At 43.7% G+C, this 70,839-nt stretch overlaps 3 protein-coding genes, 1 long non-coding RNA gene and 1 other non-coding gene across 7 annotated transcripts in view; 1 reads left to right on the top strand and 4 right to left on the bottom strand.

Annotated features, from left to right (window-relative positions):
- LOC140843067 (GTPase HRas-like) overlaps positions 1 to 1,151 on the bottom strand; it is a 2,054-nt gene extending 903 nt beyond the window's left edge. The window contains exons 1-4 of the mRNA XM_073228385.1: positions 1,000 to 1,151; positions 488 to 645; positions 133 to 311; positions 1 to 37 (exon numbers count right to left, since the gene is read on the bottom strand). The exon at positions 1 to 37 is cut by the window's left edge and continues 123 nt beyond it. Coding sequence (XP_073084486.1) covers positions 1 to 37; positions 133 to 311; positions 488 to 598 — 327 coding nt within the window. The 5' untranslated portion in view covers positions 599 to 645; positions 1,000 to 1,151. The remainder of the gene's footprint in view (positions 38 to 132; positions 312 to 487; positions 646 to 999) is intronic.
- Positions 1,152 to 14,207: 13,056 nt separating this feature from the next.
- On the bottom strand, positions 14,208 to 17,795 carry LOC140842982 (GTPase HRas-like). 3 transcript variants are annotated; one of them, XM_073228383.1, is made up of 5 exons: positions 17,649 to 17,795; positions 15,556 to 15,713; positions 15,197 to 15,375; positions 14,943 to 15,102; positions 14,208 to 14,404 (listed from the first exon to the last, which is right to left on the bottom strand). In XM_073228383.1, exons 2-5 carry the CDS (start codon positions 15,664 to 15,666, stop codon positions 14,294 to 14,296), a joined length of 561 nt encoding a protein of 186 aa, XP_073084484.1. In that variant the 5' UTR covers positions 15,667 to 15,713; positions 17,649 to 17,795; the 3' UTR covers positions 14,208 to 14,293. The 3 variants fall into 3 exon arrangements, with proteins under 3 accessions (XP_073084484.1, XP_073084483.1, XP_073084485.1); XM_073228382.1 differs by lacking the exon at positions 17,649 to 17,795 and having other exon boundaries at positions 15,556 to 15,896; XM_073228384.1 differs by lacking the exons at positions 14,208 to 14,404; positions 17,649 to 17,795 and adding an exon at positions 14,646 to 14,849 and having other exon boundaries at positions 15,556 to 15,896.
- Positions 17,796 to 22,977: 5,182 nt separating this feature from the next.
- LOC140847665 (uncharacterized) lies at positions 22,978 to 63,575 on the top strand. The gene is made up of 3 exons (XR_012127665.1): positions 22,978 to 23,274; positions 48,456 to 48,555; positions 63,045 to 63,575. It is a non-coding gene; the product is annotated as an uncharacterized lncRNA (long non-coding RNA).
- Positions 38,919 to 52,228, bottom strand: LOC108405283 (transmembrane and coiled-coil domain-containing protein 5A-like). The gene is made up of 11 exons (XM_073228388.1): positions 52,194 to 52,228; positions 51,053 to 51,202; positions 50,498 to 50,621; positions 50,070 to 50,120; positions 49,282 to 49,353; positions 46,517 to 46,573; positions 46,006 to 46,065; positions 45,531 to 45,595; positions 44,366 to 44,423; positions 42,548 to 42,588; positions 38,919 to 39,141 (listed from the first exon to the last, which is right to left on the bottom strand). The coding sequence occupies exons 1-11, from the start codon at positions 52,226 to 52,228 to the stop codon at positions 38,943 to 38,945; spliced, it is 912 nt and encodes a 303-aa protein (XP_073084489.1). The 3' UTR covers positions 38,919 to 38,942.
- Positions 42,080 to 42,190, bottom strand: LOC140847666 (small nucleolar RNA U13). The gene has a single exon (XR_012127666.1). It is a non-coding gene; the product is annotated as a small nucleolar RNA U13 (small nucleolar RNA).
- Positions 63,576 to 70,839: the final 7,264 nt, after the last annotated feature.

The raw sequence follows: 70,839 nt of genomic DNA, 5'->3' as shown, positions 1-70,839 counted from the left end.
CACATCATCTGAGTCCTTCAGCCGCCTGATCTGCTCCCTGTGAGGACAGTGTGCTGGTTAGTGGGGTGCAGGCACAGCTGCACCCAGGACATACATAAGACAGGGCCTCTGAGGGACAGCAGGGCACCTCACCTGTATTGGTGGATGTCCTCGAAGGATTTGGTGTTGTTAATTGCAAACACACACAGGAAGCCCTCCGCAGTGCGCATGTACTGGTCCCATATGGCCCTGAACTCCTCCTGGCCCGCCGTGTCCAGGATGTCCAGCACACACGACTCACCATCAATGATCAGTTGCTTCCGGTAGGAATCCTGTGGGAGGACACTGCTCAAGGGCTCTTCCCCTCCTGGCATGGGGCACTCACCTGCCAACTGTTTCCTTGTACCCCCTTCCATGCCCCACCGTGAGGGGACCCCCTCCCGTGGAGCAGGCAGAAGATAAGCCCAGGTCAGGATTCAGGGCTGGGGACAGGAGCAGCCCCACGAACCATGATGGTGGGGTCATACACTTCCACGAAATGGTTATGGGTGAGCCGGATGGTCAGGGCACTCTTCCCCACAGCCTCGGCGCCCACCACCGCGACCTTATATTCCGCCATCCTTAAGGCGCTACAGTACGAAGCACTGCAGGGGTCTCCTGTCCCACCTGCAAGGAAGCAGCACTCAGCCGGGCCCAGGCCCCCGGGGCAGGCCACAGCGCACCCGGTTCCTGCCTGGCTGCTGGGCCGTGACATCCAGGTAACGCGGGTGTAGCCAGCATGGTGGCACAGCTGCTCACCTGCAGCACTTCGAGCCAGCGGTAGGAGAGGGGTCCCGCCGCCGGCACGGCCAGCCCCCGCCGCCTGCGGCCCCCGACCCCGCCGCAGCGCCCCGCCTTCCGCCTGAGGCTCACCTGCGCCCCCGCGCCCCCGCCTGCGCGCCCGGCGGGACAGCGGGACCCCCGCCCGTGCCGCGCGCCCCGGGCCCGCCAGCCCCGTTCCCGCCGCCGTGCTGCACTCACCGTCGCTGGCGCCACTGGCCCGGGGGCTGCAGCCGAAGCCCTGGCGGGAGAGGGGAGCGGGGTCGGGGCGCGCGGCTCGCCCGGCGAATGCGCTCCGTCCGTGGCGAGTGCGGTTCCGGAGACGGGGGGCGGACACTTGGCCGGGCCGCACAGACCCTGCCCCCGCGCACGTCCGTCAGCCAAGCGCGCCCTGCTATTGGGAGCGCGCAGGGGGGTGGGGGGTGGGGGGGCAACTCCGGGGGGCATCCCGCTCCGCGTGGCCGAGAGGCCCGCCCATCAGGGGCCACGGCCTGGCAGGACTTCAGGGATCGTCACGGTTGGCTTTCGGGGGCTGTGGCCTAGGGGGCTGGGTTCGGCTGAACCCGGCCGGGGATTAATTATGCCAAAAAAAAAAAAGAATAACAGAGGAGACAGGTAGTCATTCTACAGCATCTTACTATGCTGATGGACTGTGACTGTAATCGGGTACGTGGGGGGGACTTGGTGATGGGGGGAGTCTAGTAACCATAATGTTGTTCAAGTAATTGTACATTAACAATATCAAAATAAAAAATATTTTAAGATAAAAAGAAATACTGCTATTCCCGCAGTAGATCCTAACTTAAGTGATAATGACAAAGATGGTCTGTAGAAAGAAACCTCCTGTGCATAAAGACAAGCCTAAGAATGCTAGCATAACAGTTTACAGCAGCTCACTCTTGTGCCTAATGTCTCAGTAATATGTTTCTTTACTCAAGACAAAAATCTTAATATTAAAAGCGCTAAGTTCTGCTAACAACTATGTGACTCTGTATCTGCCTTTAAAATCTTTGTCACTTTGGTTAAATGAAAAACTAAATATTGTTTCTTAATGACTTACAATCTTGTTTTAAGCAATTGCCTTAAACACTTTCTTCCCAAAATCACATTCAAAAGGTACTTTTACCTCTAGTTAACTCCAAGATTTTCCAGAGATCATAAAATTTCCTCCTCATACAAGAAAACGTTTTAGCTAGTTCAGCTTGTACATTTGATATATAATTATTTGGGAACCACTGTCAAGTGAATGATGCTAAATTTTAGATGATTAAACTGTTACAGGTTACAGAAATGGCCAAATCTCCTTGTCAGTTGTATTAACCATAGCCATTTCTAAGTCTTTTGTCATTTATAATTGCTCTTTTATTCCAAAACTAGTAAAAAACCTAGATTCAAGTAAAGCAAGAATTAATTACCTAAGACTGAGTAAACTGAGGAAAATGATTTTGTGGCTTTCTGTTTCAAATGTTGCTGATTCGGTGTTCTAAGCTTTTTCTTTTAAGCTGACAACAGTTTAGTAAATGAGGATACCTTTGTAAGCAGAATTGAAACATTTATCTTTCTCTCTACCTGATCCCTCCAGAATTAAAAAACTCCTAGTAACTATTTTCATATTTTATAGCAACATTATTATTTGCAAACGTTCAATAAGAATCTGCTCTCCTTGTAACAGGACGCAATTGAAAACACTGGTTATTACCAAGGCTTTGACTGGAATGTCATATGTGAGACACATGCATAGACTCAGGTATGACCAGACAGCTTTAAGGAACTAAGATTGACTTTATGGAGCCAATAAAGCCCCTTGGAAGAACTGGTCTGGTACCTTGCTTTCAGGGTTACTGGCAGCCTTACCAGGTGAGTAAGGAAGGTCACTTCCTGGCAGGTGCAGGAAACTCAAAATATTTTGGGAAACTCAGAAAGAGAGGAATTCACCCAAATCTACAGGTACTGTAGGCAACACCTGATGGAAAGTCTGGCTTGGCTTTCCTGGCCTCAAGAGGCCATTAACAGCTCAATCTGAAATTCCTTACAAAAAGTTCCAGCAGAGCACATTTAAAAGATCCTATGTGATCAACTGCTTTTCTTGCTGCATTTATGTAAATAATCAAGCCAGGTGTTCTGAAGCTAAACTTATTTTCTTGATATGAGTACATCTAATAAATATGAGGGTAACTTTAGAGAGAAAAGGATTGTTTCTATAATGCAGCTAGATTCTAATACCAGTCATTGTGAAAAAAACTAAATCCTAAATTCTTGTTTCCTCAAATAGCTATCTATGACTCTCCAGTGTTCCCACTTTTCTCTCATCCCAATCTTACTATTCCTAATCCTCATATTTGGCCATGCATTTAATCTCCTTGTCAAGTTTGTTCTTCCAGAATGGAAAGTCCAACTCCCCATGTTACTCAGACAAGGATTTCAACCTCTGTCTCTGACAAGTAGCGAAGAAACTAGCTGATCCAGTCTCTCAGATTCATCAGAGGCTCTCAGAATCATGAGTTCAGTTCCACTTTTAGAGACGGGCATCCTGGCTTCTACCCTTTGCTGAACTTCTAATACTTTTAACTAGCCCCACTGTGTGAACCATGCTTACTAAACCTCTTAACTAAATTGATTTCTTCCAGATTACAGTCCCTTGAGATTAAGGTCCTGTTGTCCTGAAAAATTCAAGCCCTTACCAACTGATACTATCGGCCAACTTCTTAAGGCCAGTGCCTTATCAGAATGTGCCACATCAACACATAATTCCAACTGGCTTTAAGAGAATTTGGACTCACTCAGGTCATAGCCTGACCCATCAGAAGACAAGCCTCTCTAGAGCCCAGGGATCCAAGTCCTCATCAAAGTCTGGGAAGATGGGTCGCCCCAATCTCAATTGCAGCCTATTTGGGAAGGGCCCTACCCTGTCCTTGATTCTGGGGTTCTTGTTCAGGAAGCCAAAGAATGAGTTTCACAAACACTCAGTGTAGGAGAGGAAGGAACAAGCTTTTATTTAGTGATAAAGAGGAAAGAGCTCCTTGCTCACACCAGGAGGGGACGAGAGAGCCCTGGGTGGTGTGCTGTGTAGGGGTTTTATAGGCAGATGATGATGTTTCGAGAACATGAAAAAAGGCTTAGGGATGTGGACTTACTAAATGGTCCTAGGATATTTACAAGTAACTTGATACAATTAACTTCCTGCTTTGTTGATTTCTTCCGGAGATACCAGCATCTTGGTCTGGGGGCATCTGAAACAAAGCTGCTCAGCCTGACCCCAAGGTGGGCTGAGGCATTGTTTGCTGAAGAGTGAGTCAAGTGCAATCGTATCTTTAAGGTGGAATCCTTCCTGTCTTTACTGTGTTGTGGCTGGGCCTGCAGCTACATTAGTTGGCCCAGTTTGCAGAATCACCTCATGAGGTCTGAAGGAGGAAAGACAGCACATAGGCCTGGGCCTTTTCCATGTTAAAGTGAATCTTACACATGATTATAAATAATTAGCATAAAGTAAACATGCGCTACTCTTTATCTGGGACACACCAACTGACCTCACTGAAGAATGGCTCTAGAGCTGAAGATTTAACACAGAGTTTTAGTGGAGGGATTTCCTTGCACATAGTTATTGTTCTGACTGCAAATATCCTGCCTCGCTTTTTCCGGAGGCCCTCATGCTACTCCGACTACACCACCGTCCCTGTCTCAACAGCAGCGCTCGGGTCCCCAGTGTGCACCTTCTCTGCACCGTGCCATGCCGCGCAGCCCACCGACGGTCCCCAGCATGGAAGGAAGAGCCAGAGGTGGAGCCTCAGGGCGCTCAGGGTCAGCACCCAGGACGACCCCCCCGCATGCAGCTGCAGAAAGGTGGAGGGGCGCCAGGTTGAGGGTCAGGTGATCGGAGCAGGCTGAGCCAGGAACCTGAGCTCCCAGTGTCCTGGGCCCTGCTGCCCCACACCACCGTCCCCGGAGTTTACTCCAAGACGGGTGCCACCCCACCCAGGGGCCTGGCATCTTCATCGGGTGTGTCCCGGGCCATGCAGTGCTCATCCTTTTACCCTGTATGGGGATCCTGCTTCCTATTTACCTAGCGAGACCCCCCGCGGGGCTTCGAGAAGGGTGCCTGTCCCTCATCCCGCATCACCCCTCACCACCAGTCTCCTGACTTGGGTAGACTGCAGACCACTGGCTCACACAGCACCCCCAAACTCAAGGTTCCAGTACTGCAAAAGCTCACTGAAGCCCCATTAACAAACAGTACCAGCAAATCCAACCCAAAAGTCGCCATAGGAGGTGAACTGAAGACCTCTAATTGCAAGCACAACACACACATTATCTCTTCTCAAAAACACGTATTTTATTAGTGTCTCTGAATTTTCAAAGTAGCGCATGAACGCACCCTCCTTACCTCACAAGGAAGAGCGGTGCAGTACGCACGGCCCAAGCTTGCGGGCGCGGTACCGACCCGGAACTCACGCCCTGCAGGTTCTGTCCGCGGGGCCGCCCGCTGCCCCTGGCCACCCTGCAAGGCGCCTTGGCGACGCCCCAACCCGAGTCGCGCCACTGCGAGGGGGCGCGAAGGACAGGCAAACAGGCGCCGGCAGGCGGACCCTCGGGAGCCGCTGCGGGTGCTGGAGTCCGCAATCCCTCGGGCTCGGAGGGTTCCTTCCCATGGCGTTTCCTCGTGTCGAGGCGCGGGCCGCACTGCCCGGTGGGGTCAACCCCGCAGGGCGCCGCCCCAGGGATCTGGCTACGGGGGAGCGAGTCTCTCTGCTCGCCGCCTGGGCCGGGGTCCCGCACATTGCCGTGCGCGGCGGGCCTTCCCCAGCGCACGTGCGGAGCACAGCGCGGGCGCCCCCACCCGACCCGCTGCGGCGCCGCCCCCCGCCCTGCCCGAGCAGCAGGCGCCAGGGGGCGTGGCTGCGCCCGAGGAACCTGGCGGACCCCGCGGCTCGCATTTGGGCATTCAGTAAGCCCCGCCCCAGTTGCCATGGCACCCGGGGCCCACAACCCCGCTGCCGAAGTAACTACCCTTTGGCTGAGAGAGGGCTCAGAGCGGAGGGCGCCCAGGGCTTCGTCGCCAGGGCGACCCCTCAGGTGAGGGCCGAGCGCGCCGTTGGGTCCGAGGCCGCAGGCCTCGCTGTCTCGCCGGTGCCAGGGGGAAACGTGAGGCCGAGGGGTAGACGTCAGGATGGAGCAACAAAGCCAGCTGGGGACTCAGGGGTGTCCCCAGGTGTCAAATATGTCCCCCCGGGGAAGCGGCCCACGACCACTGGCCGTGCTCTGAGCGGGTCCCAGCCACTGAGACAGGGTGGGCCCCAAGCCCTGCCCCTGGGAGGAGAGACAGAAGCAGGGACCCCGACTCTGCTCTGGGAGCTTCCACGGTGGGGACTAGGAGCGGAGCAGGCCCTGCCCTCAGAGCCCCGCCGGCTGTGCAGAAGGCATGGAGGGGTGGAGGACCCAGGGAGCCAAGCAGCCGGGCCGGGGGTCGGCACTCCCCTGGGCTTCGGAGACCCACGGCCCGCAGGGTTCCTGCTTGCGGTGGGCATGGCCCATAAACTGGCGGGGCAGGGTGAGAGCAGGGCCATGCAGGCCGTGAGGATAGGTAAGGGCCGGTACATGAACGGGAGGGATGGTGTCCAGTTGGGAGCTACAGCCTCCCAGCCAGGCCCTACTCGTGCTCCTTGGGCCCCAAGACCCTTGGGCTGGACTAGACGGATACTCTGGGCCTAGCTGTGGGCAGGACCTCAGGTCAGCGGCTCTCCGGCCCAGAGGGAGGAGGGCAGCAGCTCAGCCCTGGATGCTGCCCACTGGTGTCCAGGGCCACAGCCGGGCCAGCTCACTCTCCCCATGGCCTGGGGCTGGCAGGCCTCTTGTGTGAGAATGGGCAGCATCCTCGCAGGGGGCATGGTGGTGGAGTCCTGCGAGGCTTGGGGCCCTTCTCCAGCAGGAGGAAGGCAGACAGCACAGGGAACTTTTGGAAAGAAGTCCTGTCCAGAAACCCAATGAGGGTCCACGCTGGGGCTCACCGCCACGGCCTTACCCCGGATCCTTGGTGAATAGGTCGCTTTCCAGACACACTGGGCTGGAGCCTATCCCAGGGCCCAGCCCTTCTGCCCTCGGCCTCTGTCAAAGCCCAGCAGACCACACTCCTGGCTGGGGGTGGAGTGTGGGTGTCTCTAGCCCCGATGGGGAGGAAGAATCTTGAGTGTGCACAGGGGGCCAATCCCACAGGGGCCACTATTTTAGGGCCCCTCTTCCGCACACTGTGGACTCACAGTCGAGTGTCCTGCTGGCACAGGGCCCACAATGTCTTGGAGCAGTGAGTGAGTCAAAAAACAGAGTGCTGTAGCAGGGTCAGCCTCAGTGGGAAAGCAGGTCTGGGAAGAGCAGGAGGGCACGCAGGAGGGGGGAGTCAGGGAGGCCTCAACCCAAGATGGAGGGAGGAGGCCAGGACATTCAGGGCAGACTTCTGGCTCTACATGCTGAGATGGCTCCAGGGTTTGGGGAGGGCATAGGCACCCAAGTCTCTGCAGAGCAATGCCAGGTAAGCTGGTGCAGGTGGTCTAGGGACACACTGGAAGCCTCCCATGGGGCCTGGACTTGGGGCTCAGGAGGCCAGCCCATGGGAGATGGTCCAGAGCACAGACTTGGGACCCCTTTTCAAGAGAGGATGGAGTCAATCACCCACCTTGCTGTCTTCCTCTTTAGCTGGGCCTGGTCCCCTGTGAGGATGGTTGAAAGGACCAAAGGGCAAGGCCCAGCCTCTACCACCTCTACGCCTTCTTCTGGGCCTCTGATCTTGGCCCAGCCTGTTCTGAGTCCCCTGGGCATGATGCCCTTGAGGGTGCTGCCTGGGGCCAGATGCCACCCCCTTGCCTGGATGTTTGATCCACAGTGGGAAAAGGCAGCTGCCTCCAGGTAAGGGAGTTCAGTGGGCACAGGGACAGTGTGGGGGTGCCTGAGACCCTGGTCCTGGTCCTTCCAGGCACAGAGACCATAGGTGGAGAGGGATGCACAGCACAGAGCTTGCTGCTGGGCTTGGACAGCAGCTGAATAAGCATGACATGTGGCCTGTCTCCCTGTGCCCCCTGCAGCTCACAACCAACATGGGGCCTCAGACAAGAAGGCCTGGAGCTGCACCCCTCTCACAGACACTGGAGGGTGGGCTCCAGGGGCTTTCTGTGTGTGGAGATGTGTTGAGGGATGTGTGAGGGTCTCAGCCAGGCTGCAGATCAGAAAAGTGAAGGCTTGATGGCTTTGCCCTCTGCCTATCCCAAGCAGGTCGGGTAAGAATGGACCAGGCCTGGGACAGAGCCTGTGGGCCTCGGCCCAGCATGGCCAGTGTCCTAGTGCAGGAGCTGAGCTGGCAGGGCCTGCACAACCCCTGCCCATAGAGCAAGGACCGGGGCAGCCATGGGGGCAGTCACTGTGAGCTGCTGGTGGAGTACCTGTCACCTGCCCTGCTGGTGAGTGCTGGGGGCTGGGGGCCCTGGCCGCAGGGGCCTGTATAGGGCGACTTCCCAGGCCAGTGTCCAGCCTGCCCTCTGTCCCCACGTGTCCTGGCCATGCTGGAAATAAGTGGTGGGTAGAGGAAGGTTAACCCAGGCACCGGAATGGACTAGTCAGGTGGGGCCATTCTGGGATCGCTCTGCCATAACGGGGCAGCTGCTGAAGACTTTCTCCCAAATCTGGGGTGGGGTTCGCTGTCGCCTGCACCCTCACTCTGAGGCTGAGCAGGACCTGCAGAGCTCTCCTGAGAGTATTTTCCCTTCCGGATACCCAACTGGGAACTCTGTACCTCCCAGCTCCAGCCCTGCATCCCTTCCTGGCCATGCCCCTCAACCACCTTTGGCCATGTAGAGGGGGCAGACACCACGGCACAGGACCTACCCAGACCCTCCCCCGGTACCCATCCCCCTGCATGTATGCTTGCACTCAAGTGAGATGCCCACACAGAGGGGTTTCTTGGACACCCCGAGGAGGTGCACCCACTAACACATGGCAGAAGGAAGCCTGGCAGCCAGAGGTCCCCACCCACCTCCCCGACCAACTCGGAGAAGGGTCTGTGATGACTGGTCACTGATGGTGGAGGGACACTCCCCCCCTGCCATGCCCCATTCCTATGGCACCCACACCTTCCCAGTGCCCTGGTCCAGCGTGAAACTGTCACATCAGGATGGGTCCACCCGCCTGTTCCTGGATAGTCCCTAGGTAACAGAGAGCCTCTCAGCTGTAGGCCTCTTCAGGCGGGCCAGTTCTTGGGTCCTGTGGCCCTCAGTGCTTATGAAGTCTGGGTGCTCAGACAGCAGGTAGAGAGAGGCATTGGAGGAGCTGATGTTCATGGGGTCCTGGCTGGTGGTCCTGCCACAGGCCTTCCTGTGGCCACAGGGAGACCAGAATGCACAGAAACAGCCTGACTCTGATGGGGCTCTGCACAGGCTGGAGTTGGATGGACACAACAACTGGCCTGAAGTAGAGCCCCAGGCACAGAGGTCCTGTCCTTCTCAGCCCCTGCCCCAGACAAGAGGACAGGGTGGAACTGGGTGCAGCCTGGCCACTCCCAGAGAGCACCAGGACCAGCACTGGCAAGCAGTGACCTCCTCCGCATGCGGTCTGACCAACCCAGATGGCCTTGGCTCATTCCCAGCCCTGAAGGTGAGTGTGGGAGCCCTGGGCTAGGAAGAGGACACCAGGCCAGACCCTGGCTGAGGCCCCCACGCTGCCCCAGGAACTCTACGTCTTCTACGATGACATCTCAGATCTGAGCCCGCTGAGCCTTCTGGTGCAGCTCGAGGTGCTGGACCTGGAGGGCAACAGCGTGGAGGGTCTGGGGCAGCTGCGCTACCTGCAGCTGTGCCCAAGGCTGGCCACGCTTACCCTGCAGGGCAACCTGGTGTGCCTGCGACCCAGCCCCTCCAACAAGGTAGGCACCCAGCCTGTATGCTTACCCTGGCACTGGCCATCTCCAGGCCGGGCAGCATGCATATCTGGGGAACAGCAAGTAGGCTGTGGCTCATTCCCGTTAACTCATTCTGTGGTGTCACTGGAGGCCTGGCAGCTGCTGGTGCATCCTCCTCGGCCAGGAGCAAACCCCACTGGGCTAAATGCACACATGACATGCCCCCAGCCCATGGAGGCATGTGCATGCCCTGTATAGTCTCCACACAGAACCGTGAACACAAACACACGCTCACACACCCCTGTGCATGCCCCAGCAAAGCCCCCACTGCCTCAGGCTGTGCATGCTCTGCATGGCAATGCATTCATACATCACAGGCCTACACACCACACAGCTGCCATGCACGCCCCAAGCTCGCTCACCCTGCCTTTCCATCCGGAGCTTGGTTGAGGAAGTACATGGAGGCCTCCCACCTGGCCCAAGCGGTGCTCAGGGTAGCTCCACAGGCCAGATGGCCCTGCTGGAGCCTGGTGGTGAGCCTGGAGAGTGAGGTCACATGTGGGTGAGTGCAGAGTGCCCTGGCCAGCCCTGGCAGGGTGGGACAGCAGCACTGATGCACCTTCCTGATCTGCCCTGCCCCGTAGGTCTAGGGGAAGCAGCCACAGGATAAAGCTGTCCTGAGGGGCCCACTGGACTCATGCCTGCCCCTCACCCTGCAGGCACCCTAGGGCTACCACTACTGAGCAGAGGTGAGGTAGCTCGTCCCCCAGCTGCGGGTCCTGGATGAGATGCCGCCATACACACAGACCTGCCAGCCTCCCGGAAGCTGGACCAGGACTGACTCGTGGTGAAGGAGGCCATCAAGGAAGGCAGTGTCCTGGACAGCCTGCTCCCCAGGTTGGGTATGGCAGTCACCCGCCTAGCAAGAGCTGCCCCACTCAGCCCGGAGACCTGGTTGCCCCACAGTGCCCCACAGGCCAGGCCTCCCCCCAGAGCAGGATTGCCCATCTTGTATCCCTTTTTAGCATTAACTCCTTGTCCCTGGAGCACTGCATACCTGCCCCAGGCTAGGACACCCCGTCTGTGAGCAGGTCCCGGTGGGTGTAGTGGGGGAGGTGGTGCACGTGTCTATTGCCCCCCCAGGTAAGTGACATGCTGACCAGGCCCTTAGGTCCAAGTGGGACCCATGGGCCCTGCTCAGACAGTGGCAAGGGCTGCCCACAGCCCGTTCTAGACTCAGCCAGCCTTCTGCACCCTCTTGTGTGACAATCAGACCCTCCCCCCTGCACTCAGGGGGCTCAGACTTCCCTGTTCCCTCTCATCTGGGAAAAGGGACCCGGGCAGGGGGCTGCCCCTGGCCTGGCCCCGCCACCTCACCTCTGCCCCATAGCCTGTGAACTGGGCAATGCAGGAGCTCTGAGACACCAGAGCAAGGGAGGGGCCTTCACACAGCTGTCAGGGCACAAGCCAGGTTTCACCATCCTGCTCATGCTCTTGAGTGAAGGTGCCAACCTCTGGGCACTGGCCGAGCTGATGACCAACGAGAGGCATGCCATGCATGGTAGTGGCCATGATGAGACACTGGACGTGGCCTGGAGCCTGAGCACCTGCCACAGAGCCCACTTAGCAGGGCCGGCAGGGACCCCATCAGGCCATCTGCCTGTCAGTGAAGGGCACCAGCTCCCCCATTACACCCACCATTCTGCAGCCCTGGTCAGGCCTCGTCCTGCCCAGCCACCTTCCATCTTGGGAGATGGCCATGCACCTGCTCCCCCACTGCCATCCTTCATGCTGGGACCCCTTCCCCTGTGGCTTTCAGCACAGGGGCCAGTCAATGTGGCCTCATCAGAGCATCCTCAGCGCCTGGCCATCCCAGGCCTCAATTGCAGGCCTGCGCTTTGGCAAGAGTGTGTCCACCAAGGACCTAGGAGGGCTGTGGGCATGTGGGGTCACTGCAGGAGAGGCCTTGGGTTTAGCAGGGGGCACCTAGCAGGGGCAGGCCTGGGGCTGAGTGGGGCTCCGGGAGCACTGCACAGGCTCCACAAGTAAGCTTTCCACCAGCCAGGTGGGCCCTGAGCATCCATCCTCCCATTAGGTCAAAGAGGTCTGCTGGTATTTACACTGTGTGGTTCCTTCAGTGCTTCACTGACTCAGTGAGGCTGAACAAGGAGACGCCGATGCTCAAGGAGGCCCGAGCTCAGCCCACACTCCCACACCCCAGTGAGCTGGGCCCCACCCCAGGGGCATCAGAGGTGCAGGCTGGGGCCAGGACCCATGCTGGGGAAGCACAGAGCTTCCTCGAGGCCCCAGGGCCATGCAGTTTGGCACCTGAGGCCCAGCGGAGTGTGAACGAGGCCTCGGCTTATTTTGCAGCTTGTGTCTTACTCCTCTTGGGGTGTTACTGCAGAGTGAAGGTGTCTATTGCCCCCCCAGGTTAGTGACATGCTGACCAGGCCCTTAGGTCCAAGTGGGACCCATGGGCCCTGCTCAGCCTGTTTTTCACACTTTTTGCTCCCACAGACACCCTTCTGACTCACTCTGAGGCTCTGGAACATCTCACCTACATTCTGGAGGGCAAGTGTGTTCTGACAGCCACGGCACACAGCCCTCAAGGTGCACAGGAGTGAGCCCACAGGCCCAGGTGTGCCCCAGGCATGCAGGCCCCCATGACGGTGTCCCCACTGTGGTACTACTGGCACAGATGGACCCCTAGATGCGGCACACACCAGGCTATAGCAGCCACCCACCTGAGCAGCCCTCGGAGCCCTGACACGTATCCCCACACTGAGAGCTCCTCCTGAAGCTGTGCGAGTTCCTACAGGGTGTGCTGTCTCAGACCTGCGCCTGGAGGGCGATGTGGTGCTCAGGTGCCTTCAGGTTTCTGTGGCTGAGATGCCCCCCAAGGGAACTCAAGTGCACGTACCCCAATCACCAGCCCAGGGCAGGCGCTTCTCACACAAGGGGATGAGCAGCCTGGAGAATGTCCTCAGCGTCAGGCCAGGGGGCCACACAAAGACCTGCCTGCAGGGCCAGATGGCCTGGTGTGGAGCTCATTGTTCTCAGCAAAACCTGAGGAGTCCCCAGGAAGACCCTGGGCCTGGAGCAAGTATCCCTAGTACCCATGACCCTCCTCACTCATGGCACTGAGATGTTCCCTGGTCCACCTCGCCCAGCTACCCTGTTGCCAGCACCCAGGGATGGCAGTACGAGGGAGCAAGCACAGGGCCCGAGACTGCCCACTTCTCCCCAGGGGCTGTAGCCCCAGTGATGCAATTCCTTCCCAAACTTCCCAGTGAGCAGGGAAGCCACAGGCAGGAGGACCCGCACAATAGCTTTAAGCCAGAATGCTGGATCTTTTTCCCTTTAACACATTCTGGGCTGCCCCTGGGGCCACAGCAGGCCTGGCCCTGCAACGTGACACGCCCAGAGACTAAAGATGGGGGTGCAGGGCCCAGGACACGGCTCATGCCCTGTGGCCCCTGCAGCCACCACCCCACAGCAGGCAGTGACCAGAAGGGTGGAGATGGAGACAGGGCAGCATCTGGCGAGCTGCCCAGCGGCCTTGCAGGTACCTGCCAACCCAACCTGTGTCCATGGGGAGGCTAGATGCTTGGAGGCCTACAGTGAGGGGTGTCCTGGAGCCAACAGCACACCCTGCCCCTTGACCATTGTGGACGGTGTCCCCCTCACACGAACCAAGTCCCTGACCCAGAAGGGCCTGGCCAGGCCTGAACCAGGGCCTGGGAGGGCAGGTGCACCACAAACAAGCCCGCAATCAGGATGCACACAGAGGGGACTGAGCTGCCTGTGGCCAGTTCTGTATTTGGGCCCAAGGCAGAGCAGTATGTGGGCTCCTGGGGCCTGTGGACACCCCACAAGGCCATACCGGTGACCTGAGGAAGCTATGGGAGGAGCAACAGACCACCCAGTGAGAGGGCAGTAGGGGCAGGAGGGCTGGACACACACACACACTCAGCCAGGACACCAGCCCTGAGCAGCCATTTGGCACCTCTGGGGCAGGCCTCTGCTCCATGTCAGGCTTGGACCCCATAAGCAGGGCCTTTCATTACCAGCAACAACTGCCTCCAGGGCCCCTAAAACTCAGGAAACAGGATCCCACCCAGAAAAAAACTCTAAGGTAGTGGAGCCCCTCCCTGCCCTCCAGGGGTTTTGGGGGTTTCCCCAGTTAGGCCTCTCTCCAAGTGGGGAGTGACCACCCTTCCTCTTAACCACCCACTACTGATTAATGTCAATAAAGCATTTTTTGTGTTAAGATGCCAAACGCCTTATAGTCAACCCCAGTGGCACAGGGTTGGAGACTTCCAACTTGGGGGCACCCAAGCCTCCTGAGCACCGTCCTGCCAGCTGCCCATGCAAGGCCACATGTACCACAGCCCCCATCCTCGGCCAGATACCAGGGTCAACACCATCAAATAATTTATTGCAATAATTTACTATGCAAAGCATCCCCGAGGTCTGCCATTCACCAACACCCCCACTCCCGCCAAGCTCAGCAGCCCTTCCTTCCCTCTCCTCCCTCCACCAATGCCTCCTCCCGCATCAGGCGTCTGCATCCAGTGTGGGCACCACGGATCCACAGCAGGAGTGCATGTAGCGTGGTCAGGAGAGCAGGCACTTGCAGCCCGGGCTGCCCTCGTCCGGTGGGCTTAGTTTGCACGCCTTGTGCTGCCGGATCTCACGCACCAGGGTGTAGAAGGCATCTTCCACGCCCTGGAAGGGGGAAGGCTCAGGAATCTTCCCGGTCCCTCCCACTATCTGCAAACTGCCAGGTGCTCACAGAACAACCCTATGACCACCCTAGGACTATAGGGCAGCCGCTGGTCTGGCTCCAAGCTTGACCACCTGTACCCAGCTCCTGTATGAGCCACCACCCTTGTCCACCACAGCCCACTAAGGGGTCAGGGCCAAAGGGACCACAGGACTCTCTGGAGGCAGAGGGTCTGACGCCCCAGGGTACCCGCTCCAGCCTGGCTCAGGGCAGCTCTCTCCAGGGACCTCCATCTCCCCTAGCAGCTGTCAGCACAGACCCCGGCCCTGGCCTCCCTTGCTGCCCTGCCATCCAGGGAGACTTAGAGCACAAGGGGCTGCTGGGTCACAGGGGTCCTGGAGGGTCCCAGAGGGTCCCGGACCTGGAGCCAGAGCCAGAGCAGCAGCCCTGTGTCAAGGTAGAGGGGCAATGGGCTCTGCTCACTGTCCAGGCGGGGTGGGGCTGTTCCTTGGCTAGCTGTTGGGTGCGGAGCCTGCTCACCTGGCGTGTCTTGGCCGATGTCTCTATGTAGGGGATGCCGTCGCTTCGGGCAAGGTCCTGTGCCTGCTGAGACTCCACAGTGCGTGCAGCCAGGTCACACTTGTTCCCTACTAGGACGATGGGCACATCATCTGAGTCCTTCAGTCGCTTGATCTGCTCCCTGTGAGGACAGTGTGCTGGTTAGTGGGGTGCAGGCACAGCTGCACCCAGGACATACATAAGACAGGACCTCTGAGGGCCTGGGGTCAGCTCACCTGTATCTGTGGATGTCCTCGAAGGATTTGGTGTTGTTGATGGCAAAGATGCAGAGGAAGCCCTCCGCAGTGCACAAGAGTTGGTCCCGCATGAAGGTGTACTCCTCCTCGCTAATTGTGTCCAGGATGTCCAGCAGACATGGCTCTCTATCTATGACCACTTGCTTCCGGTAGGAATCCTGTGGGAGGACACTGCTCAAGGGCCCTTCCCCTCCTGGCATGGGGCACTCACCTGCCAACTGTTTCCTTGTATCTCCTTCCATGTCCCACCGTGAGGGGACCCCCTCCCGTGGAGCAGGCAGAAGATAAGCCCAGGTCAGGATTCAGGGCTGGGGACAGACAGGAGCAGCCCCATGCACCTCGATGGTGGGGTAATACTCTTCCACGAAGTGGTTCTTGATGAGCTGGATGATCAGGGCACTCTTCCCCACACCCGCAGCACCCACCATCGCGAGCTTATATTCCATCATCCTCAAGGCGCTACAGTATGAAGCAATGTGGAAGTCTCCTGTCCCACCTGCAAGTAAGCAGCACTCATCCATTCCTAGGCCCCAGAGCTCCCGGTTCCTGCCTGGCTTATGGGCCATAACATCCAGGTAACGGGGGTTCAGCAAGCATGGTGGCACAGCTGCTTCCAGCCAGGGTTAGGAGTGGGGTCTCTCCTCCAGCTGCATATAATGTGTAAAAGAGTCGGGGAGCAGGCCTCCCCCAAAGACAAGGATGACAGCTGAGAGCAGCTTGCAAATCACACACACAAATTAGAAGTTGCTAGGTAGGCACAAAGCCTGAACTGGAGGCCCTGCCAGCTGAGGCTGCCAGTTCCCTTCCTGACAAGAACAGGTCTGGCCACAGTGGAGCACACAGTGGAGTGTCCGGGCAGTCCAGTGCCAGCCAACAACCAGCTCTGGGTGCCATCAGCCATGTTGGTGCATGAAACAAGCATTTACTGAGCACCAACTGCATGCTGGGCACCACTCCAGGTACAGGATGACAAGCAGGCAGAGAAAGAACTCCCTAACCTGGTGGACTGGCCTGTGCTCCTGCACAAGTTAGAGAACCCCCTGGTGCACTGTTGACCTAAGAACTTTGTACAAAATAGGGCACATGGGGAGGTTAGCTGGGGGAGAAAGTTCCAGTTAAGCAGACAGACTAGCAGGAAAAGACCATAAGGAGTGATGGGCCCATGGGAACAGGTAAGAAAGAAAAAGGGCCTGGGAAAGGGGAGCACTCCTACACTGCTGGTGGGAATGTAAATTATTTCAACCATTGTGGAAAGCAGTAGGGAGGTTCCTCATAAAAATCAAAATATAAATAGCATTTGACCCAGGAATTCCACACCTAGGAATTTACCCTAAGAATGCAGTAGCCCAGTTTGAAAAACACATGTGCACCCCTATGTTTATCACAGCACTGTTCACAATAGCCAACAAATGGGAGCAACCTAAGTGTCCATCAGTAGATGAATGGATAAAGAAGATGTGGTACATACACACTGTGGAATATCATTCAGCCATAAGAAGAAAACAAATCCTAACATTTGCAACAACATGGATGGAGCTAGAGGGTATTATGTCTGGTGAAATAAGCCAGGAGAAAGACAAGTATCAAAAGATTTCACTCATCTGAGGAGTCTAAGAACAAAGAAAAGAACTGAAGGAACAAAACATCAGCAGAATCACAGAACCCAAGAATGGACTAACAGCTATCAAAGCGAAAGGGACTGGGAAGGATGGGTGGGAAGGGAGGGAAAACAGGGAGGGAAAATGGGGCATTATGATTAGCAATTGTAGTGTGTGTGGGGGCACAGGGAGGGATGTACAACACAGAGAAGACAAGTAGTGATTCAACAGCATCTTACTATGCTGATGGACAGTGACTCCAATGGGGTATGTGGGGGTAACTTGGTGATGGGGGAGTTTAATAAACATAATGTTCCTCATGTAGTTGTAGATTAATGTGACCAAAAAAAAAAGAAACAAGAAACAAAGATGGTAGAAAAAAAAAAGGTCTGGGGCACCTGCTGGAGTGTTCACGATTTGTGATGTTTAATGAGAGAGTGCGTATGCAGGGGCAGCGTGCAATTACCTCCTAAACACAAGACTCGGTTGGTGTGGGTGCCTTCAGCAGGAACCTTAGGACCCTGGCGGGTGAGCGAGCCTTCCAAAGCAATGGCCACAGTGACACCCACATGTGGCCTGAAGGCACTTGTTGGCCCCAAGGAGCAACAGCCTGGGATGGTGAGACTGAGCAGCGAGTCTAGGTGAGGCAGAATGGACCACCATCGGCATGCCCAGGCCCCACTGCTTGCGTCCTCCGACCCCGCCGCAGAGCCCCGCCCACCGCTCGAGGTTCACCTGCGCCCCTGCGAGCCGGCATGCGTGCCTGGCAAGGACAGCAGGATTTCCATCCAACCGCATGACCCAGGCTCTCCGAACTGCCCTGCTGCACTCACCACTTGCTGCAGTGACAGGTCACCTGCGTAGGGCTGAAGCTGGGTCGGGAGCGGGCCGTGGCCAGGGAGCAGGGCTCACGTGGCGAATCCGCTTCGTCCGTGGTGGGTGTGGCTTTGGACGCGCCTCCTGATGCAGGAGGCAGACACTTCGCCGAGCCCGCGCAAACTTGTACCCGTCCATCAGCTAGTCGCGCCCTGCCATTGGGCGCACATGATGGAGGGTTGGGCATCCCGCCCTGCACCACTCCGGTTTGCCGAGAGGCCTGCCCGTCAGGGTCCAGGCAGGGCGGAGCTTCCTGGAGCATCATGGAGCGTGTGTCCGCCCAGTTGATTTTTGTGGACTGCATTCTAGGGGTCTGGGTTCTGCTGGACACACCGGGCCCAAGGGAGAAAGGGCTGTGGGTTCCCAAGTCCAAAGGCAACAGCTTCTCCCTGAAGTGCTCAGACTCTCCATGAAACAGCCAAGATTCATGGTGAGATGGAGACCCTTCCCAACAGGGTATTGGAGGCCAGCTGTGTACTGAGTGGGGTCACCACGGTCGGGTCGCCACGGTCCCATCTGAGTGTTAGGCAGGAAAATAGATCTGAGCGGTGTGGAAAGAGAGCACGGTCAGTAAAGCCCCCCAGAAAAGACTCAGTTTACCAGGTAATACTAGAAAGCCAGAAAAGACTCAGAGTTAATCAGATAAAGCTCAAAAGTTCAGATCCCACCTTAAATCCAAAATTTCATTTTGAAAAAAACTGAGTATGTTTAAGAAGAAAGATTCTTAACATACTTTCCTGCAAACAAATAACTCTGCCCAACTTTGAAGAAGGGAAGACTGTCTTGAGAAGCTAATTTTTAAAATACATACAGGATTAATAAGAAACAACATCAGAGCCATGATACTTGAGAAGATGTAACAAGCTCAAACTCTAGACCTTTGTAACATTTATGAAAAAACCTTGAAAGAGGGAATCCCCACTCTTTCAGGGCATTCCGTGGCCTGAGGTTGCCTGCAATTAGGATTAAACTAATTTTTCCCAACTTCTCAGGACGTTCCAATATCTGAGGTCACCTGGCACCACCCCTAGCCATAGCCTAAACCATAACACTAACCATTGCCCTAATCCTAACCATAATAGTAATCCTAAACCTAAATCTAACCCTAAAACTAATCCTATGCATAAACTTAACACGACCCCTAACCATAAACCTAACCCTAACCCCAGCACTAGGCCAAAAACTAACCTTAATCCTAAACCTAATTCTAACCCTAAACCTATGGCTACCACTACACCCACCTTTAAACCTAAAAATAACCTTATCCTAATCCTAAACCAAGCTCCAGGCCTAGACCTAAGCTTAAACCTAACCCTAAATCTAACCCTGAACCTAACCATAGACCTAGACAGAACACTAACCATAGCCCAATACATAGCCCTAATCCTAATCCTAAAGCTAGACCTAACCCCAAACCGAACCCTAGAACAAGCTGTAGCCTTAACCCTAACCCTAATCCTACCAGTACCCCTAACCCAACCCCTATACCTAACTGTGAAGCAACACTTAAGCCTAACCCTGAACCGAACCAAAGCCCGAACCCTAACCCTAGGCATAGACATAGACCTAACTGTAACCCTAAACCTAACCCTAACCCTAACTGTAACCCTAAACCTAACTGTAACCCTAATGGTAAACCAACAATTAACCCTAAACCTACGCCTACTCCTACCCCTACCCAAAACACTAATCTTAACACTAATCTTACCACAAACCCAAGACCCAGGTCAGGAACTAATCCTAACCATAACCCTAAACCTAATACTAATGAGCCTAACCCTACGTCTACTACTAAAGTCCACCATTACACCTAACCATAAAACCTAAACATAACCATAACCCTACACATAAACCTAACACTGAGTCTAACCTGAACCCTAAACTTCAAACTAAACCTAATCCCAACAAAACACTTACACATACCCGAACACCTAACCCTAACTTAATCCCAAACCTAAACCTCACCCACACCGTCACCTTAACCCTAACTACAAACATAACACAAATCCTAACTTTAACCCTAAACCTAAGCCTAACCCTAATTCTGCCCCTACCACTAACACTAACCCTGAAGATAAACCAAACCCTAATCATAACCCTAATCCTCACCCTCACCATCAACCTCAACCTAACTTTAAACCTAACTCAAACCCTAACCCAAACTTCAAGCCTAAATCCTAATCCTTACCCTAACCCTAGACCTAGTCATAGCCCTAATCTTAACCCGAATGCTAACCGTAACCCTATCACTAACCTTAGAGCCCTTACATGAAACCTATTACTGACACTAACCCTAACTCTAGTCCTAGCCCTAATCTTAATCCTACTCCTAGCCATAGCCTTAACCCAAACTCTAACTCTAAACATAACCCTAAACCCAGCTGAAAGCCAATCCCTACCCCTAACTCTAACACTAACCCTAGCCCTAATCCTATTCTTAGCCCTAGTCATAATTCTAAACTTAACCCAAACCCTAACTCTAACTTTAATCCTACACCTAGCCCTAATCCTAACCCTAGCCATAGCCATAGCTTAGCCCAAACCCTAACCCTCACATTAATTCTGACCCTACCCATAAACCCTGGCCAAGGCCAAGGCCTAATGCTAACCCTAACTTGAAGCCTAGACCTAGCCCTATACCTAACCCAAGACCTAGTTTTAGTCCTAATCTTAAATGTAACCCTAGTACTAATCTAACACTAAACCTACACCTAACCCTAGACTTAGCACTAACACAGGCCCTAGACATAGCCGTAACACTAATACTAACACCAGCTCTAGTACCCTGCCCACCAAGATGTTCCTCCAGGAGATCCAGCAGCACTGCCAGCCCCCTCCTAAGTTCCCTGACCCTAAATGCCCCCCAGTGTCTCCCAAAGTGCCCTCCAGCCTCTTCCTGCTGTAGTGGCAGTTCTGGAGGCTGCTCTGGCCTCAGCTCAGGGGACTGCTGTGGTCCCAGCCTAGGGAGCTGCTGTGGCCCCAGCTCTGTGGGCTCTGGCTGCTTTCTGAGCCACCACAGGCTCCACAGGGCCCTCTGCCACTGCAGGCACCACAAACCTGCTGACTGCTGCAGCCAGTCCTCGGGGGCCTCCAGCTGCTGCGGAGAGGATGTGGGTCAGTCCTCTGGAGGCTGCTGCTGAAGCCGACCTGACCTCCTCTTCCTCTGAGCCCCCTGAGTGCAGACAGGTCTGGGCAAAAGCTTGAGCTGCAGTCGGAAGATCTCCCTACCTTGGTGTCCAGAAGCCCAAATCATCTCCCTAAACTCCAGTTATTGATCTTCGCCTTATCTGTGTCTTCTCTGGGAATTCCACAGCAGACCTTATGTCCTTAGGCAACTTCTGATACTGCAGACTGCTGCCTCAACTGAACAATAAATATGGAATCTGCTCACTTACTTGGCATTGGCTGGTTTAATTTTCTGTTTTTATCACTACGGTTCTAGTCTCCTCTCCTCTCCTCTCCTGGTGGCTTCAGGAGCTTCAGTGGACAGAGGACAGCATCAAGGATCAGGAGGGAAAAGTTAATATTTTTGTATGTGTGCGTTTTCCCCTAATTCTTTGTTTTCCATTTTAACAAAAGTGCTGAAGGCACCGTAACTGTGAACATTGCTCCTGTGACTTCTGGTCCCCATCAGATGTCTAAGTCTGTCCTTAGGCACGGCCAAGAGACAGACATCGTCTCGCCGTGATCTCCCCATTCGCCACGCTTCTCCTAATCGATCTCTACCTGCAACACACACACACACACACACACACACAGACAAATATGAAATACATCTCTATTCAAGTTTAAAAATCACTTTCATTGCTGCATAATTTATACACAATACATTCTCTAAGGCTTAATATACAATTCAATGATTGTTTTCAAGCATAAGCTGTCCTATAACCACAAATACAATCAACACCCTAAAAGTGTGGTTGTAGTAAACCATTATTCAGAGAAGGTTATGAGAATAACTCAAAATCCACAATATATAAAGGAATGTGTGGATACATGACATGTAATCAATGGGATTAAATGTGGAACAATTAAATTCTAAATTGTAGGAAGCACCATTTAAATGGTGGAATGATACAAAATTAACTTGGAGCGGAGCTCAGAGCTTTCAATCTCACATTACATACAAGGCAAGGGTGTCTCCTCCCACAACCTGTCTTCAACATGGTACTGGAATTTCTAGCTTATACAATTAGACAAGGAAAACAAATAAAAGATACAGACTGGCAAAGAAGAAGAAATTACCTGTCTTTGTGTTTTATCTGTGTAGAAAAATCTGAAGGAATAAACAAAGAAACCCCTCCTGGTACTACTAAGGAGTTTATAGCACGGGGCAGTGCACAAGGTTAAGAGGCAGGACTCGGGGACTTTCCTAGATACCAGGAACAAGTAAGTAGAATACAACATTTAAAATTCAATACCATTTACGATAGCAACCTGAAAATGAAATACCTAGATATAAATATAACAAGATATGGTTAATACCTGTATGAGTAAGACCATAAAACTCTAATGAATGAAATCAAAGAACTAAATAAATGGAGAGATAGTCCATGTATCCACATAGGAAGACACAATATTGTCTAGATATCAGTTCTTCCCAATTTGATCTAAGATTTAATGCATTCCTTATCAAAATCCCAGCAAATTATTTTGTGGGTATTAACTAACTGGGTCTAAAGTTTATGTTGAGAGGCAAGAGACCCAGAACAACCAACACAATATTAAAGAAGAATGAAGTTGGAGGACTGACACTACCTGACTTCAGGATTTACTATAAAGCTATGTAATCAAAATGGTTTAGCATTGGCAAAACAATAGATAATAGATTAGTGGAACATGATAAAATTCCAGAAACAGATCCCATAAATTTAGTCACCTGGTTTTTGACGAAGGAGCAAAAGTAAAACAATGGAACAAAGTTAATTTTTTCCACAAATGGTGCTAGAAAAACTGGGCGTCATGTGCAAAAAGGGAGTCTAGACACAGGCCTTATACACTCCACAAATTAAACTCAAAAGTGGATCACAGAACTACGTATAAAATGAAAAATTACAGAACTGAATACGGAGCTACCGCGCAGTCGTCGAATGAATGTGTTCTGTGTGTGCGCCCAATGGCTCCCCGCCCTCGACTGATGGCGCTGCCTGCCAATGAGTGCGCGGAGTCACTCGCAGGCCCGCCCCAGACAGGCGTCCCTCGCAGCCATTGAGTGAGCGCTGACGTGATGCAGGCCAGCAATGGGCGCGCCCGCAAAAACGTGTTTCCGGCGGCTGCGCAGTAGCTGCAGGCTCCGCCGCGTCCGTACTCAGTACTCAGTAGCGTCGCGAGCGCCGCCAGGAGAGGGGTTTCTAAGGCCCCACTCCATTCTTCTGTCCGCCGGCCCTGTCCGCAGCAGCGACCCGGCGCCCCCAGCCAGCCGACCCCTCCGCACGGCGGGCCTGGCGGAGACCAGATGTTGGACCCGCTGAAGGCGGTCTGACGGGAATTGCCATGCCGACCACTTCGCTGCCGTGTCCCTCGAAGCCTGCCGACCCCCGTTAACGGGCCGTACTGGGAGCGCGTGAGGGCCCTAGGCCGTGGGTAGGTGGAGGCCCCTCAGTATGGCCCGCGGGGGTCCCTGCCCCGCCCCGAGCGGCAGCGGCGGCTGCACTGCGGAGCCCGCGCGGTGCCCGAGAGCCCCGGCAGGACGTGGGGCGGCGCCGCGGGTGGCCGACTCCGAAGTGGAGGGCAGACTGGCGGCGCAGGTGGTGGCCGCTCGTGACGCTCCAGCTGCACTTGGTCAAGGTGGGCGGGGCGTGGGCGCGGGGCCCCTTGAGGTGCAGGCCGGTGGGCTGTGTGTTTAGTGGGACGTGGCCCCCAGGCGGCGGGTTCTGTGACTCTGCTGCTGTTTTGTTCCTTCAGTTTTTCTTTGTTGTTATATTTCACAAATGAGGAAAATCATTTGGTACTTGTCTGTCTCTGCCTGGCTTATTTCACTGAGCGTAATACCCTCTATCTCCATCCATGTTGTTGCAAATGATAGGATTTGTTTATGTCTTATGGCTGAATAGTATTCCACTGTGTATATGTACCACCTCTTCTTTATCCATTCATCTCCTGATGGACACTTAGGTTGCTTCCATATCTCGGCTCCTGTAAATAGCACTGCAGTACACATAAGGGTGCACGTCTTTTTTAATCTGAGAAGTTGTTTTCTTTGGGTGGATTCCTGGGAGTGGAATTCCCGGGTCAAATAGTATTTCTGTTTTGAGTTTTTGGAGGAACCTCCATACTGCTTTCCCCAGTAGTTGAACTACTTTACATTTCCCCCCAGCAGTGTAGGAGGGTTCCCTTTTCTCCACATCCTCGCCAGCATTTGTTGTTCCTAGTCTTTTGGATGTTGATGATCCTAACTGGTGTGAGGTGATACCTCATTGTGGTTTTAATTTGAATTTCCCTGATAATTAGCGAGGTGGAGCATCTTTTCATGTGCCTGTTGACCAACTGAATTTCTTCTTTGGAAAAGTGTCTGTGCCCAATTTTTAATTGGATAATTTGCTTTTTTAATGTTGAGGTGCATGAGCTCCTCATATGTTTTGGATGTCAACCCCTTATTGTATATGTCATTTATAAGTATATTCTCCCATACTGTAGGATGTCTTTTTGCTCTTCTGATGGTATCCTTTGCTGTACAGAAGCTTCTTAGTTTGATATAGTCCCGCTTGTTCATTTTTGCTTTTGTTTCCCTTGCCTGGGGAGATACGTTCATGAAGAAATTGCTCATGTTTATGTCTAAGAGATTTTAGCCTGTGTTTTTTCCTAAGAGTTTTATGGTTTCATGACTTACATTCAGGTCTTCTTTTAATCCATTTTGAGTTTACTTTTGTATATGGGGTTAGACAGTGATCCAGTTTCATTCTCCTACATGTAGCTGTTCAGTTTTGCCCACACCAGCTGTTGAAGAGGCTGTCATTTCCCCATTGTGTATCCATGGCTCCTTTATCATGTATTAATTGACCATATATGCTTGGGTTAATATCTGGAATCTCAATTCTGTTCCCCTGGTCTGTGTGTCTGTTCTTGTGCCCGTACTAAATTGTTGATTACTGTGGCTTTGTTGTGCAGTGCATGAGTTGGGAAGAGAGATCCCCCTGCTTTTTTCTTCCTTCTCAGGATTACTTTGGCTAGTTTGGGTCTTTGTGGTTCCATATGAACTGTTGAACTATTTGTTGCAGTTTGTTGAGGAATGCTGTTGGTTTTTGAAAGCGATTGCATTGAATCTCTAGATTGTTTTAGGCAGGATGGCCATTTTGACAGTATTAATTCTTCCTACCCAAGAGTATGGGATGAGTTTCTATTTATTAGTGTCCTCTTTAATTTCTCTGAAGACTGTCTTGCAGTTTTCAGGGTATAGTAGGCCTTTCACTTCCTTGGTTAGGTTTATTCATAGGTATTTTATTATTTTTCATGCAATTGTGAACAGAATTGTTTTCCTGATTTCTCTTTCTGCTAGTTCATCATTAGTGTATAGGAAAGCAACAGATTTCTGTGGATTAATTTTGTCTCCTGCAACTTTGCTGAATTCACATATTAGTTCTAGTGGTTATGGAGTGGAGTCCTTAGGGTTTTTTATGTACAATATCATGTCATCTGCAAATAGTGACAGTTTGACTTGTTCTTTACCAATCTGGATTCCTTGTATTTCTTTTTTTTTGTCTGATTGCTGTGGCTCGCACTTCCAGTATGCTATGTTGCATAACAATGGTGAGAGTGGGCATCCCTGTCTTGTTCCTATCTTAGAGGAAAAGCTTTCAGCTTCTCACTGTTAAGTATGATGTTGGCTGTGGGCTTGTCATATATGGCCTTTATTATGTTGATGTACTTGCCCTCTATACCCATTTTGTTGAGAGTTTTATCATGAATGGTTGTTGAGTTTTGTTGAATGCTTTTCCAGTGTCTGTGGAGATGATCGTGGGGCTTTTGTCCTTCTTTTTGTTGATGTGGTGGATGATGCTGATGGATTTTCAACTGTTGTGCCATCCCTGCATCCCTGGGATGAATCCTACTTGATCATGATGGATGATACTCTTGATGTATTTTTGAATTTGGTGTGCTAATATTTTGTTGAGTATTTTTGCATCTATGTTTGTCAGTGATATTGGTCTGTGATTTACTTTTTCTTGTGTTGTCTTTGCCTGGTTTTGGTATCACGGTGATGCTGGCATTGTAGAATGAGTTTAGAAGTATTCCTTCCTCTTCTACTTTTTGGAAAAGCTTAAGTAGGATGGTAGTAGATGTTCACTAAATGTTTGATTAAAGTCAGTGGTGAAGTCATGTGGTTCAGGTGTTTTGTTCTCAGATAGATTTTAGATTACCCTTTCAATTTAGTTGCTGTTAATTGGTCTGTTCAGATTTTCTGTTCTTCCTAGGATAGCCTTGGAAGGTTGCATTGTTCTAGAAAGTTGTCCATTTCTTCTAGGTTATACAGTTTGTTAGCATATAATTTTCCATAGTATTCTCTAATAATTCTCTGTATTTCTGTGGTTTCCATAGTGATTTTCCCTTTCTCATTTCTGATTCTGTTATGTGTGCAGGCTCTCTTTTTTTCTTTTTTGGTCTGGCTAGGGGTTTATCTATTTTGTTTATTTTCTCGAAGAATCAGCTCCTGCTTTCATTGTTTCATTCTTCTCGATTTTATTTATTTCTGCGTTAATCTTTATTATGTTCCTCTTTCTGCTGACTTTGGGCCTCATTTGTTCTTTTTCTAGTAGTGATAAGTGTGAGTTTAGACTGTTGGTATGGTATTGTTGTTCTTCCCTGAGGTAGGTCTGTATTGCAGTATACTTCCCTCTGAGCACCGCCTTGTCTGTGTCAGCTTTGTCATTCAGGAGAGGAAAGTGTAACTGGTTTTGTTTCCCTTTTGGGCAGTTGTTTTGAGGATAGCACCACCCTGCGGATAAAGTGCGTACAGACTTTTCTTCTGTTTGCATAACAGGCCAGGATTGTGTCTCTGGAAATGTGCCTTTACACTATCTCTTAGGCTATTTCTTCTTTTTTTAAACTGAAGTGGACATACAATATTATATCAGTTTCTGGTGTACAACATAGTGATTCCATACTTATATATGTTATGAACTGATCTCCATGATAAATGTAACTACCATCTCTCGCCTGTTTCTTATGTCTTCTCTGAGTCATCACAAAGCATCATAGTGATAAAAATACTTTTTGTAGCAGTGTCACACGCTGCTGGGCTCTCAAGGATCTTGTGCTTCTACAAAATGGCTGCACTGCATGCAGGAAAACAGCAGTGGAATATTCTCAGAGTGGAGTATGAATTAGATATCTCATTTGGCATTAGCCACTGAGTTCACAAGTGGAAGTTACTGAATTGCACCTGTGAGAAATGCCAGGACCTGTTGCTGAGGCAATTTTCTAACCTTTATTGCTAAGGATGCAAGCTGCATCAGAGGAAGGAAAGAGAAAGAAAATCTGGTTGTAACATTCAAAATAATTTTACCAAACCATATAGTTTACCTCCTGTGGGGAGTGAAAATTACATGGAATTTTTTTTTACTGTTGGGAGAATGAAGAGGATAGAAGAGAACAATGTAGAGATGTTCTCTTGACTATGTCTTTAAGTCCTAAGATGGTTGAGGGAGTGGCTGGCAAAAATAGAAGAAAGATCTTTACCTCTATAGCAGTCTTTCCTGTGTAGCTGGCACCAGTATCTCTGGAGAGGGTTGAAGCCTGGAGAGTTTGACTCTTAATTTCCAAAGTAACTGATAGTATGTGTTGGTAGCAGGCTTTAATAGGTAGAGGTGGGGAGAGCTCTTGCTTATGAAGATCTAGCACCATTTAATATCTAATGTGTTAATACCTAGGCCACTCTTCCAGTCTTATTCTTTCCTTTGCTAGTCCCCAAACCCCAAAAGGAATAAAAACTTATCAATGCCTAAAAGAGGAAGCTTTGCCTGTTGAAATTTGGGGAAGTAAAAAAAAAAGAATCAAAGTATGCTAACATTTCTTCTCTTTGATGAGTTACTAAAGTGGTAAGAAAATGTACAGAACAGTGATTGCCACCCACCAGTCACTATTTCCTTTATACATCCACTTGACTCCTTCCCATAACCAGATTGGCTCCTATAGCTGTAGACATTAATATATTTGGAAATTCAGATTGAAAGAGCTTCTTGGGGTAGAATATGGGCCATTGCCAATCTCGAAGGAGTTTCCAGGGACATGCTGTGGAGCTCTCCTCTGTAGAAGATTATTTATCAAACTTAAGTGTGACAGGAAGCTTGGTGAGCCATTTGATATGTGAAATACAGATTTAGGATTAGAGCAGAGATAAACAGAAAATAGAAAAATAGAGAAAAATAATGAAATCAAAAGTTCTTCATAAAGGTCAACAAAATTGACAAACTTTTAGCTAGATGACTGAAAAAAAGAGAATCAAATAATTAAAATATGAAAGTGGGGGCATTACTACCAATGTTACATAAATAACAAGTATTATGAAAAAATACTACAGACAACTGCATGCCAAAAAATTGGATAACCCAAGCGAAATGAACAAACCCTAGAAACACAAAACCTGCCAAGACTGGATCATGAAGAAATATAAAAGGAGACTGAATCAGTAATAAAAAGGTCCCAACGAAGAAAAGCATGGAACCCAATGGCTTCACTGGTGAATTTTAACAAATATTGAAAGAACTAACACTAATCCTTTTTAAACTTTTCCAAAAATTGAAGAGAAGGAAACACTCCTAACTCATTCTTTGAGGCTACCATTTACCTAATATCAAAACCAAAGACACTGTAAGGAAACTATAGCCCAGTTTCCCTTATGAAAGTGATCCAAAAATTCTCAACAAAATGCTGTCAAATTAAATCCAACAGCATATTGAAATAATTATATATCATGACCAAGTGGGATTTATTCCTGGAATACAAACATGACTTAACATATAAAAATTAATCAATATGATATACTATATTGACAGGATGGAGGAAGGAAACATGGTCATCTCACTTGACACAGAAAAAGCATTTGACAAAATTCAATATCCTTTCATGATAGACACACTCAACAAACTAGGAATAGAAACTGTCTCAACAGAATTAAAAGCAATCTATGAAAAACCTACAGAGAACATCATTCTCAGTGGTGAAAGACAGAAAAAGCTTTTCCTCTAAAATAAGAAAAAATGCAAGGATGTGGCTTTCACCACTTCCACTCAATATAGTAATGGAAATTTTAGCCAGAGAAATAGGCAAGAAGAAGAAGTAAAAATCATTCAAATGGGAAAGGAAGGAGTAAGATTATCTGTGTTCCCAAATTCTGTGATCTTATAGGTTATAAAATCTTAAAGATTACAAACACAGACACACACACACATACACGCATACAAGACATGCTAGAACTAATAAATTCAGCAAAGTAGCAGAATATCAAATCAACACACAAAAATCAGTTGCATATCTAAACACTAACAATAAAGCAATCTGAAAATGAAATAAGGTAAGTCCATTTACAATAGCTTCAAAATAACAGAATACTTAGGAATTAATGGAGGAGGTGAATAACTTATACAATGAAAACTACAAAACATTGCTGAAAGAAATTAAAGAAGGCAAAATAAATTGGAAGACATCTCATGTTCATAAATTCTGTTAAGATGCCAATTATTGCCCAAAGAGCTATACCTTCAATGCAGTCTCTGCCAAAATCCCAATGATTTGTTTTTGAGAAACACACACAAAAAAAATCCATCCTAAAATTTATAAGGAATCTCAAGGGACAGTGGATAGCCAAAATAATCTTGAGAAATTTTCAACACAGTTGAAGAACTTACACTTCCTGATGTCAAGACTTACTACAAAGCTATGGCAATGAAAACAGTGTGGTGCTGGCATAAAGACATGCATATAAACCAATGGATCAGAAGAGAGAGCCCAGAAATCTGTGAATAGATACACAAATAATTTTCGTCAGAATGTCAAGATCATTCAATGGGGAATGGTCAGTCTTTTCAACAAATGATGCCTGGAAAACCAGTTACACAATATCAAAAGAATGAAGTTGTACTGTTATCTAACATCATATACAAAAATTAACTTAATGTGTATCAGAGACCTGAACGTGAAAGTTAAAACTGTAAAACTCTTAGAATAAAATGTACTAAAAAAGCTTCAATGCATTGGATTTGGCAATGATTCCTTGGATATTATACCAAAGGCACAGGTAGCAAAAGGAAAAAGAGAAATTGGACCTCAGGAAATTAAAAAATTTTATCATCAAAGGCACTGTTAATAGAATAAAAGGCAACCCACAGAATGGAAAAAAAAATCGCAAATCATATGTCTGAAAAAGGATTAATACCTAGAATATATGGAGAATCCTAAAACTCAACAACAGAAAAGCAAATAACCTAATTCAAAAATGGATGAAATACTTGAAAAGACACTTTTAAAAGAAGATATACAAATGACCAATAAGCACATGAAAAGATGGTCAACATCACTTATTTTTAGGGAAATGCAAATCAAAACCACAAAAAGATGCCACCTCACATCCATTAAGATGGCTACTATATAAAGAATACTAACAGAAGCTCCAAGTGCTGACAAGGATGTGGAGAAATTAGAAACCTTATGCACTCTTGGTGGAAATGCAAAATGGTGTAACTGCTGTGGAAAACAATGACAGGTCCTTAAAATTAAAAACAGAATTACCGTATAATCTAGCAATTCCACTTTTGGGCATATATCCAGGATAATTGAAAGCAGGGTCTTGAAGAGGTATTTGTACACCCATGTTCACAGCATTGTTTACAATAGCTAAAATGTGGAAACAACTCAAATATCTATTGATGGATGAATAGATAAGCAACAGTGGTATATCCATAAGAAGGAATATTATTTAGCCTTAAAAAGGAAGGACATTTTGACAAATGCTACAACATGGATGAACTTTCAGAGCATTATGTTAAGTGAAATAAAACAGTCACAAAATGATAAAAGTGGTATTATTCCAGTTATGTAAGTCACCCAGAATTGCCAGGGGCTAGGAGGGAGAATAGAGAATTATTGTTTATTGGGCATAGTGTTTCAGTTTTTCAAGATCAAAAGAATTCTGAAAATCTTGGTGGAGAAAGAAAATGTTCTGATGGTGTAGGTGGCGACACAAGAATGTACTTAATACCACTGAATTGTACATTAAAAAATGGCTGATAGTAAATTTTATGTTATGTGTATTTTACTATAATAAAAAATGTTTTGCTTTTTATAGCTGAATTTCTATGATTCAGTGAGTTCTACCTTCCAGTACTAGCTATCTATGTAAACTAAAGTAAATCACATAACTTCTCTGGTATTCAATTGTCCTGGATTTTTTTTCTAGTTCCAAAATCCTACACATTTTGGAAGCTGAAGGATGATAAAGGTGTATTTATTGCTTTCTTCCTGAATAATCAATTGAGTAGAAGAGGCTCCAAACAATACATATTCTTTCTACAGAGAATGTAGTAAAATTTGGATTAACATTGAAGCCTAATATAAATTCATGAGAAATTGATTTTCAGGATATATTTTAGAAAAATGCAATTTCAAAAACTTAGATTTTAGAGAGGATAACAGGGTAGCTGAGTTTAAGCCATGTTTCAATGAATAGATGGGAATGAGCAAGGCAGTCCTTTAGTCTACACACATCTGAATGAACACAGGTTCTGAATTTAAAGGGACCCAAGGTAATATGGATCGTTATTCTGCCCTGAAATTGTGTGGTTCTCTGTGATATCTCTAGAAGTGAAAAAGTCAACCTATTTAAATTTTTCTTAAAAAATAGAATGAAAGGAATTTTCAAGTTTCTAAAAAAGTATTACTATGTCATGGTAGAGCACAACATTTCTTATAGTTATCCACAAAACTTAAAAAAACTTATGATGTATTGCTAGAACTCCAGTAGATATTTATGAATACTATGAGCTTTGGATGAAAGAAAATATTTGCATTAAAATATTTTTACAGGAGCAAGGAACCCAATGATAAAAACCAGAGAAAATTATTCTAATTTTAGAAGAAAAACTAACACTACTGTTCCCTACAACCTCACAGTTAATGTCTGGTGGAATTATATAACCATCCATATGATTCACTTGCTGTATATGTGAGGAATGTGAGAGGACATTTTCTGAATTTAAAAAAATCTCTCTTCTTTCCCTGTACCCCAGCTCCTGACAGCCACCATCCTATTCTGTTACTATGAGTTCAACTTTCTTCTTTTTCTTTTTTTAGAGTCCATGTGCACATGAGATTATGCAATATTTGCCCGTGTTTGGCTTATTTCACTTATCACAGTGCCTTCCAGGTTCATCCATTTTGTCTCAAATGGCAGGATTTTCTTTCTTTAAAAAGGCTAAATAATATTCTATGTATATACCACGTTTTCTTGATCCATTCAGCCGTTGGCTGACATTGCGGTTTTGTTTCCATTATCTTAGCTATTGTGAATACCATGCAATGAACATGGGAGTTCAGCTAATCTATTTCAAATAATGATTTTATTTCCTTTGGATATTTAACCAGAAGTCAGTTTGCTGGATCACATGGTAGTTCTAGTTTTTTTTTGAAGAATCTCCATACTGTTTTCCGTAATGGCTGTGTCAATTTATATTCCCATCAGCAGTGCACAAGTGTTCTATTTCCTTCACATCCTCACCAGTACTTTTGACTTTTTGCTAATAGCCATCCTAACAGGTATGAAGTTTTTGATTTACAGTTCCCTGATAATTTGTGTTGTTGAACATCTTTTCATATATCTGTTGGCCATTTATGTCTTTTTTGAAGAAATGTCTATTCAGGTCCTTTACCCATTTTTAAATTTAGAAAAATTTCTGGATATTAACTCTTTATCACATATATGTTTTGCAAAAGTAATTCCATTTTGTAGGTTACCATTTCATGTGCTTGATTGTTTCTCTTTCTATGCACATTTTTGACTTTGGTGTAGTCCCAATTGTTTATTTCTTCTTTTGCTGTCTGTGCTTTTAGTGTCTCAAGGAACTATGAAAAGAATGAACAAAACCCACAGTTTGTAGCATGAAGGAAATAAATAACAAATAGCATAAGTAAATGAAATAAGAGATGAGAAAGACAATAGAAAAGACCAACAAAACTAAGAGTTGGTTTTTGAAAAGATAAGCAAAACTAACAGACCTTTAGCTAGACTAAAGAGAGAGAAGACTAGAATAAAATCAGAAATGAAAGACGGGACATTAAAACTGTGATACCATAGAAACATAAAGGATCAAAGGGACTACTATGAATAATTATATACCAACAAATTGGATAACTTAGAAGAAAGGGATAAATTTCTAAAAATATACAATCTACCAAGACTAAATCATGAAGAAATGGAAAATCTGAATAGATCAATAAAAAGTAAGGGGATTGTATCAGTAATTAGAACTTTCACAATGAAGAAAAGCCTAGGATTTGATGGCTTCACTGGAAAATGCTACCAACCATTTAAATTTAAAGGAGAATTAATATCAACTTAAAATCTTATAAAATTGAATAGGAGAGGACACTTCTCATTTTACAAGGTCAACATTACCTTGATACCAAAGTCAGAAAAGGACACTACAAGGAAAGAGAATTATAGTCCAATATCCCTGCTGAACATAGATACAAAAATCCTTGATAAAATACGAGCAAACCAAATTAAACAGCACATTAAAGGAATCATACACCATGATCAAAAGGAATTTATTCCAGGGATAGAAGGGTGGATTAACATATGCCAATCAATAAATATGATATACCACATTAACAAAATGAAGGATAAATCATATGATCAACTCAGTTGATGCAGAAAAAGAATTTAATGGAATTCAACATCCTTTCGTGGCAATTTTCAACAAATTAGGTATGAAAGAAATGTACCTCAACATAATAAAGGCCAATATGACAAGTCCACAGCTAACATTATATTCAAGGGTGACGAGCTGAAAGATTTTCTTTAAAGATCGGTAACAAGACAAATGTGCCCACTCTCACCACGTTTATTCAACATAGTACTGGAAGTCCTAGCCAGAGTAGTCAGGCAAGAAAAAGAAATAAAGGAATCTAAATCAGAACGGTAGAAGAAATATTATCTTTATTTGTAGGTGACAAGATCTTATGTACACAAAACCCTAAAAATATCACCGAAAAACTGTTAAACTAAATTCAGTAAAGTTGCATTATACAAAATCAATTGCACTTTTATGCACTAACAATGAACTGAGAAAGAAATTTTGAATACAGTCCCATTTACAATAACGTCAAAAAGAATAAACTATTTAGGAATGAATCTAACCAAGGAGGAGAGAGACCTATACTCTGAAGTCTAAAACAGCGATGAAAGAACTTGAAGAAGACACTGTTAAATGGAAGTAAACTCATGTTTATGGGTTAGAGAATTAATACTCAAAATAATCTACAGATTCAGTGCAATCTCTATTCAAAATTCCAATGACGTTTTTTACAGAAAAAGAAACAAGCAATCCTGAAATTCATATGGAGCCACATAAGACACCAAATAACTCAAGCCATCTTGAGCAAGAAGAACAAAGCTGGAGGCATCACACATCCTCATTTCAAGCAGTGTTATAAAGCTGTAATAATCAAAACCATAAGTTATTGGCATAAAAACACACAGATCCATGGACCAGAATAGAGGACTGAGAATTAAGCCCATACATATATGGTCAACTAATTTTTGACAAAGGCCCTAAGAATGCACAATGGGAATAAAATAGTATCGCCAATAACTAGTGTTGGGAAAACTGGAATCCACATGCCTGAGAATGAAATTGGACCCTTATTTTACACCATACACAAAAATAATCTCAAAATGGATCAATTCAAAAGACTTAGATGTAAGAACTGAAATCATAAAGTGTTTAGAAGAAAACTTAGGGGAAAGCTCCTTGCCATTCATCTCTTTAGAGAGAAGTAAGAGGGAAGAAGAAATGTAGAAGATTCTTCTATAATCTAGGTGTCACCAGGAGCCTCCACATTCTTGAATTCTAGCTAAGATTACCTTTTGTTCTTTTCCTGTTTCTGCAATCTTTTATCCTAATTACCTCTCCACTAAATAATTTAGGGTTGTTTATTTCTAATCCAACATTCATTCAAACTTGAGGCATGACTGCTACTTTTCTCCCAAATTCAATTGTAAGAGACAATAAAAGGCAACTTGTAGGGTCAAATATCTACAACTGTGTGTGGTAGAGTTTACTGTTGACTGAAGTAAGTGCATGGGAGCATACATTGCAGTACTACTTAGAAAATAATCTAAAATTGAATATTGGCTCCTTCCTTTTTTCCAGGAATTCTCTGGTCCGTGTCTACCAACTTGGATGTCAGTGTTTCATCTTGTTATTCAGCTTTCTCTCCTGCTTCTCCTCTTCTCAGATGTGACAAAAATTTCTTGTATTTTATTATTATAAAGAGCATTTGCACTCTAGCACTCATCCTCCCCTACCGTTCACACTTTGTATAACTCAAGACTTATTAATGTGCTTTGCTAAAAAAAGGTTCATGTATTCCAAGCGTCACCTTTTCTTTTTTCCCCGTCCCCAGTTAGTTTCTGTAGAAGCAGGGAGAGAAATGAAGTTTATTTCCCCAGAGGTAAGAATTATGACTTTACCTTAGTAGACAGGAGGGTACAATTGGTTTGGGCTTAATTAACAATTGCAACAAAATCTCCATTATGTTAGTGCCCCAGCATAAAGAGTTGGGTAATGCTGGTTTACTAGAAGGGCTACTGAAAAAAGACTTGTCAAGAGACCAGGTTTATCCTGATTCTGTCACTAGCAAGTTATATGATTTTGAGGGGGGTGTAAATAAGTATCTTACTGGGCCTGAATGAACTAACAGTCTCTAAATTCCCTGTCAATCCTACAACTCAATGATTTGTCTGAGTTTCTCTGGTGTGTAATTCTATAAATGCAGCTACGGCTGGGATTCCCCCCTTCACAGGTGGGTGAACATCCCACTGCTCCAGACTGTATACCCACCTCCCCCTGGCCAGCTATCCAGTTGACGTCTGCTGTCAAAAAGCAATAGAGGTTCTTTACAGGTGAAGCTTTGGAGCCAGGCTCAGGCACCAATCCTGGTTCTTTCAACTCATGACTTATGTTTATTTGCTTTCTGAATTGGCTTCCGTGTTTGTAAACTGGCATAATAGTATCTATCTTGGAAGACTCTGAGCCTTTAATATAATAATGCAAGTGAAACACACTTAGTGATGTGTCTGGCACACAACAAGTGCTCAATAAATGGAATTGACGGTCATTAACACCATGTTTGTTATAAAGGGGCTGGGTAAGTGTCATGGCAAACTATTTTTGGGTCTGCTGAGACATCTTAGTGTGTGATCAGACAAACTCAGCTTATTTTACAGGTCGACTCCTAAGCTTTGGTTTTTTTGAGTGGAAAATACAGTCTGAGAGGGAGAGCTGACTGGCTTTAGTTGCAATTTTTTTTAAAGCTGTGTATAGGAAGAGGAAGGCAGATGGATTCCAGAGTCAGGAGGAAAGGGGATTTTGAAAAAATAAACATGACCAAGGGGGGTGCGATTCAGTTTCTGTACAGCAAATAGCAACATGCGTCCTTTTTTTGTCTCCATGAATCTTAAATTTATTTATTTATAAAACTTAATGTAAATAGCACTGTGGATTGATATCTCTTTTTGGCATTTATCAAACTGTGGAATTTTGCTCCATGGTGGGCATACGTATAAGGGCAGAGACCGTGTGAGGAAATCCTTCCACTTAGAACAAATATTCTGAAGATATTAGGCAGATGATCACTGTAGGTAGTGACTCAGCACCTGGGGTAGGAGACTATATCATCTGCTCTTGATGTTCAAACCCAGATCTGGCTGATGACCCTGTGAAAAATGGGACAGTTTTGCTGTTATCACAGAGCTGCCCCCATCTTGTTGGCAATTTTCCGGGGTACAATATATACCTGTGGTAAAGAAACAGCTTCTGAGGAGAGCCTGCGTTTACCATGGAACAGTGCCCTCTGCTGTTTCTGAGGGAGCCATTCGGCCATAGTCAGATCATGAGGGAAGAGTGCACTGCTCCAGAGACAAAGCAAGCTGCTCCTTGTTTGCAATGGTCAAGGTACTGGGAGGCCAACTCCTGGCACCTGCAGCCAGTCTCCGCTGTAATTATTCAGCAGGAGAATCAAGACAGCCCAGCCACAGCAGCTGACCTCCCCTACATCTGTTCCCAGGCTCTAATCCCACACTGCATGTGAATGCTCCTTCCCTATTTTTGCTGCAAACACAGAAGAGCCTCCATTAGTTTTGCTTCTTAGCAGAAGGAATTTTCACAACAGTGATTTTAACCACTGAAGCTTGTCTTTAGAAAACTTATGATTCTCAGTATTATAAAATTAAAGGAAGCACAGTCAATGGCTGCAGTGAAGTAGTCATGTAGAACAGAACAGCAGTTCACTGTTGGAAGTTTACACTGCTAAGGGATCAGCCTCGTTTCCTTTATTTTTTTCCTTCCTTCCTTCCTCCCTTCCCTGCTTCCCCCTCCATCATCATCATCATCATCATCATCATCATATTTTTAATAAAACCATCTAAAGTTGCCAGAATCTCCATCTACGGGAATGATGTCACATAGTGGAAACTTTTTTTGCTGACTCACTTTACATTCTGGGAACAACTGTTTTTGCTGGTTCTCTCCACTCTGAATTCTCATTCTCAATTTTGTATTGTGGGTGTGACCCTGAATGATATAGTCAACATTTACCTTTACTTTAACCAACAACAAGGGCAATTATGGACTTCAAGATGTTATTAGGGATTTGTGTCCTTCCTAACAACTTTTGAACTGTTTTCTCAGCATTAGTTCACTTAGCTACAGCAGAGAAAACATAGTGATGAATAATGAAGTATGCATGAAAGGAAAAATTTTATAAAGTTTTCTTAAGTGACTCTGAAATCACAATGTGTGAAAATACTTTTTCTTTCATTATTCTAAGTCTCCAATTCATGAGTGCAGAGGAGTGGATTTCTTGCTCTGTCATGTGGCAGGACAATGGTAAATGGGAGCTGGCCATACCTTATCCTCCCCTTGTGCCAAGAACGAAGTCTGGTTTAATGAAACACCTATTAAGGTCACACCTACTGGGCAGAAACTGCCAGATTTCCCTGGACCCTAGAATGCCACTGCCACTCAGTGTGGGAATAAGCCATGCGTTCAGTGCTGTTCTTTGAGATGGTGGAGGGTGTTTCCATTTAGGGTGCCAGGTAAAAACTCAAGTGACTTGTATTGTCAGATGATGCATAATTGCGCATTACTATAGTGATTGTCAGGAGAAGAGGATTTTGTTTTCTCTGAGGCCTGGGGTGAAGAAAGAATTTACTCATTCTAGGCAATTAACCAGATTAAGAAAGTTGCTTACTTTTTTTTCCATTTGGTTACTTCTGTTTGAAATATTTATCTGTGGTACAAGATGCCTTTAAGCCTTTCATTAAAGGATGACTTTGCTGACACATGATCAGCTGATTATGGGACAGGGATAGGCAATGGACCTCAGCCAATACAGACTCTGGTCTTTCCTGCTGTAGCTATTGGAACAGACTGATTGCGCTGAAGTTGCTAATCTGGTAGCATAGGATTTAGGTTATTGGCAGAATACTGCCACTTAAAGGAGCAATGCCCATTCAGAGAAAGGAGGGAGAGAGATGAAGCCCTGAGGGCACTGGTGAAACTTCTGCATTCAGCCATGCCTGAAACCTCATTTTTTTAGTTCCATAAGGCAGTATCTTTTTTTAAATTTTTCTGTAACTTGTAAATTAGCTTAAGTTAAGGTCACTTGCTGCTATAGAGTTCTAATTATCAGTAGTGAGCCATCTGCATTGCAGAGATCCAGTCTCTTACATTTTGAAGATAAACTAGAAGTATTGATGGACTCTAACTTTGCTTAGCATCTATGAAATTCTGAAAATGGTCTACTTTGTTTACTATTTCATACTATTTAGCTTATCCTATAGCCACTGAAATCTATTGACAGAGCTGTTTGCTGGGCAAGGTCGATCTTGGAAAGACAACATGGGAGGAAAGGTCATCAGTAGGCAAACCTCAAGGGAATAACTGAAGAAAACATCTTCCCTGTACAAGTTCCACCATCTCCTAGTGTACACAGTCAGGTACCACTTGCCTTCTTTTTCCAAGGATGTTTTTTGGGGATTAGTGGGGCAACAAGTCCTCAGTCTGAAGTGTGAGAGATGCAGAGAGGAAGCTTCTTAGCCTCCACAAGGTGCTCCTGTTTAGTATCTTGGGTAGTATGTTGATTAGGAGATCTGGATTTATAAAGCTTATGTGGAAAAACAAGTAGCCCAGCAGTGTGATGAAAAATAGGGTGATGAAAAAGAGAACCTGAAAAACCCTGAAAATAGAAAGCCAAGAAACTGTTAACCAGATGTTAGAAAACCAGAAACAAAATAGTAAGTCATACCTAAATGCACACCTGGTTCCATCTTGATATTCAAGTGTCTCCCACTAAATCTTGTCTCTGTTCCCAGCAACCCCTTGTAAATGTGGTCCTTCCCTTGTGCTGCCTTGCTAGTTACTGCCTTCCATCACTGTGTTTTATTTTCTTTTAGTATTTATCATTATCTGAAATCATCTTGTGAAGTAGTCACACCAGTTTATACCCCACTAGCAGAGTATACATTTCTATGGATCTACACCCTCTCCAACACTTACCATCAGATTTTTAAAGTTTCACTAATCAAATGGGTGTAAAGTAATATCTCAATACGGCCTTGATTTGTATTTCCCTGATGAACAGTGATGCTAAATATCTGTGCATAGGTTTATTGGTCTTATGTGTTCCTTTTACCCATTTATCTTCTAGGTTGCTTGAGCTTTTCTTACTAAATGGTAAAAGTTCTTTATATGTTCTTGATATGAATCCTTTTCCATGTGTACTTTGAATAACTTCCCTGTACTTTCTACCTTTCACTTGCTCTAAGTGTTGAAGAGCAAAAGTTAATTTTTGATAAAGTCTAGTTTGTCAACCTTTCCTTTAATTATAATCAATCCTTTTTATGTCATGTTAAAAATCCATGCCCTATTCCAAGGCCTGAAAGTTACTTCTATCTTCATTGAGAGTTTGTAGCATTTTAAAATTATGTTCACACATTTTAAAAATATGTTCACAAATTCTTTGATACTCTCCTCATTATGTGATTTCCCTTTATTGGATGTGGACTGGACTTAATGGCTCATTTCTAAAGAATACAATATTGTGGAAGTGACAGTGTATGACTTCCTAGACGAGGTACTAAAGACACTGCAGCTTCTTCCTTACTCTCAGGAGAAAACCAGCTGTCATATTGGGAGGATACACAACCAGCCCTGCGGAGATGTGCACGTGATGAGGAACTGAGACCTCTGGCCAAAATTCAGCCAAAAAGCCAGTGTGAAAATAGATCCTCTAGCCCCAGCCAAGCCTTCTAATTACTGTAACTTTGGCCAACATATTATCTGTAGCCTCACTACAGACCTTCAGGTAGAACTACCAGGCTAAATGACTCAAAGATTCCTGACTCACAGAAACTATGGGATGATAAATGTTTATTATTTGAAACCAGTAAGTTTTGGGGTAATTTGTTAAGTGGGAATAGATAACTCATGCTGAATTTTAAAGATTCCTTTATTTATTTTTGTGGACATTTAAGTCTTTAACATATTGGGCTTGATTTTTATATATGCTGAATGTTAGTGATCTGATACCATTTTTTGTCTTATTTGGATAAAGTTTTTCCCTACCATATTTTTGAACAATTCTTCCTTTCTCCTATGACATATAGTATTACATATCAAAGGTCTAAATAGGCACTGTTTCTAAGCTCTTTTTTTGTTCTGTTTCATTGTTCAGTTTTCCTAGTCTGGTCCCAATAGCACACTATCATAATTATTGTAGCTTCATAGTAAGTTCTGAGATCTGAAATGGCATATTCCGCACATCTTGCTTTTCTTTAAAATTTCTAGGTTATCTCTGACCCTTTACTCCTCCAAATATAGTATATTTTAGAATCATTTCATTCAATTCCATGAAAAATCTTTTGGGGAGTCTGATTGGAATTGAATTGACTATTTATCAACTGGAGACAACTGATATATTTCTGATAATAAGGCTACCTATCCATGATCATGGTATTTCTCTTCTTTCATTCATGGTACTTTTAATATTTCTTAATACATTTCTATAAATTTCCCTATAGTGGTCTTGATTTCTTCTTTAAATGATGTTTTTTTGCCCTTTTTCTACTGCTGTGATTTGCATGAGCAAACTGCCACTGTTTCCTTCCTACATTTACCTTACGCAGCTTTTCTGGGCTGCCTCCAGGCCCAGGACAAATTCATTACCACCTGCACTCACTAGTCAGAGAGAACCCCTTCCCCACCAGTTCTCTGATGTCTTTCTCTAGAGTTGATCTTAGGGCCAGGATCCAGGATCCATTCTAGTAAAGTATCTTAGAATTAGAATCAGAGGCCCTTTACAAACCTCCTTCCTGCAAATCTCCTTGAGGCTGGATACAGTATTCATAAGGAGGTTCTGGATGACATTCCCAGGGAAAATCTTAGGAATAACCAACTTTTTAATCTCTTGAGTTAACAACCAGCATACCAGTGCCCCACAGAATGGTCGAGTAAAACAAGAGGGAAGGTATTTGTCGTTTGCTGAACTAAACTTGTACATTCTCCTCCAGATTACCAACTCTCATTAAGGCAGACAGTCCTTGGGAGTCCACGTGGGTAATTCCATGCTGGGCACTGGTGTTAAAAGTATAGGTGAAGGCAGTCCTAGGAGTTCTAGGAAAAATTCTCCTAGTTGTTCCAGGAACACTATATTTAGGGATATCAAAATATGTAGTACTTCATTTACCTTGTATGAAGGGATATCCCCCTTAAGCCAGTATTCTAGACAATTGGAAATTACCTTTAAACACCAATAAGTTTGTTAATCATTTTGATGGAACTCTTTCTAAATCATATTTTATACCACTTTGAATATATGTTTCTGTATGCCTTCTTAAACAGATTGTATTGAACATAATTTGACCTTTTCTTGAAAAAGCAAGGGCTACATGAATACAAATCTTTGCTATCACAGTGATTCCTTCAGTACTAATATGCACTTGGTTCTTGGAATCTTGAGTTCTTACTCAGGTTAATGAATATTTTTGAGCAATTATGTGCTGGATACTGTTATGTGCTTTATCTCTTTTTCACAATCATTTCCTCTTTTATCTGTTATTAGGCAGCAGTATACTTGCATTTAGAAGTTCTCTCCCTATGTATGTATATATTTTTCATGTCAGGGGTAAAGAACTGACGTTGTAACAAGGTTTGAGGGAGGCATGTCTCATACAATAGGGTTAAAACCCAATCACTATGCTTATGAACCCCATTTCTAATCTACTGATTCTACTGGGGATCCAGATACATCAAATGAATTCAGATTGTTAAGGGAAGAGAGTGTAAGTATGAGATTTGCCACATCACTTTTAGGTGATAAGATTCCTGTTTCTGATTACTACTGGGCTGTTGGCTGCTAATACTGGAAAATGAGATTAGTAATTGCCTTTCTGCAAGAAGTCATAGCATTAGAATTGAGAAATGTGGTCACAGATGACACTAGTTTGTTGACTGTGTGTGTGTGTGTGAGAGAGAGAGAGAGAGAGAGAGTGTGTGAGTGTGTATACAAGGTTCTCCTTGTCGTCTGCAGGATGGCTAGTAGATCTCCCAGTTTTCAGGAGGTTTGCTCAAAGATATTTACTTGCCTTTTACAGAGCCATATTCCCTTCTTTTGGAAAGAATTGTCCTGGGAGAAGAAGAAAGGACATTGATAAATAAGCAATTTCTGAAAGCTGTCATCACTGTCAAGTAATATTCAGTGAGCCATTAGTTATATGTTATGCTTAGATACCATACAAATTTCATAAGCATAGATGAAATTTTCAAAGACAGTGTATATACATATATATGCATATATGTGTGTGTGCATTGTTTATATATACATATATATATACACTTACATATTTATATATAATTTTGTATCACCTTCTTATATACTGATAGGAATAAAGGAAGGCATAGAAACATAAAGTATGTTGCCCAAGGTTATATAGCTAGTAAGTGGTAGGGCTAGGCCTGAAGCCTGGGACCTCTGGGAATCTACATTCTGGGCTCTCATAACTCTTTGCTTACCTTCTGCTCAGCCAGCAACCCTTAGAGGAATGAACAAGCTACAGAAATCACACAAATATATTCTGAGATAAGTTTTAAAAGGTATAAAAATGTAAAGATGAAGATATATCCTGAATTTCTGTGGCATTTCTTTTACAAAATATTTTCTTAGTTATTTCATTTTCCTTTTAACTTCCTTGGGAGATAAAAAGACAGAGGAATTAAGATCACATTTTTAAAATTGTGTAAATAAGGCTCATAGAATTGGAATCATGAGAAACTTTGTGTTTTACCAATTTGGTTCTATAGCTTGAGTCCGATGAGGGGAAGTGCCCTCTAATCAGTGCTCAGGGAGCGCCTCTGTAAAGACGGCTCAGCCTCAGGGCACGGGACCGTCATGGGACTCTGGTAACCTTGATGAAGACACTCTGTTTTTCCTCTGATGGGTAGTCAAATGAATACTTTGATGAACCACTGGGGATAGATGATGGGACATGTCAGAAAGTATGCTAAGCCTCGTCCTAGAGAGGGGGAGTCCAGTTAATTTCAGGGTCCAGTTAACTTTTTTGCTGAGTGGAATATGCAAGAGAGGGGCCAGAATAACTTGCTCAGGACAATTGGAGTCATGGTCACTGTGGGCATGTCTGACATATACCCAAACATCTGGATGACCCCAGGGACAATGGTAGATAATTGATGTTTGCTTTTTAGGAAAAGAAGACCTCTTTTTTTTTCTAAGATTATCAAGACCATATATTTCATGCCAAAAAATTTCTGGTGAATTTTTTGCCTCTAAAACCAATATACATTACAAAAATAAAGCTAAATAAAAGTTTATGTTTTAGCCCTGTGAACTTGCTGCCACAAAATGCCAAACAGGCAAAGAGCTGTGATGCTCTGCATCCAATTCTATGTCCTTTTGACCTTTGCATATTGCTGGTGACATAACGATGTTAAACAAACAGATTTTGACTTCTTGTGTTAACTCATGGGGCAACACTTATGTTAACTCATGGGGCAACGCTGATCAGATAGTGACAGATAACCCTGGTGCTCTGTCTGTATTTGGAAAGATTCGGGACCATGTTGGGATCAGCTGGAGAGAGTTCTGTGATTGCAGGAGGCGGACGGTGTGGTGTATGTGTCATGTATTAGCCTCTTCCCTGTAGAGCACACCCTCAGTTACTGTTGCTTCTTGCCTGCATTCTGACCCTTTCAGGTCTTAGACTAGTTTCTATGAGGACGTGGCATTTACATGGCTGTAAGAGAGGGAAGACAGTTGTCTTCTTTGTTTGTTTCAGGTTGGAATGCCTTGAAATTATATCTAGTATTGTTCTTGGAAAATGCACATGGGAAGATTTGTGTATGTTTTATGGCTTATAGTGTTTTGGACACAAGGGTGGAATGCTCACCTTATTATTTTGACTGTTATATTCTTTTGTTGCGGAGTTCATGCTCAAGACTTTTGATCTAGGAGGAAATGAACCAAGATAGGGATTGAAGAAAGTACACTCAAATATTCATACCACATAATGATTATTTAAAAAGTTTTATATTCTAAAGCTGTGCTGTGCACTATGGAAGCCAGTGGCTGCATGTAGCTGTGAACATTAAAATTAATTAAAATAAAAAAAAATCAGTTCCTCAGTCACACCAACCATGTTTCAAGGTACTCAGTAGGTGGCCAGTGGCTACTTATTGGATGGCACAAAGTTTTACTGGGCAGCTCTGTTCTAGAAACTGAGCTTAGCAGTGAAGCCATACTTAGTGTTCAAGAAGGTTCTCAGGAAACTTGAATGTATCCTTCACAATTCCAAGTCCTGGTACCCTGTGGCGCTGCCAGGCCACAATGCATACCAGGGCTATTTAGAGGTGGTATGAAGTTTGGGTCTCTTTACCTTGATCCCAAGATTCTAAAATATTTAATACATGTAAGTACTTCTTGACTAAGTTAAGATTTAACTTCTAAAAGGGGCCAAGAAATGGGAGTGAGATTTTTGACTTTGTTTTCTCACCATTTCAATTCTAGACAAACTCAGAAAGGAAGGGGCTTTTGTCTTACAATTTCTAACCTTTAATGATCATAGTTTAGTAGTTAATATGGTGTACAGTTTGAGTTTTGTAATATGATAGCCTTTGTGTGTCTAGAGGTTAGTTTCATGCCTATCTTATATGGCTGAGTCTCTATGTTTTTGGGGAAATGAGGGTGGTATTAGGTTAAAGGGCTTTTCTGTGAAAGTAGGAATGTCCTACTCATCAGAGTGCCTGACCACCAGCCCTTTTCAAATCAGATGTTCCTGCCCTTAATATAAACCTGAATAATTGAAAATGTTATAAAAGTATGAAGGGAGATGTGTTTCTGTGGTTTTTTAAGATGGATGGGAGAAGGACCTGCATTTTAAAGTTGGTGTGGTTGGTTTAGTGGGAGTCAACAATCACTAACAGAAGGGAGAGAGATGTGGCATTGGGGCTCCCTCAGTCCCAAGTAGGAATTCATCAGAGAAATGTTTGCTGTGATCCAGGCTGAGTTGCAGTTACCACTAAAACCAAGAAGTTCCTTTTTTTGCCAAAACTCACACTTCTCTCTCAAGGAGCTGAGTCTCTACTTCTTCTTCAATTTTTTTCGAAGTTTCCTGGTACTTCTTCCAAGAGAAATAAAAGAAACCACAGTTACTAATTAGAAGCCTTACACTGTTTCTAATCGTATGAAGCATGTGTTATTATGTGGTGACATGAATGCTTGGTCTCCTGTTGCAGCCCCCACACCCACCACCGCTCCTGATCACTCGCTGCACTTCCTACCTTCCCAGGCAGGTCCCTGGGTGATTGGCATCATGAAAGAAAAAGTGCTCATTATGAATTTAAGAGCAGAGAGGTCAGGAGACCAGGACTGTAACAGAATGATATTGGTGGTGGGTTGTCAAGGACCCAAAGTCCCTTTGTAATGCCACTTTGAAGAGTTAATATTGCTCTAGAAAGTGCTCTTTGAAAAGCCTGGTTTCATATCCTGTACCTTACGAACTCTTTCTGACCTGTTACTGAGAAACTGTACCTTAATGCAGATGACCTGATCTTTGCAGAGCTGGGCCACCAATGCATAGTCTTCCATTACCTGGGAAACCAAAATTCAGTCTTAAATTTCTTTCAGGAAATTTCTCTAAGAACCAGAGTATACTTGTTTCTTCCTAAATCCCAGACCCTAAATGTAGTTTTCTAATTGTTCTAAATAAGTTTTTTTCTGTATATATGAGCTCATTTCTTTTTTGAGGATAGATAAGCTTTATTTTGAGGGGAATTTTATTTTGGGACAGTTGGGAGAAGAATAGATACTAATTTGTTGAAGATACAGATGTGGAACATATCCTGTAAAAATTACTGAAGAGAAGGAAACCTAGGAGACTGCACTTATCTTCCTTTCCTTCATCCCCTCCTCAACCCCGTAATGGTTCTGGATCTGGAACCTTACTATATATGTCAATCATTTGCAGAATGTATTGCATCGTCTAACTGAACATCAACTTTTCTTCCTCTGGGAGAAGTAATACTGAAATTACTACCATCACCTTGGCCAGTTCCTTCTCTCGGTCAGCACAGGAAGCTTCCAGCTGTTGTAACTTAACCTATAGAAAGGGAAGGAGATGGGTAACTCAGGCTGCAAGCGGATTCCATTCTGAAATGCTGTCTCCAAGGTTATCTTACAGGTGGTTGACGTGCATCAGGTATGATATCAGATGTCTTTTTAATGGAGGAGAGTCAAACCATGCAGCGTCCTTAAGGTGAACCTACCCTTCTACACTCCCAAGCCCTTAGCATTCATCAGGGCTCCACTCACGCTTAAACTACAATTCTTAGCTTCCTTTCTTGTTAGCTATTTCTCTTAGGAAAAACATCAGTCTTGAAAAACTTCACTCTTCCTTTTCCTTTTACATACTTACTGCTCACTCCTTTTTTGCTCCCCGTGTTCCTTCTTCCTCCTTTTCCTTCCTTGTTTGGTGAAAGCCTGTTCTATATTGGTCACTATGTTGGAGTGATGGGCAGAGGGCCATGAGAGCAGAAAGGATACAGTGGTGAACAGGATTGACAGGCAGAGTCTCAGCCTCACAGAGCTGACATTCTAGTTGGGGACATTAACAGGTAAGTCAACATGATAATGATAAATGCTATGAAAGAAATACAAACAGAGAAATGTAGTGATAGCGATGGCATGAGAGCTATCATAGGTGAAGTCCTGTCTGATGGGATGATACTGGGTTGAAATCTAAATGGTAAATATTAGCCAAATGGAGATCTGGAAGAAATATTTCCCATGCAGGGTTTCAGCAAGAGCCAAGACTGTGAAAGAGCACATATGTAGTGTGTATGTGGAAGTTATGTGGCTGGAGCGTGGGGACACACCTGGGAAGGAGGAGATGAGGCGGGGAAAGGTTGACCTGGGTGAGATTATGTAGGGCCTTGCGGCTTCTAGAGTTTGGTTCCGTGTTTTAATTGCAGTGAGAAGCCAGGTGTGAACTCGAAGTAGTAAGGACATAATCTGATTTGTGTTTTTAAAGAATAAGTCTTTTCTATGTGTGAAAAGCAGATTAAGGGTAAGAGCAGAAGCAGGAAGACTAAGAGGCTAATTTGGCGTCCAGGCAAGGGCTGATGGTGGCCTGCAGAAGGGGAATAGTAACAGAGGGATAGATGTGCTCGGGGCATATTCCCTCGTTAGAGCAGACGAGCCTGCGTCTTCCCTTCCTTCCACTTTTAGCTCTACTGTTCCCACTTTGATCTGGGTACCATTGTTTCACATCTGAAGACTTCTAACAGTTCTTTCCTCTTCAGTCAGTTATATCCAGGACCAGAGAGCCAAATGCACTAAGGGCTGTATTTTCAGGACGGTGGTCTGAGACACAAAGAGGCGCAGCAGGCCTACCATTAAACTGAGGAGCTGATTGCCAGGATGTAAGAACAACAGAAGCAAGAGATGCTATGGATTTCATAGAATTAAGAGAAATCACTTGAGAATTCTACAACACATGTAGGCAAATGGGAGTAATCTAAAGGGTCAATAATGCTTTAGAGTTCTCTGGAGGTGGGCTAATAGCTTCCGGGAAAATAATGGCCACTGTTCTGACAATACCTGGAACTACCTATAGTCTTTCGGCTCAGCTGGGGTGACACAGCATCACCAGACTTATAGCCTCACCATGGGCTCTGCTGGGCGAGTGTCAAGAAAACCTGTTTTGAGCAGAAGGAAGCCAATGCAGTTAGTTATACGGCAAGGCTAGTCAAGGGGCTTCCTAAGCCTTTCTAACCTGAGCCCCAAGTTTATCCTGAAGCACATGCAGGCTCCACATTTCTTCCTTTCCAGATTCATTTCCTGGACAGGCATGGCCAAGCAAGCTGTTTGGGTGGCTTTGGACTTCCTGTTTTTTTTTTGTGTGTGTGGCCATCAGTATTAATTTGGCTGACAGGAAATAGGGAAGTAATTCTCTGTTTTTCACTTTGTATTTCTATTTTCAGTGTGTCCATACCTTCAGAGGCTCCACAGACATAGTATGGGCTTAAGTGTGAGCTTAAGAAGCTAAAGAGAAATAAGGCAAGGGCAAGATGGAATTCTACAGTAAGTATCAAGTAAGAATTTTACCTGATTTCTGAATAAAAAAATAAGTCCACCTTTTCGCATCTTTGTTCAGATGGATGGTGGTTGTGCCCAGGTTTTTATCTTTGGAACACAATTAGAGAAATGCTAAGCAATGAATGATGCACTCAGAAGGTAGAGATCACTAAATATTTGAGTGATAAATTGAATGAAACCTTTCTGGATGGGAGTCAGTGACAGAGTGTGTAAATTACCTAGCACACCATAGATTGACAAGTGCTAGCTCTGCTGTATGAATCCATACATTTGCCTCAGCTAGACTTTTAAATAATCATGTTAAATATGTGACATTTCGAGGATTTACTCTTCAAAAAAAGGAAAGTATTTTAAAAATATACAGTTTCATTCAGTTTTCAAACTGAGGCTGAAAGGGGCTGATTAAATTTCCCAACTTCATCTACCTCACTAAGTGCTGGGACCAGGATATAAACCAGGGACTTCAGTGTTATATATGCATTGTGCAATTGTGTTCTGCTCTTCCTGAAGGAAGAGAAACAAAATGTATGGCTTCAGAGTGAAATTCTTTACCAAGGGCAGAAAAGAATTCATTACTCAGTAGCCTACGCTTAAGTCTGACATGGGCTAAAACTACAAATAATTTATCCCAGTTTTGATAGTTGTTTCCACTTAAAAGCTTGCTTCCTAGTCACGTAACCCAAACCCACTCAAGATTGCTTTTTCATTTACCTTTGACTCTTCTAGTGGTCCCTGTAGATGGCCTTGTTCACACTTGGTTGCCTTTTGCGATTTCCTTGTAAGCTATGATTTTAAATAAATACATATTTTAAATAACAGTACATCAAATAAAAAATTCTAGAAGACAAGCACACTGTTTGGTGTGTAGAGCCAATAACATGGCCTTGATAAAGCTGCCAGGAGATGGTCCCTTAATGGATACTTGCTGCCCTTGGAAACATCTTTATTCTACCTCCATCTTCTTCTCACTAGTCTTGGCCAGCAGAGCTGGAGTCTGCCCAAGCAGCAGTACTTCCCTGAACCCTATGCCATTCCGGGCTGCAGAGGGCTGCAAGCGTGGGTCAGAAAGTAGGGTGATCATAGGAAACCCACTGTATTTTGAGCAGGAGTTGAGGTGGAGTGAATGCCTGGATTAGGAAAGGGGAAGCCCTTGGGATTTAAGTATTTTAAAAAGTCTCTGTTGAAAATAAAATCAACCTTTCACCTTCCGACAAAGTGTCAGTGGATTCCATTTTCTTGTGATAGAATGAAAAATCCACGGGATCACCAAATAGCCCCAATGTCGCACCCACTCCCTTCACCTCATGCCTGCAGAGGGAGTCCATGGCATTCAGGGACGAGGCTCAGCCTCGGGAGAGGGGGGCAGGGGTAGAACCCGCCCACCCCCAGCACAGATGTTTCTGACATGTGGGATCCTCTGTGATCATTTTCCCTCCCTGGTCCCTTTGAGAACTGGAGCCGCTGCGGGGAACCTGGGGAAAACTAGAGCCCCATCCCACCTTTTTCTGAAGTTCTCTTGTGTCATGGACCAGAGTGTCATTTTTCCTTTCCTGTTGAGAGAAAGAAGCAGAGCATCACGGTGGAGCTCCCTGCGACCACCCATCTTTATTCAGCTGATTGCTGTCCCCTTTCGCCTGGGGCTGTTTCCCTGCAGTGGCTCTGCCTCACTGCATACTGTCAGGTAGAGGACCTGTGGTTTCACATCCACATATGTATCTACGCCAACTCGCCAGGATAGACATGCCCACATGCAGGGCTTCCCAATATGAAATATTACCAAAGAAAGTGTGCCCTGAACACATATTTTACCATGTCTTTTGACTATTCTTTGCATGTGAAAAAGAGGAGACTAGCTTATCTGATGACTGATGAGAGACAAGCTGAGGAATAACACCTATCCGATGGCTCTTCGCAGCTTTCTGCTTACCAGTCTGGCTATGTCTTCTTCCAGGTCTTGCAGTGGTCTTTCCCTTCCCACGGTGGTGCTATTCTGCTGCTCCCACTCCTCATCTTCTGTCAGGTCTTGGGGCTGAGTGATCTCACTTTCCAGCCTGAATGACACAAGCACATATTGTGAGGAACAGACAGCTTCAGAACTGAAAAAAACACATCTATCAGTTTTAAGGGTAATTCAGGGTCAGTAAATATGGCTCCCAAGTCAGAAACCCATCTTTCCTGGGTCCTTACCATCATAGTCACTTCAAAAGCAGGAAAAAAAAATCACTTCAACATTTGACCTGATTCCCAAGCCAAAATACCCTAGTGTTCTTTTAGCTCAGGTGAATATCATCCAATCTTTTAAGAATCTCTTTGAAACTTGCTATAATTCAGAGTTTGAGCCACAGAAAATGCCAAAGAATGAAGAAGAAACTGCTACATAAGATATAGGTCTCTAGAGCAGGTAGGAAAATTCAGGTTTGTCTCCTCTCCTCTATCCCATCCCTTGGATTGGGAACTTCCCTCAAGGAACCCCAGCACTCACCTCTGTATTTCCTCTGCTTTCTCGTGGATTTTGAGAAGAAGTTGCTGATTTGCTGCATCTATTCTTTGAAGATCTCTTTCAAGGTCTGTGTTCAAATTGTCAATGTCCCTCTTTGACCGGGCCAGTCTTAAGATCTCCAACTCCTCTGACCTATAGGTTCAGCCCACGAAAGGAACAAGGGCCAGTTGTCTCAGGGTCAGGGATCTTTGGGCCAGGAGGGGTATCTAGGAGACCTGCAATCCAACAACCTGGCTGTTTCTGGGAGCGCACCTTTCCTTCTTCATGGGAAATCGTATTTCTTAATCCTGCCCTACAGTTTTTTTCAGTAATTCTCAACTCAGTGAGCAAGAGAGGATTTTCCCGGGCTTTCTTGATCCAAGTGCTCAGTGTAATAGCGCACCTCCTCCCTGGTTCCAGGAGAAGTTTGCTTCCTTATAGCCTCTTGTGTTGGAGAGGATGGCCTCTCAGGCAAATGGTGCACAGAGTCTGCTCATGAAATACACTTCCATTGAGTGTTTTCATCCAGGCACCTGGCACATCGCTGAGAGTTGGTTCCGCCTTATGCCGCCACAGCTCTCCGCCAGCAGACGGGGCTTCTGCTTCCCCCTCCCTCCTCGCATCTCAGAGCTTCTCCATTGCCTGCTACAGAGCTTGGGGATCTACCCTGGGAGATACTCCACCGAGTACACACACATATGATGCAGGCATTCACTTTCAAGAATGCAAACGTCTTTTTTGAAGTAAATTTGAATGTAATAATGGTAACACCTCAGTGGTTTAGAAAGGGTACCTGAAAAATGGGAAGTTCTTAATAATGTTTTCTTTTTGTTGTGTGTCAGTTAATTGGTTTCTCTTTGAAATGATTAACTGGGAACAAAGTGTGAGGGAGAGGTCTTTTGTTTTGAGTAGGAATGAGGGACGATCTTGGCAAAGTAAGTCCTTCCTTGGAAGGGCTGGTTGGATGCGGGATTTACAATAGCTGTCACTTCAGGAGGACATGGAGTGCTTGGGTGGTGTCAGCAGGGGGTGGGGTGGACAGGAGCGTAGGAGGGAGGGTGGGGGAGATGAGGGAAGTCATGCAGCGCAGGCCTGCTTCACGCCTTGGTCCTTGGATGTGGCTCTGCATAATCGTGATACTTACTCGTGATCTAGCTGATCCTCCTCGGGTTCTTCCATTGTGGATTCCCTGAAATACCAGCAGACATGCATTGGATGAATTGGGGAAATGGCTCCATTTATGAAACACAGGGCAACTAGCCAAGAGTCCCAAAGGATAGGGACAAAATCAAGTCAACTGATTTCCTCCCTCCAACCCCCAGGTTTTGGCCATGACAAAACCCAGCCCTTTGATTCTTCTGTCCCTGATCTGACTGTACTTCAGATAAGGATAAACTGAGGATACAGGGATAATGCTGGGAAATTCAATGTATATCCTTCTAGTGGGTATATGCGGAGATGGTTCTCTAGAACAAGAACCCTTTCAAACTTTGCTCCAGGTAATTAGAATCAATAAAGGTTATCCATTCCTCTGAAGTTCCTTTTTGCTCCGTGCCCAGCTGCTTTCCTTAAGGCCCCATGGGAATGAATGTAGGTGCATAACCGCCCTGAAAAGTAATCTTTCTGACCTCTAGCCAGGACTCTGTAAGGATCTTCAGATATTAAGATCTTCAGTATTAAATAGGGCTCAGAAAAACCAAGCAGAAGTAGATAATGTGGTTCATTCTGTACCTTAGTTTCCTCTTTTTCTCCAATTCTTCAATAAAACGGTCCCCCTTCTGACATAAATGGCTTCCTAATTCTACGTTAGTCTCTCAGCTTCTGAAGTCCAATCTTTCCCCACTGGAACCAACCAGTAGAGTGTCAGAACCGTCCAAAGGGTCAGGACTGCTATTGACATAGGATGGGTGGGGCAGCATGTCACAGTGGGGTGGGTGACAATGGTCATTCATGCAGAGTTCTAAGGGTAGATGGGTGTGTGTGTTTTATGGCCAAGTCTTCCATTTGGTGGTAGTCAGTTTAATGGTTGTGATTCCTGGGTAGTACGAAGGGGTGGTCCCTGTGTTTTATTTTTCTCGCAGATTGAGCTTCCTCTCTGCCCGAGTGTGGCTATGGGAACCTGGGGCCTAAGGCCATAAGAGATTTTTAACTGGGAAAAGTCCATGATATCTCGAGTTGGCCCCATTGTATTTTCTGCCAACTTCAGTCAGAGCAGGGAGAGGGGAAGATAAAATAAATTGCACTACATAAAGAATATGTTCCTGCAGACATGAGTCTGTAAACTTTGGCCGCATTCTGTACAATTTGTAACTTTTCGCATAAGTCAAGGAAACCTGGGAAGTTTTGGATCTCTACTTAAGGACTGTATTGAGTTGATTTGTGGACCAGAGTGACTTCTTAACATACTGTAGTTTCTAACAAACTATTTGTAAAATTAATGGCCTCTGATGACCCCCATTACCATCTCCCTTCTTCCTGAAAGAAGGCATTTCATTGCTTTATGAAGCTATACACAGAGGAGTAATTAAGTAACAATTCAGGCCAATGCCTGCCTCTCCCAGGAATTAATGGTAGGGAGAGTTCATTCATCCCAGCTGGTTATATAGCTTTTCCAGGAAATGCCCTGGACCAAGGTTATCATAGGAACTAATTGATTGGATAGGGACTTTAACTGGGATAAAAATAAAGCTTTGTCTCCTTCCTGGGGAGCTTTTCTCCTGGAGGGGCTAGCAAAGGCAAACCTGTAGGGGCAGCAGAACCCCAAAGCTTGGGACCTTGTGTGGAATGAGGACACCTGCTATTAGTGAGAATTGCTAAATCAAGGTAGAAACAGGGCCTTGGGGGCAAATGAAGGTCTTTGATGTAAGCATTGCTGCTATTCCAGAGATGGCTTGATTAACACCCAGTGCATCTTTAGAGCAGCTGTCTTCACCTCGTAACTTTTCCAAGCCATGCTGGGCCCTGTGCAGAAGAGTCACCGAGACACATCAGACTGTGCTGCATTGTGGCCAGAAACTCTGGCCTTTGTTTTGCATGGCAGTCTGTTGTGAAAACATCCCCTCCTCTTCCAGGCTGGGCACTCAGAATCTGTTTGTCTGGCCCTCTCCTTTCTGCTGTGAGGGGGCAGGCCAGGTGCCTGAGCCGTGGATGTGGCTGCCTGGGCCCCTGCCCTTCTGCTGACTCACCTGTTGTTTCACTTTGGCAGATTCTGCTTGGGTATGTTTATAGATGAGCCTGGTTTTGAGGCTCATAACTATCCAAGACTCTAGAACGTCATTGTAGATCATTGTTTTTCAAATACAGAATCAAATACACGATTTTCCTTATGTCCTTATTTATTTTACTGTGTTGGAGGCACAACTGTGCTAGTGACTATGTGGGTCTATCTGTGTGATTCAGGATTAACATATTAGGAATGCTTTTGTGGCCTAAGATTTAAGCCAAATTCTCCAATCAACCTTACTAATCAGCTGTCTTTCTGATTATCTGCGATTGCTCCCATCAAAGCTGTAATTATTGTATTGGTATTTGGTATATTTGTATCCTTCAGTCCCCAGATACAAGTCTTTATTCAGTTCAGAAAATTTTTCTTCTTTCCCCTCTTCTACCTCCTCCCTGCTTATTTTCTCCTCTATTTGCTATTTCTCTTGAATTTAGAAATTTCTGCATTGCTTTGAGTTCTTTGTGTGTGTGTGTGTGTGTAAGTGTGTGTGTGAGAGAGAGAGAGAGACCTGCCCTCAGTATCCCTCACCTAACATAAGGTGACTGTAACAGCAACCAACCCAAGAAGAGATGGGGCTTATGCCCAGGCTCAGTCCTCAGGTTCTCAGATGTCCCCAGCTTGGGTTACCGAATTTCTGAACTGATAAAGTGAAACTACAGCCAACTATTAACTTCTCTGTTATCCTTCCATCTGGACCTAAAAGATAGAGTTAAACACAGAATCATATTTTCTCAATATGAAAATATTAATAACATATATTCCCCACCCCCACCCCACCCCAATAAGGATATCAAAACAAAACACATAACACAAAATAGCTCTTGGCATATGAAAATATCCTGATGTTCTGAAAAGTGGATCAGTATGAAAGAGTAAAATATATAACTTTTAAAACAGAGCAAGTGCAAAATGACGGCACCTGTGTCAGAGAATTTGAAGGCCCTATTGTAAACTCACTGTAGCTGCCCTCAGCAGAATCAGCCATGGCAATGCTTTCATTCTTGGATGGGCACATAGTAGGAGAAAAAGTCTTGCTGTGAGATCTCTGCTCCCAGTATTCTTTAGTCTCTACCCTAGAGGTACCAGTCATCTCCACCCAGTTGAATTAGAAGGTGTTTTTGGCTTTCTGCTGGGATTCTATCTACTTACTTTTGATGTTTGTAAGTCGGGGGGGAAAAATCCCAGAGTAAAATAACTTTGAAACTGAAATCAGTCAAAGGGAGAAATAAAGTAGGAGAAACCTGTTTATTTCTTGCAAGCAGTCATCCACATCTGCTCTCCCGTGTCTCTTGCAACCTGGTTGCAGAAGAAGGGACCACACCCAACCTCTCTCTGGTCCTCCTCACCCTTGTAAATATCTGTTGATATAGAGATGGACAATTTCTCTCCACCCCTTGGAAACACTTATTGATATGGAGCTGTCCTAAAGCCAGGTGAGAGATTCTGGAAATACTGCAGTTTTACCCACAGTGTTCCATGGTGGCTATAATCTGATGGCCCTTCTTCATTCTAGTAGTGTGAGCAGTAGTAGACAGCTCAGGATTTCTGCTGTGTGACGTCCTCAGGGACAGTTTCCAGTGTTGATGCAGGCTTTCTGTCTTTATACATGGATAGTCATTTCCATGACAATTTTGAAAGCAGACTGGCATTTAGTCACTTTCATGCTACTATCTTGTCTTTAATTCTTTTCACTTAAATGGGTTATGTCAACCTATGCCTCTGTTCACTATTTGTAAATTAGGGATAATCTTAATTACTTCCCAGAGGCATGAAGATAAATTCAGTTCATAGATGTGGAAAAATATTTGGAAGTGAATGTTGTATGCATCAGAAATTATTATTGAGCTTTTGATTAGTCACAAATATTGCAGCAAAAAAGTTATGATTTCAGGATTGAAATCTTTAACTGCTGTCTGAATATTCATTCTCTACATTAAAAATAGCCACTGGATATAATAATTTTGTTTAGTGGTGTGCTCAGAGGTAACCAGAATAGGAAGGAGTTATATATTCTTATAGCAGACCATGTGGGTTATCAGAATAGGAACTAATAAAGTGTGTGGTTTCTTTTTATTGTAAATCTGTTCTTTCATCTCTATTTACTTTGAAAAAATCGTTTCTCCAATAAAACAACCCATGATGAGTTTACTACACTTCCATAATATGATGATGCAAATACTTCTTTACTGCTAGAGTCTCAGCAAGCAGAAGTAAAATGCAGTGCTTCAAAATTATTTGTATTTCCTTTTCTTCTTGCTTTCTTGAAATATAGGTGGGAATTGGTCAGAACCTAAAGGACTCAGTATTTTTGGAGACATGCTTTATTTTGTTTTTGCTCACTCATTTAAAAAAAGTCAAATAACTCATTAAAGAAACTCCTTTTCTATTCTTTTTAACATGTGAGAGTCACTAGTGTCTAGAGTATTAGTGATGATTTTGGATCATTTGTTTGGGTTCAAATCCTACACCACCATGATTTAAACATTTAAAGCCTTGGTTTCCTAACTAGAATGAAGATTTTCTAAGTTCATTGAGTTGACAATTTTATGTGTGTGTGTATCTGTGTGTGTATTCATACTTATATGAAAAGTTGGTAATTTTGAAAAAGTTTAACGATCTGTTAAACTAGAGCAATATCCTAGGTAATAGTCATGCATTTGTTATGGGATGGCATGGAGGCAGAGTCTGGTTTGGATTGCAGAGAGATAAATGGCTCCTTGTGGCTAATATTTTCTTTGTCTTCTGTGGGATACGTCTGCATGTCAGAGAGTTATAAGCCCAGAGGACATCTATCAGACAAAATTAACAATCAGGGCTGCTCTCCTTCAGTTTGCTTTTTAAATAATCACACTGTACTAGGTGTGCAGGCAATAGGTAAAAAGTATCAACTTAGTGAGTACACTGAGGGGTTTAATCGGTGCTGTTGAAGGCTAGGAATAACAAACAATCTCATTATAAAGCATGGAATGAACATGGAATTACTGGTGGAATTGGAACTTGTAATTCTTAATAAGTAGATAATGGGCAGTAAGAACTCCTAGATTTAAATACTAAACAAACATTTGCTCCTACCTGTGATGTTGATGTGCTCTAGTGAACAATTTTGTCCATGAACGTAATGAAATACTTGATAATATGTCCATATACAAATATGCAGATACTTTGATTTCTACAGGGAAGTAAGATATATGGAATAAAATAATGCAAATTGCAATTACTTAGATCTCTTATGAATCTTAACAGGGCAAATCTTAGGGTACTCTATCTAGGTGATGCATTTCAAATGCTATTGCAGTTTTAATTACATCAATATGAAGACCCTTAATTAAACTCACAGGAAAAATTACTATTTGCATTAGCCGTAATACTTAGTGCTGTCAAGTCTTTGGCATATCAGTCAATAGAACATGATGCCTGAATATCTAAAGGTGATCATAAATCACTTATTATTGACAGTACACTCAATTACAGTCTAAGATCATTTATTATAAAATCAAAGTTCAGAGTGCTGTTCAAGCATGGCTTCTGTGTCCACAATGGCAATTCTCCTGAAATCCACAAAACACCTTTTCTGCTGTTAAAGATTGTTCTTGAAGTGTAGGGCCTCATGAGTGGTATCTCTCGAGACCACTATGGGACACGAGACCAGGTACAATCCAGTCTTCTTTCTGGAGTACCACCTTTCCATGCCCTTTTCCCTTGCCCTGCCAGCCCTTCTCTATTTGTTTTTAAGCCCTTAGATGTTACGTTCCCACCTTCAAAGAGCTTGACTGACTCCTGAGACCAAGCTGGGTCCCCTGTTGAGTGCTCACATAGTGACCTGTGCTGCTCATAGGAATATATTAATTATGTGATACTGATATTACCTGTGTAATTATTGTCCCCTCCCAGCTCCATTCCCAGGACGAAACAGTGAATCACAGAAGGCAGGGGTCAGGCCTGCTACATCCTTCTGTGTCTCTTAGACCTCTAGCAGAGGGCCAACCCATGTCAGATGTTCAAAAATGATTTTTGAATTAATTTAATGAAATAAGTGATTGTGCAGATTAACAAGTACAATCTGGCTAAATGGAAATAAAAAGTTTATTTAAAAGGTAAAATTAGAAGTTAAAAAACCCACAGGTTTGGGTTATAAGTCAATGAATTAATAAAAACAACCCAAAAAAGCTATCTAAGTGGTTTTTTAACAGTGAAAAAATTATATCTATATTTTTAATTCTCTCAATTCAATGGCATTAAAAATTTGTGAACAGAGCTGGTTTCTATATGTAAGCTTTCTTCTGAAGATAGAAAATTACTGATCTTAAGTCAGCAAAGTATCTCATACAACTCTCTGGTCTACTTTATATATGGCTTTCAGATAGATCTATAAATGAATTCTGCTCATAATAGTTTTTTCTCTGGCAATTTGAGAAAGGTTTTAGAATCTAATTTGAGTATTCTAATGGGGTACAAGATTCTGTTGTGTCCCAAATGCTATAAATGAAGAAAATATCCCAGATAATTTAATCCCAGATAAAAAAGACATTTTCTTTGTTAAGCAAGTGTACACATTCTTCAAACTTTTATTTATAGTAAATGTCAGACATACTGAGCTGGGTTTTTACCTTGGTTATGGTGAGAATACCTCATCTGCTACCTCATTAAGGTAGTGTGTTATAGTAGAAAGAACCTGGATTTTCAGTCAGATGAATATGAGCTTAAGTTCCACTCTACTGTTTATTGGATGTTTAGAATATTATTTCTCTGACTCTCAGATTCCTTATCCTTACAGTGGGGATAACAATACTTAAGCCATGGGGGTGTTTGAAATTCAATGTGATATGATGTAAACATGCCTGGAGAACAATAACAGTATTTTCCTTTCTTCCTTCTGCTCTTTATTCACTTAACCAAGAAGGATATAAGAGGAACTCTCCCACTTCTCTGGGTCACTAACACAGGCAAGTTTGTGGCAGTCTCTGAAATACATTAGAACTTTAACATACTAGATTAGTAATACACTGATAATAGGAATAAGATAATGAAAAGTTATATAGCATGGTATATAGCATTTATAAGACATTTTCACGATTATCTTACATATATTCCTCACAATGATCTAGTGAAGAAGTGTTATATAATGCCGGAAAGTATATTAACTCTGAAGTCTAAACGGCCTGGCTTACCTCCAGGTTCTCCTGCGTCCTGACTTTTGACCATTGGTGCCTCCCTCTCCTCTCTGTACTTCTGATTCCCCGTGGGTAAGATGAGGATAAGGGTGTCTGCCTTACAGGATTAATGCAGCAACAATTGTGGAGGGCACCATGCAGTATCAAATACTTACTAACTGTGAGTTATCATTGTCTTCTGAATGCCTAGTCAGTGTAATGCTTGGTATTTGCTCAATGGAAGAATTTAAGGATAGACAGTTTGAGTTACTTTGAAAAGCTCAAATAGTGTTAGTCTAATGTATGCTTTAGACTATGGGCTTCTGATTCCAAAAGCTATATTTCCCTTATAGCTATCTTGTCATCCGGGAATCTCCACATGAATCCTGTGTAGTATCAAAATGATGACTAAATGCCATATGCTCGTTGCCTTTATCCTTGTTTGAGAACATGACTGTTCCCTGATGAGCGTAGAGAATCAAGAGTGAGCAAGCGGACCAAGACTGCTCCACTAGCTCGCTTGCACTCCAGAAGAGCTTAGAAAGTTTATGTCGAATAAATTGGAAATCTATTTTTCATTAGACTTGTAGAGGAACATTTCTAGTGCCATGTGCTGGATCTTTCTCTGAAAGAAGAGGCAATTCAAGATGTACTTCTCTCCAGTGATTTTGATCATCTAGATATAACATGATAGAGCCTCAGAAATAGTTCACTCAGTTTGGTACGCTATAATAATTCACCACTGTGGCAGTAGTTTTCTTTGGCAAGGTGGTTATTTTAGGGGGAAATAATTTTGTGTAGGAGATGAAGCAAACAGTTGACTTCACTTGAGTTGAAACCAGTAATCTTCTACAGAAAAGGCTATCCAGAAATTCACCACTCTGTCTTAAAAATTCCCACTGAAGAAAAAGCATGATTGATCTTTGTTGATATTTCTTTAAATCTAAAATGGATTGACCTTGTCTATTTATGTAGCATTTTATTCCCAAATCTAAATTCTCATTCACCATAATCTAACATAGTTTATGTAATGCCTCAAGTCCCTTTTTTAAGTAACATTAAGAATTTTGTTTCCACCACAAATGAATAGTAAGCACTCCTGATGGGGATAACTAGGAAAAAGGCAAAACTGAGAAGAAATGAGAGGTAATGGCGGTGGAAGAGTGGAGCAAATTTGGAAAATACTCTCAAATGCTCAATGGACTGAACCCGTTCCTCGGTACCACAGAGGATCATGGTTTTGCACCTAGAAATAGAATTCAGATATATTCCAGGTTTGAAATCAGAAAGGTATTGAGCCAACTGAACTGTTGGGATGGATGCACAGAAAAAGAGGGCCAGTCAAAAAATGGTGACAGTGGGGATAGAAACCAGAAACCAGATTTGTTAGGGTCTTTAAACTGAGATAGGATTTTGACTGCATTTGAAACTACAATTCATGAACCAGGGTGTAGTCAAGGATGGCTCCCTGTTTTATTACCTAGGGGTCTCAATGGTTGGTAACTACTGAGATGAGAAATCTCAAGGAGGAAGAGCTATTGAGATGGGGACAATGCATTGGTTTTGGACATGTATATTTAAGATAATTTCAGGGCATTTATTTTTTTAGTATTTATAGTGTACAAGTGCTGAGCTAAGCTTTGAAGGAATTTTGGAAAAAGACAGAGTATTGATCCTTAAAGAATTTATACTGTATTAAAGGAGAAAATATATGACTCTAACTAACTATAATGTTTAGTAGATTATTCTAGGAGTTACTACAAGACGGACCAAGTTAAGTCTGAGAAAGGAGATTTCTATGACCTGAAAAATGATTATAATATCTCTATCCTTCTAGCTAATTTCATTTGATATTTTATTTGTAACTAAGTAATAAGGAAATAATGTTAAATTAAGAGAGCTTTTATATATATTGACAGCTTTAGGTAACCATGAACAAATACATTTGTTTGTAATTAATATTTATACAATTGTGTATATTTTTTGTGAATATAGGAGATATTCTTCTAGAACCTCCAATCTATTCTGTAAACTTAAACTTTCTGCATTAATTATTAATTGAAACTTAACCTATTTACTGAAGCCACAGTAGTAAATAAGATGTATTTTAGCAATTTAAAGTTGGATATCACCATCTAAATTTGCTAATAAAATTTTATATTTTATATTAGGCACTTAATATATTATTTTTGTGCATTAAATCTTTTCCAAAATATTTCTAAAGAGTGATTATAATCATTTATATGTGTAAATCATAAATTTTATATACTAATTTTTACTTTCAGTAGCCCAATAATTTAAATTATTTTCATTAACCCAAGTGCATTTTGTAGTACAGCAAGCCATATTCTTGATTTCTACATTAGAAAGAAAAATACTTTATATTTTATATCATTAATCCATTTTAATGGGTATGTAATTTCTGTGGGCTTTTCTTAGTAAAGACATACCTCTATGTAACTGTTTAAAAATATTTGTATAGCTCAGAGTTGAAGGCTTCTTAAATTTGTTTTTGTATCTCAAGCTTTCTCTATAAATGTATGTGATACTAATTTTGAAAGAACAGCAAAACTCTTGTGAGTTATATTGTAGATGTTAATGACATTGTTAAAACAATGACAGATTGCTTTGATGGTGGATATGCACTTAACTGGAGAAGTCTAACAAAATGTGCTATTTCATATTATTTAAAAGAGTTAGTAAAAAACCATCACCCACTTAGTCATGTCTTAGCCCAAATCACAAAACATGTGTATTATCAAAACTGATAAAAATTGCAAGAAGCATGTATTCATGTACATTCATTCAGACAACCATTAAATAGTGTTTGTTAACCTTTAATTCAGATGTCTGCAGTAAGATAATATAATGTAAAACACCAGGCAGTGGAGGGTCTTACACTGTCTCTGCTATGGTTTTTATTAGCCTGTTATTTGATGCTGAATGCAGTTATACCCCAAAGACAGTCTTATATGTAAGTTTCATATCAATATATTATAATACAAATTTAACCTACTATATTTGTGACAAGCATTAACTTTATTGCTTGGATCTATGAAAATATAGACATTATTGTTGACAAATGTGCCCATACCCTCCTCTGTAGCATGGGCTTGCCCGTGTGGTCCCGAGGACCTGTGTGGGCTCTGGGCTGCACCCTCTGACTTTGGAGGCCACGAAACCCAGAGTGCTTTAGCTCCCTGAGAACTTCTCATTGAATTTTTATGTTAGCTGTTGTATTTTTCAAGGCTGTGTGTGTGTGTGTGTGTGTGTGTGTGTGTGTGTGTATTGCTTAGCTCAAAGGGAAGAATATACTATTAAAATAGGTAGAAGGCTATAGATGCTTTTAATTATGTTCTTTTCACTTCCCTGTGTTTTCTTATTTCCTATAAGGAACATGTGTTCTTCCAGAGTAACACAATTGTAAGTCAAGTTTGTTATTATTGAATAGGAGAAAGTGATGATGAAACCTGTGCGTGTTCCCACCAGTAGAAAAATTAGATCCTACCTTACCAGAGGAGCTTTAATTGAAGTTTAACATTTATTCGATCTACCAGAGAAGTATATGTATTATTTCCCCAGCATTGATAGCGATTATTTTTTCGTGTTCCTCCAAATACAGTGGTGTTCAGAAAAATGACAGACGCATGACTAAAGCCGTCAAGATGCTCCTAGTGCTGTGGAGTGCTGTGGGTGTACTAGAACAGCCCTCACCCTTGGGAGAGAGTCAGAAAATGAAGTTCATCGATTGTCTCTTAGACTTATACTTCCTCAGGCCAAGGGCTGATAAGCATTAAGCCTTTTTTGTGTGAAAACTTGACCTGGGATAGGAATAAAGTAGAATAGTTAAGAGACTTTGAAATATAACCTTCACACTAAATAACCTCTATGCCACCACACAACAAGAATTTGGACTGGTCAGAGTTCATATTTTTACCCACACACACATGCAGATACTCAAACACATGTTCACACAGTCACACACAGACATTCAGATTTACATTTGCAAGTCCTCCAGAAACAGATATATTTACATGAGTCCTCTGAAGTGACTAATATGTTTTTGTCCCATGGAAATAAAGTGTGTGTGGCTTATCAGCACTTTAATTTCTTGCCAGTTTTCCAGGAGTCATTTTTACTTGTGAGTCTTTAACCCACCTACCTTTCTTCATAGTTGTGAGCAAGGTATTTCTTCAAGGGTGATAACAAATTCAGTGTACTACAGCTTGCTTTGCTGTTTGATGATGTTAAGATACTGAACCACTAATTCCCTATTCTTTATTATGGACTGACACCTAAAAATTGTGTAATTATGTGTCAGTTTCACTTAATTCATTACAACATGCATAGGTTTTAAATAAGAGGCCATTATGGTAATTCTCAAGCTCATTTTCCTCTTTTCCAGAGATGTACCGTCTTTATACCTAGATACATCTTCATACCTAGGTATATACATCTTTATACCTAGATAAGTTTTTAGAACATATTTGGAACCCACAGATGTCTGGGACTGACTCTAGATTAAGTCTAATCAAACTCAAGGATTTACATTTAAACTATTATTAACCCTCCTAAGTGTTTGTAATCAACTAATCTCATTATTAGTTCTATGATTGTTTGTACTTTTTATACTGATAAACAAACAGACTCATTTCTTCTAATTAAATTGTCTCCTAACATTTCAACTGCTTTATCAGGGTAGTGGTCAAATTACTGTGTCTTTAATTAAGAACACTGTGATTTGGACTGGTTTAGTTGTTGATAAAGATGAGTAGTGTGCTAATGAAATTGGAAGTGAAGTTTCTTCTCCCTCTTTTAAAAAGATATTTCCCTCCCCCCATATTCCATTCTAATCAACTCTACCTAAATGGTTGACAGTCTTGAGCAGGTTCAAGTGACTTGCCTACTGAAATCATTTTAGCCCAGTCACATTCTTCTCTGATATTCAGACCATTGGATAGTATCTTCCAGTCCTGAACCACCATGTAAACAGGCTGTTGGAAGATTAGAAAAATGTATATATTATTTTAGTTTTCTGCTGTTATGTAACAAATAACCACAATTTTAGCATCTTAAAACATGCATTTATTATTTCACTGTTTCTGCGGATCAGACTGCCATCAAGGGGCAGGCCTGGCTGTGTTCCTTTCTAGAGCTCCAGGCTCTCTTTCAGGATCACATGGTTTTTGGCAGAATTCTGTTCTTCACAGTTGTAGGACTTCAGGTCTCCTGTTTCTTTCTGCCTGTAACAGGGGCCCCTCTCAGGTCCTAGTGGTCACTGCCAGCTCTTTGTTTGTGATCATCCCACACACCTCTCACAATATGGAAGTTAGTCTTCAAGGCCAGCAGAATCTGACCTCAGAGAAGGCCTAAGCTCCCTTTTAAAAGGCTTCACCTAATCAAGTCAGGCCCTCCCAGGATAATCTCCCTTTTGATTACAGTCCACTGATCTGGGCCTTTCATTACCACTGGAAGGTCCCTTCATCCTTGCCATATAAGGGAAAAAAATCATGAATGTAACACAGGGGTAAAAATCCAGGTGCCATCTTAAAATTTTGCCTACTAAAATTTGTATTTCAGGTAATTTAGGAGATTGAAGATTGAAGGGAGAAGGTTAAAACCAGTAGAACTGGTAGGCATTTTTTTCCTTACAGTACAAAAATTTGTACTCTGCTGTCCAAGCTGCCTTTGTTTGTATGTGACATACAGAAAGGGCTGATCTCAAGTGTCCTTTTTAAATGTGAAGTGCACTTGAAACACTACTATTTCCTACAACCATAGCATTTCAGAGGTTGCCTTAATTAGAAACCCATGTTATGATTAAGAACAATGGCTGCAACATATTGAACATCAAATATATATTAGGCATATAAACACTTTTTAATCCTTAAAAAATCCCTACAAATATACTATTACCATTGTATAGATAAAGAAACCAAAGATCAAAGAGTTGATGTTCCTTCCTGAGAGTCACAAAGACTGTAGGGATAGAGGACATGATGGTCAACTTGACCAGGGCAAGGCATGCCCAGATAGCTGGTAAAACATTATTTTGGGTGTGTCTGTGAGGGTGTTTCTGTAGGAGATTAGCATTTGACTCAGTGGACTGAGTAAAGAAGATTGGCCCTCACCAAGGTGGGCTGAAACTGTCCAATCCACTGGGGGCCCAGATGGAACAAAAAAGATGAAGGAAGGGCAGACTTCCTCCCTTCTTGACCTGGGGCATCTCTCCTACCTTTGAAAATCAGAGCTCCTGGTTCTCAGGCTCCAGACTCTGAACTGAGATCATCGCCATCAGTTCCCCTGGTTCTCAGGCCTCCAGACTCTCAGGCCTCCAGGCTCTGAACTGAGATCATCACCATCAGTTCCCCCGGTTCTAAGGCCTCCAGACTCTCAGGCCTCCAGGCTCTGAACTGAGATCATCGCCATCAGTTCCCCCAGTTCTCAGGCCTCCAGACTCTCAGGCCTCCAGGCTCTGAACTGAGATCATCACCATCAGTTCCCTCGGTTCTAAGGCCTCCAGGCTCTGAACTGAGATCATCGCCATCAGTTCCCCTGGTTCCCAGGCCTTTGGACTCAGACTGAATGAAGCAACTGGCTTTCTTCGTTCTCCAGCTTGCAGACATCAGATTGTAGGACTTTTTATCCTCCATAACTGTGTGCGCCAATTACTATAATAAATTTATTCTTATATGTGTCTGTATTTCCTGTTGGTATTGTTTCTTTGGAAAACCCTAAAACAGAAGACTTATAGAATTAAGTCTAATATAAAATTTGTATTTTTCCCTTTTGTTTAATGTATTGAAAAACCACATGGATTAAATAAAGTTGACATGGCCCATCTGAAAAGTCTACCGAGCCCCAAGTGACTAATGTGTAGTCAAATCTGAACTCATAGTAATTTTCCCTACAGTCTTGGGATTTGGTATTATAACTATTTAAATTTTTAACCAGAAAGAAAGCTTGATGCTGGAGAGATATGTATATTTCATTGTACCATTGATGTCAGGCATTGAAATGATAATAGATTATACCTCTTCTAGAAGAAGGGAAAAAGGGTTAAAATACTTGTATGCTTTATTGCAGTTTAATGTGATTTCTCCATTGTTCCATGTGAACATAAAAAGATCTAAATACTTCTGGAATATTCCCTAGAGTCAATCACTTTGTAAATGCACAGTGAAGTTTGATAATATATTCTTTCAAAGAAAGCTAAGTTTACTAGGATGTAAGAATAAAGCATCACCCCAACCTTCTTCTCCTTTTTATATGTATTTACCCTGTGAGAAGTTAGTTAGATTTCCTACACATTGCTCACTTTAGGGAAAAAACTTCCTGTGAGAATCAGACCTTGTAGAGGTCAGCCCTCTCACAAGATTTTCACACACTCCTGGTTAAGAGTTACTGAATACATTTCATGCAGTATCACAACGAATATTTTTGGGTAGCATACCCATGAGTGCGTGAAGAGAGTTGTTATGAAAACTGGAAAGTGAAAACTTTCCAGGTCTTCTGTGATAGTTCACTGATTCCAGAAAGTCAACAAAGACTTTGGCCAGTAGTCCTTAAGGTACTATGACTAGTCAAAGGATTAACTTCTCAACATATGGATTTAAGCAACTGTACTGCATCAGTATTGAAAAATATTGGTGTATAAAAACTTTCTTAAGCACTTAAACTCATTGTCAAGCACTAGTAAAAGTATATGACAGATAACCCCCTTCTATGATTCTCTTCCTTTTGAATTCTTTCCTAAGTTGTTCTTATCCTTTTGGAGAAGCCAGTGCATAAGGCAGATAAACAGAAATGTGCTAAAAAGTAATTTATCAATGCTCAGTGGGGCATGACCCCACAGGATAGACTTGCCATTCATTATTTACAGCAGACGGTGCTTTGGCATAGCTATATCCTACAAAGAAAATGTTATTCTGGCTTATAAAATCAGCCCATGAAAGTGAAACTATTGCTAAGATTCCTTAATAACAAACCAGTAAATATAATAATACTGTGTTGGGAACACTTAACAGCAATACCAAGAGCAGAAGTAGTGACTAATTTTTGGAAGAATGTCACTGAAAGTACATGAAAATCAACCTGCTTCCTGAATCTAGAAGCTTTGCCAGGGCAGGGACAATACATTATTAGCCATGCAGTGCAGTACCTTACATAGGGCTAGTACAGAGCAGATGCTCAATGAATACTGTGTTCTCACATCTAGAGGGGCAGAGCTAGAATTCAAATTCAGCCCTGTCTAAAAGGGAAATCAGTCATTTCATATGGCAAAGTATAAAGTTGTGTATTGGCATATGAAAAGTCAGACTGATGGTTAAAGTCACCTGACCACAAAAATAGCCATAGAACTTAGACAACATTTAAGAAGCATAACTTCTTTAAATTATACTCTGCTTTGCTCAGACTGGCTGCAGGTGAGAGACACATTTTTAATACGTGCCATCAATGTCAATATTTTCTCCCTTTCTTTCCCTCCCTCCTTCCCTCTCTCTCTCTCTCTCTCTCTCTCTGTGTTGCGTGTGTATGTGCATGTGTACAATTTTCAGCCCAGATTTTATTCTGAACCCTACATTAGTTTATACAATGATTTATTTAAAATATCTACTTAGAAATCTTAAAAGCGTCTCAAACTAAAAAAAAAATCACTGTAAAATAAGGACCAATCAGGCAGGAATTACAGCTTTCTTATTCATGACTGTTTCCTTAGTGTTTAATGTGTTCCCCATGTAAAATAGCTTTTTAAGAACTATATTGAATGAATGAGTGAATAAATGAAAGTAAACCTCACACTCTTCTCTATGCCCTTCCTGCCCTGATAGTCCTGTCCAAACCTGCTTTTCCTCATGTATTTCTTTCAAAGTGAAGGGTGCCACCTCTCCCCTGGCCACCCCAGGCAGCCCAGGAGTTGTCCTCCATGCTCTGCTTCATTCCCCCTGCCGGACACCCAGCTGTGGCTTCTCCCTCTGGGCGCTCGCACAGCCGTCCCCTCTCCTCTCACCCAGTGGTCACTGCTGTGGCTCACGTCCATGCTCTCCTTCTCAGGACAATTACACTGGCCTTCTCAATGTTGTCTGGTCCTCCACTTCTGAAATCCTCCAATCCATCTTGCATTTTGTGCTATTATCTATCTGAAATATAAATCTTACTGTTTTTTATCCATTTTGAATAATTCAGTGTCTTAATCTTATCTAGGCAATTACAGCTCATACCTTAAATGAAACAAAACAACAAAGACATCAACCAAAAAATTCCCCACAATAAGTACTCTGATTTTTTTGGACTTTATTCCTGCCAGCCTTTTCTAGAACCATTAATTATCATTTTCTTCCTTTTCTTGTATATTTAACCTCTTCGGTATGACTGGAATTATCTCCTCAACATTTAAATATACAAATAATTTCTATATTAAAAATAATTTCAATCCTTCTTGACCTACCATGAGCTTTTGGCAAACCTAATTTTGCTTCCCCCTTTGTGAGCAGCTGTCTGATTCCTGCTCATTTCTCATCCTACCGCAGTTGGACTTCCTTGCCATTACTCCACTGAACCCCTCTCATCCAGGATGCCACTGACTTTCCTGCTGCTAATTCCAATGTTCAGAACTCCGCTTCCTCAATTTAGCAATATCTGAGAGCTCTCCCTCTCCATCACCTTTTACTTCCTTGAAAAATTCCCTTCCTTCATCTTCTGTGACATAACACCTTCTCTGTTGTCCTTCTATAGCTCCAGTTCTTGTTTTTGTTTTTTTAAATTTGCTGTTGCAGCCTCTCTCTCTTCTACCTGGCCATTAAATGATCAGAGTTCCTAAAAGCTTGGTCCTGAACTCTATTTACTCTTCACTTGGCATCTGGAAATTAGCTTCAAATATTATTTGAGTACTTACTATGTGTTAGGCACAAGGCTGAAATAAAAAAGGAGCTCCTGACAGCTAGGAACAAGTTTGACACTTATAGCTAGGTTGCACTATTCTCTTGGACATAAGTAATCTCACTAGCATGAGACAAGGTCACTCTGAGACTGTGAGACAAAATGAGACAATTGCGTAACTTTATCTGAGCACAGGCAAAAACAAGGTCCCTGCAAAATAGCAACCAGTCCTCTCTCCTGGCTCACATGTTTGGCCAGCACTTCTTTATCAAGTATAGCCTGAAGCTTTGTTCTCATCTGCCTCGCCTAAAGGTACGATTTACTGAAATTGCCCCCACTTTCTGGCAGCACCTGATCTAGAGCAAACCCTCCCCAAATGACCCTATCAGAGCCCAAATCCTGTAATAGATTCTAACACATCTTACTGAGACCCCACAGCTCCCCATGTCATTTCTACTATTTTTCTATAATGAGTAATAATCCAGTGTATTCAACTACAAGTGTGTTCCTGATGGTCTTCGACTGGAGAGCAGACAATACTAAGCACAATACCAAATGTGAGCCACATCAGTATTTTTAAATTGCCTAGTAGTCACATTTAAAAATGCAAAAAGAAATGGAATTAATTTAAATAATATAGTTTAATACAATGTATCCAAAATATCTTTTCAACATGCAATCAGTTTAAAAAGTGTTAATGAGATAATTTACATTCTTTATTTCAAACCAGGTCTTTGAGATCTGGTGCATATTCTCCACATAGAGCTTCTCTCACTTTGGACTAGCCACATTTCAAGGGTATAAAAGCACATGTAGTTAGATAGCACAGCTTTAGGACATTGAAATATTTCTGGCTTTAGGAAATTTAGTCATGGCTCTAATTCTAGCAAAAATTTTCACCATACCTGGAACACACTAAGTCAATAATGGCAACAAATATTCCGTTATTTTACAGTATACTAGATATTATGGTTAAGATTCATCACTTTAATTTATTATTTTTAAGTATTTGCCTTCCTGATAACAGCTTGGCGATGGAGTGATATATTTGGTGTGTATTTGCAATCTTGACTTAACTTAAAGGACTGTATCTTGCTGTCAAATTTCAATATCATAATTTCTTTGTAACTGTAAATTTATCAAGGAAAGCCCTTGCCTATCAGACCTTTCACATTTTCCAAGAATAGAATAATGTAATTCTGAAATACACAGACAGGAGGTATATGCAACTGAAAATATTAGAGTCATTTCATTATTTTCTTCAAGGTACAATAGCTCAGTATCACCTTATTCTACCAATAGTAATAGACAAATTGGATTCAGGACTCCAAGAGGAGCTTTTTGATAATCAAAAACAATCTATACTCAGCTCTCAAATATTTAAAAGACCACTGGGGTCTCATAAAACTTATGATACTTTGATTCCAATCAATAATGTGAGAGAAATAATAAAGTCCTCTTTAAAGAAAATCACCCCGTAATGATAGAGCTATAAAATGAAAATGTAACTCTATTACTCTCACAAACCTACATTTATT

The sequence above is a fragment of the Manis javanica genome, unplaced genomic scaffold (assembly GCF_040802235.1).
Source record: "Manis javanica isolate MJ-LG unplaced genomic scaffold, MJ_LKY HiC_scaffold_30, whole genome shotgun sequence".
In the NCBI taxonomy this organism is placed as follows: domain Eukaryota; kingdom Metazoa; phylum Chordata; class Mammalia; order Pholidota; family Manidae; genus Manis; species Manis javanica.
This window is presented reverse-complemented; position numbering and strand designations above follow the sequence as displayed.

Coding starts and splice junctions, on each gene's coding strand:
- LOC140842982 (XM_073228382.1), bottom strand. CDS start 15,783: ATGGCCCATAAGCCAGGCAGGAACCGGGAGCTCTGGGGCCTAGGAATG. Junction 15,376..15,555: donor AGTATTACCCCACCATCGAG/GTGCATGGGGCT, acceptor GTCCTCCCACAG/GATTCCTACCGGAAGCAAGT. Junction 15,103..15,196: donor GAGGACATCCACAGATACAG/GTGAGCTGACCC, acceptor CTGTCCTCACAG/GGAGCAGATCAAGCGACTGA.
- LOC108405283 (XM_073228388.1), bottom strand. CDS start 52,228: ATGGAAGAACCCGAGGAGGATCAGCTAGATCACGA. Junction 46,574..49,281: donor GACCACTAGAAGAGTCAAAG/GTAAATGAAAAA, acceptor CCCTTTCTATAG/GTTAAGTTACAACAGCTGGA. Junction 44,424..45,530: donor CAGCTCCTTGAGAGAGAAGT/GTGAGTTTTGGC, acceptor ATTTCCTCCTAG/ATCAAAAGTCTTGAGCATGA.